Below are 72,089 nucleotides of genomic sequence, written 5' to 3' on the forward strand. Positions count from 1 at the left end.
TATATGTATATATACCTTTGAAAAGAGATTTTTTATGATACTTGGTCATGAACTCCAACTATTTTCTCTTTAGTTCTTTCACTATGCATATGATTTTGGCAACCTTATTTTACTATCCTCGTTATGAAATTTTACGATTATGCTATTATCCCTTACTTACTCAGTACATTTCATATGACACATACCTTTCTCTGCGCTGCATCCTTTTATGATGTAGATCCAGCACCCGTACTCAAACTCGCGGTTAGTGAGGTTGCAGCAGTTCCAACCAGCAAATGGTGAGTCCTCCTCATTCGGAGACTTCCTAGATTAGTCGTTTAACGACCCTAAAAATGAAATAGGAAGAACTAGAGTCTCACATGTGTATTGAAGTTGGTAACTTGATTAAATAATGTAAATCGACATTTTAAGTTTAGTTCAAAGAGATTTGGGGTCCGTAGATGATGCCAGTTTTGACATTTTAATTTTTAGTTGGGGCTTTGGGAATTAATTAGTTATTAGATTAAGGGCTTAGGGGGGTCGGTTAGGAGTTAATTAAATGACTTATATAAGGTTTTAAGTCTTTTAACAAGTCATTTACTCTCTTTTCCCAAAATCAATCCCAAAGTCTTCCCTCTCTCTGTATTTCTCTCTTAACTCAAAGAAGAAGATCAAGTGGAAGCTAGGGTTGAGGATTTCATGGTGTTTCTTCTTCAATTTTTGTGGGATTCATGAAGGTTAAGGTATGGGGATCCTTTATCCTTGATTCCTTTTCCATTCAAGGAGCCAAATCAAAGTGTTTTGAAAGTTCCTCAAAAACTCAATAAAGTCCTAATTTCGGTTCTAACATGGGTTCTTGCATTTCATAATTTTTAATGATGATTTATGTTATTATTGATGTTTATTGATGGTTTTAAGAAAGAAAAGTCCGTGAACCCATGTCTTTCCAAGTTTCCTAAATTTAGCTTATGAAGTGGGTTGAATGTTTATGATTGAATGATGATGAAAAAATGCTTAGGTTGAGTTGAGTAGTTGATTTCTATTATTATCTATGTTTATCTATTGAGAATTGTTGAAGAATTGAGGAATGGTGATTGTGGCTTTGGAAAAGGGTAAGTTGACCTAACTTCATTGTTAATGTAGAATTGATATAGAATTGTGATAGATTGATGTGTGATCCACTTATGGTGGAGGTGTTTACTTATTAAATGTATTATGATTATGGCCTTGAAGGCATTATATGAGGAATTGAAGTGTTGAAATGATATCATATATGTGAATGTGATGTAAATGATTTGAATGAGAATCTAATGAAGTAAAGGTAATCATGTTGTGAATATAAATGTGTTCATGGGATCCCAAGGTGAGCTTGAATAAAGTATTATTGTATTGTGATTAAAAGTATGTTCTCTCTTAACACTTATGAATGAAGATGATGGAATGTGAAGTGCCTTATATTGTTGTATGTCATCTCTTGACTTGGTAGACTTAGGTTCTCTTCTTGATAAATGAAAATTTATGTTGAATATAAATCGATAGGCTATGGCATTCCTTTCATATGTAAGTGATGAACTATGTTTTTGAGATGGGTAGGGTTTGGTAATTTATGCATATCTTGTTCTCTAGAACTTCGTTTACAATGAATAAATATGATTTGGAAAGCTAACTCGTATACCTACAACTCTTATGTTTATGTAAAACTCTAATTTAAGTGATATGGACACGAAATATGGGACGCAACATAGGGCAAGTTCTGCCCAGATTTCAGAAATTGAAATCCTGTATGATCAGCTGTAGTGTTTTGAATATATCTTTTTGTACAAAATATATTTTGTGATGATTCTTGTTTATTTACAACCTTTAGAGATGTACCTACATCTTTCATGAAGGTTATAAAGTTTAGTTTTGTCGTTTTCCTTTTCAAATCTAACTTGCGACTTGAGGTACCAGGCTGGACAGATTCACTGTTTTGGGAGCATAGTTGTATTTGTACATGCTAGGCTTACTTGTGATGATGATCCTATTTTACGTCAACATTACTGAGCTAATAGAAGTTAAAGAAGTTATTTAATTGTATTTTTAAGGTTGTATGTACTCGTGAACAAGTTGAGGACCTTGAAATGTTGGTTGGTCTACTGTCTGAACTCGCAAAGTTGTGTTGGACTGGTTCTTTGCTAAAGCACTGAGTTTGGGTATAAACTTGTACTTGCACTCTTTTAACTGCTGGTATATCTGAAGGTTGATCTTGGTATCTTGGTTACCTCTTGTCACTTTGCATTGTCGTGTTGGTATTCTTTAAGACGTTAAAGATGCTTGTGTAACTCGTCCACTTGTACGGATTGTTTTATCACTTGGCACTCTTGTTGGGACCTTGTCCTTCTTGTGGCTGTGACTTTGTCACTCTTGGCATGCCTCTTGATTCTGATCACTTGTCATCTTGACTCTGAATTTTTAGGCCGTCTTATGAATGGAAGTTGTCCATTTTAAGTACGAAATAGAAAGTCATTTTTAATATGGTTCTTGGTTCTCTTGATTATTGGGCTTTGACCCTTCTTGATACCGGGCGTCGGGCCTTCTTGATACTTGCTTGTGCTTGGTGTGACGACATGATGTATATATTGGGCGAGCCTTGTTATTGAATCTCTTGGAAATTTGTGCTATGAGCATTCTTGACACTTGGATCTTTAAATGTAGAACTTGATAGCCTTAGTGTGAACTCTAGTTACTTGAAAGGTTCTACAACGTGTAGATAGTAGTATGGTATGCTATCTACACATGGCACGAGTAGGCTTTGAAGGTGCCAAAATGAGTTCCCTAAGTCTATATGACTATAGTGTGAAGTCCCCTAAATGCATGAATGTGTCCTAAATGACTTTAAAGAAGAATGTTGACTTATTGTCTAAATGATTTGTTGAATGAATAGCTTATGTTAATGAAGTGAGTTACTTAGTATGCTACCTTGAAGCATGATGGTTCTTGTCTATAGTAGCCTTGAGGAACACTTAGGTGTGTATGAAGAGGTTGTATGGGCGGCCACTTCATGTCTCACTCAAGTGTGTCTTAGGGTAACTTTAGATAAGGGTTCTTGGATGATAAAATGAGTTACGTGGTGAAAATGTTGAGTATGTCTATAATGTGGTTAATGTCTTATATGTTGGTTATGTTCTATAATATGTCAATATTCATGAAGTTTTACTAAAATGGCATAGGGCATGACTTTCAACCAAATGTCCTTTTTAGCATGTTTTTGCATGGTTTCCATACTTAGTACTTAATTGTACTAACCCCTTTCTTTCCCTTTTGACTAAAGTGTAGGGATTTGGAGATGTTGATATTCCATGGTTGATGGATAGGTTTCTAAGATGTTTGAAGATGAAGACTCGATGAGTCCTCATATATTCGAGGACAATAACCAACATGTTCCTTTAAGTCTTGTAGTTTTGTTATAGTTTTGAGTGGCCTTAGTCCCATTGTTGAATTCAAGTATTAGATGGTTTTGAGACATCTTGGATAAAGTCTAGAAAGTCTTCCGCTTGCTTTTTATTTAAAAGGTATTCTTTCGATTGTAAAGGAAGCTTTAAATTTCTCCTCTATATTATTTTTTTGTATCGTATTTTAATGAATGATCCATGAGGCTTGTATTTGACCTCTTAGAGGTCGAATACGCCTGTTACGACTAAAGGGTGCTCTCGGGTCGTGACAAGTCGCTAGTCAAAGTTTAGTAGTTTCTTGGTCATTTGTCTTGAGGTAACTTGGGGCCATGTCCCTGTAAACTTATTTCCTTCGGTTTAAATGTTAGAGGCTTATTTCAGACATTAGTTGTTCAGTCATCATCGATTTGTTGATTTCCTTACTAAGACTTATTAATCATATGTTTCAGCTTCCGCATTAGTTTCATATGATATTCTTTGATATGTTATGCCAAGGATTATCTTAGGGTGACTCATGGTTCCGATCTTTGCTGGGGTGTAGATCCGGGTCGTGACAAATTTATATATTTCTAGATCTCATGGTGGCTTCGATGAACCACACATGATTTAGTTTATGTTCATTATGAATTACTAAGATTAACTGAGTTTACTGCAAGTTATGTTGATATGGAGATTATCGATTGAGGGCTTATTTAAACGGATATATACTTGGTTCATTTTTTAAATTTTTTGACTGCTATTATGCTAGTAGTGTAGTTGTCTATATTGCAAGTGTCAGCTCAAGATAAAGTGTGGCAACATATGTATATCCTAAAATGTGGTTTTTGGTATTAATCTAATTAAATTGTGACATAATACAACATTTAACACTAATATATAGTCCAACTATATGTCTAAGTAGGAAATTATGATCTAATACAACAACCGTCATCAATTCTATCAATTATTTTTACAAATACTATCATACAACTAGTTCATCATACAATGACTAAGTAATTTCTTATGATAGTTATATAACACCCTTGTAAACGTTGTTCGAAGTGTTATAACATATATTTATTGCATAATTATGGTCCAAAATACTAAAATATGGTCCAATTTGACATTTTTCATTACTAAATTGCTTAATTTATCGATTAACTCATCCATCAAATGTCATATGTGGCAACATAGGTACGTTCTGTTGGATAATATGTTGAATTTTGCAACAGAAATTGCAACATATACGTCGTATATGGCAACATATGAATATCCTAAAATGTGGTTTTTGGTATTAATCCAATTAAATTGTGACCTAATACAACATTTAACACTAATATATAGTCCTACAACATGTTTAAGTACAAAATTATGGTCTAATACAACAACCTTTATCAATTCTATCAATTATTTTTACAAACACTATCATACCTCTAGTTCATCATACAATGACTAAGTAATTCCATATGATAGTTATATAACACCCTTGTAAATCGTTGTTCGAAGTGTTATAGCATATTTTTATTGCGTAATTATGGTCCAAAGTACTAAAATATGGTCCAATCTGACATTTTTCATTGCTAAATTTTTATCGATTAACCTATCCATCAAATGCCATCAGTGGCAACATATGTACGTTCTGTTGGATAATATGTTGAATTTTGTAACAAAAATTGCAACAGATATGTCATATGCGGCAACATATGTATATCCTAAATTGTGGTTTTTGGTATTAATTCAATTTAATTGTGACCTAATACAACATTTAACACTAATATATAGTCCTACAACATGTCTAAGTACAAATTATGGTCTAATTCAACAACCTTCATCAATTTTATAAATTATTTTTACAAATACTATCATACCACTAGTTCATCATACAATGACTAAGTAATTGCATATGATAGTTATATAACACCCTTGTAAATCGTTGTTCAAAGTTTTATAACATCTTTTATTGCGTAATTATGGTCCAAAGTACTAAAATATGGTCAAATTTGATATTTTTCATTGCTAAATTGCTTAATTTATCGATTAACTCATCCATCAAATGTCATATGTGGCAACATAGGTACGTTCTGTTGGATAATATGTTGAATTTTGCAACAGAAATTGCAACAGATACGTCATATGTAGCAACATAAGTGTATCCTAAAATGTGGTTTTTGATATTAATTCAATAAAATTGTGACCTAATATAATATTTAACACTAATATATAGTCCTACAACATGTCTAAGTACAAAATTATGGTTTAATTCAATAACCTTCATCAATTGTATCAATTAATTTACAAATACTATCATACCACCAGTTCATCATACAATGACTAAGTAATTCCATATGATAGTTATATAACACCCTTGTAAGACGTTGTTCAAAGTATTATAAAAAAAGTTTATTGCATAATTATGGTCCAAAGTACTAAACTATGGTTCAATTTGACATTTTTCATTGCTAAATTGCTTAATTTATCGATTAACTCATCCATCAAATGTCATTTGTGGCAACATATGTACGTTCTGTTGGATAATATATTGAATTTTGCAACAAAAATTGCCATAGATACGTCATATGTGGCAACCTATGTATATCCTAAAATGTGATTTTTGGTATTAATTCAATTAAATTGTGACCTAATACAACATTTAACACTAATATATAGTCCTACAACATGTCTAGGTACAAAATTATGGTCTAATACAACAACCTTCATCAATTATATCAATTATTTTTACAAATACTATCATACCACTAGTTCATCATACAATGACTAAGTAATTCCATATGATAGTTATATAACACCCTTGTAAATCATTGTTCGAAGTGTTATAGCATCTTTTTATTGTGTAATTATGGTCTAAAGTACTAAAATATAGTCCAATTTGACATTTTTCATTGCTAAATTGCTTAATTTATCAATTAGCCCATCCATCAAATGACATATGTGGCAACATATGTACATTCTTTTGGATAAAACACGTAAGTACTTTATAAAAGTCATAGGCCCAACCTCTAGAATTGGCCCAATCGGCCCATTATTTCATTTCTAGAAGGGATATATATAAATTAGGGTTTTCATTTTCATTTCACGAATATGGTTTTCATTTTCTTCCTCGCCGCTTCGCTTTCTCTCTCTTCGCATGGATCTCGAATCTCTAGAGTGCATGGGATATAATGATGTTACTTATTTCATCAGTCTTTTTTGTTCTTTGTTTTTTAACACACAACTAATTGATTGGGGTTTGGTTAAATCAAATCAATAAATAAACATAGTTTTGCACTTTAGTTCCAACATTTTTACTTGTTCTTAACATAAGATAACACCCATGTGTTGCTACATAAGAGTCAACTATTGCAACATTTGAGGCATATATTGCTACAAATGACTCATTTGTTGCTACAGATGCCTCAAATGTTACAACATATCACCCTTATGTAGCAACATTTGACCATATGAGGCATAATTGATGCAATGCGGCCAGATGAAGAAGACTAGCGCCTACTAAAATAAAGGGGAGTAAATGATGAAGACTAAAAAAATGATTTAAGGTGGCATTGTCCACGAAGAACCCACCCCAAAGCCAAGTCACTATGGTATCTCCTACTACAGGTATGGCGCTAGCTAAGCTTGTGATTACTGTAGCTCCCCAAAAGCTCATCTGACCCCAAGGTAGGACATATCCTATAAAAGCTGTTACAATCATTAATAGGAAGATTACAACTCCGAGACACCGAACAAATTCCCTAGGACTGCTATAACTGGCATGATATAGACCACAAAAAATATGCAGGTGAACCACAATGAAAAACATACTTGCCCCATTAGCATGCATATAACGGAGCAACCAGCCCCCTTCAACATCTCTCATAATGTGTTCTATGCTGTTGAAAGCTAGATCCACATGAGGTGTGTAATGCATAGCTAAAAAAACGCCAGTCACTATCTGAATGACTAAACAAATACCCGCTAACGAACCGAACCCCCACCAATAACTAAGATTGCTCGGGGTTGGATAATCTATCAAATGCTGATTAAGTGTGGAGGATATAGGTTGTTTAAGAAGAGAGAGTCATTGGTTCCTTATAGTCATTTCTTTTTTTCTCTTTTCTATCGTGACAACTCTTGTTCCCCCACCTTTTAGCGTTCTGGGGCCCTACTATGTATTAAAATGTGAGTACCTTTTCTTCCACCTCCGAAGGATGGAGGGGATATACAGCGAAAAAAGCGTCGAAGGGGTCGGATCACCCTAGGTTACTGAAGAGTCGTCCGACTTCTCGGTGACCGAATAAGAATATGTTGCTACAGATAACTCATGTGTTGCTACATATGAGTGGCATATGTTGCTACAGATGACTCATGTGTTGCTACATATGAGTCAAATGTTGCAACATTTGAGGCATATATTGCTACATATGACCCATCTGTTGTTATATATGAGTCAAATGTTGCTACATATGACTCATTTGTTGCTACAATGCAAATGACTCATTTGCTGCTACAAATCACCCTTATGTAGCAGCATTTGACCATGTAGTGGATAAGATAAAGTTAAAAGGGAATTGGTTGAAGCAACATAACATATAACATCATAGATAAAATAAAACATTGTCATTAATTACAAACACATTGTCAAGGCTCCAAATTCTTATCTACTAACCCAACAACCCAATTCCATTGCAATCGACCAGCTGTATTGTCACACAACAAGGTGTTGGGAGGTTGAATTGGTGTGTTAGTAATCAAATGCTCAATAAATGCAAGCGAATATAACCCGCACGCGACACTGGTGATAATTTTTACCATGAGTTTCAATCGGCCTTCAAATTCACATGGTTCATTGAGGAGCTTATCTGACAAATGCTTCATTTTTTCACTTTGCCTTAGCAAGATTGACAGCAAGTCGAACACAAGTTGTATGAATGTCAAAACGCATCATGTTCCGTACACGTTAGGTTGCAGTCATAAACATTCATGCGACACTCGTGCAAGAGGATCTCAAGAGTCACAAAATGAGTATTGTTCATGTTCATGACTGCCAGAATTCTGTTTGCACCAATCCAATCGATGCCTCCAGGATATGGTATAATGCCCCTGACGTAGTCAATCATATCGCCATTCCATACAAACTCATTAAGTAACTGTGTAAAGCTTTTGCCACCAACTCTTGTTGCCTCCTCGTTGATACTGTCATACCTTTGTTTGAAGTTGGTATAGAAGTTGAAATCCATGATTCTATTCGTGGAATCATAGTGCTCAGGGCATCTCAACCGTCTCTCCCGCATGAGGCTAAGAATTTCATCAATATACTGAAATAACAATTATTATTAAAGAGTAAAGAAGAGTAATGATTAAAAAGATAAAACAAACAAACATTATAAATTGAAGGTTAGTAGAGAAAAATTACCTAGTCTTCCCACCAAACGATTGTACTACCTTTTTAATTTCTTTTGAATTTCGACAGTATAATGTTGCAACATACGACAATTCAAAAATTTTCATATGTTGCCACATATCTCCTTTCTATTGGGGCAAATGCACATAATTCTATGGTTTTTTTTACAACAAAGAGGTTATATATGTCTCCACATATGACCTTCATGTTCGAGAACATGCAGATAATTATGTGATTTTTTTTACAACAAAGACTATATATGCTCTAACAAAATAAAAAAAATAATAATCATTAATATTATCAGCAAAAATAACACTTCACCAATTGTTTTTTTTACAACTTATCAACAAAAAAGGTCAATGGTATACATAACCATCAAAACTAAATCTAATCAATGGTAGTAACCATAACATTTTCATTTGGACGTACGAATAATAAAATATTCATATTGTTGCTCACATCCTTCACATGGACAAGAAGAGCATTTGATGTTAGATGAGGAAGCAACACTAGCAAAAGATTGAGTTATTGCCATAGATGAAGCTCCTTGTGACATTTTATCAACAAGGGAAATAAAAAAAGCTTGAGAGTTTACAACTGATTATAAAATATTAAGGGTAGCAATTTATACTTATGTTAACACAGATGAATATTTTGTTGCCACATCTGTACCTTTTGTTGCCACATTTGTACCTTTTGTTGACACAGATGAATAAACTGTTGACACAGATGATCATTCTGTTGCTCTAACACGTAGGTGACATGTTCCAACATATGATAACTATGTTGGAATATGTACCAACATATCATCAATATGTTGCAACATACGTCACAAGATGAACAAAATGTTGGACAACTGAACAAAACTAAAATTCTACAATCATATGAACAAAATGATCACAAAAAGAAGAACAAAAGCAACAAAAAGGCTCTTTACTGAACAACAACAAAAATGACTCTTCACATATACATTTCCTAAAAATTAGGGTTTTTTTGGGTTTGTCGATTTTCTTTCAAAAACAAAAATAATATGTACCATTGCACTATTATTCAATTTTCATATCTATTGAGCGATTTCTTGTTCATTAATTCAAGAAAAGAACTTAGTATCAAGAGTGTGTTGTTCGAAATTGTAAAATCTTTCAAGAAAATGACTTACCCGTTTTAAATCGAACACGACCTTCACTTCAAAAAGAGAGAGAGAGAGTGACGACCGGAGATGAGGAGGAAGATAATGGGGGAGAATGATCGGATTTTTTAAGGAAGAAGAAGAAGAGAAGAACGTTGGAGAGAAGAAGAGAGAAAATTCTATTTTCTTTTAATATTTCTTTTTAAATAGAAAGTTTAAAATGTAGTGATTTTTTGAATTTTATAAAAGATTAGAAAGTTTTGAAAATGTTAATTTGGTCACAAAGCAACTTACTTACCTTTTTAAGTGGATTTGATCATTTTTTGATCAAAGAGTCACAAAAAACCAAAGACTTATTGACACCTTTCATTTAATTTTCTCGCGTGACATTTAGCATACAGTAATAGTGCGCTTTGTGTTATTTGGTCTTTAACTAATCAGTTAGATGAAATTGTCCCATAAGGGAAAAGACTAGGTGGGTCCATAATGACATTATAAAGTAGTAAGTTGTGTTGAGGTGAGAAAGCTTGTTGATGGTCCATCTCCATGGCAAATTTCAATTTTCATCGAAAGAGAAACAAAATGGAAAGCGCAGGTGTCATCCTGTCTTTTTCTCTTTCCACCGAACTCTTCGCAAGCCCCTTTTCTCTCCTCCACCTGTTCTCTTCTTCTCCCCATATATTATATTTCCATTTCAATCAAATTCTGCTATTTTGTCACTGCAGAAATCATTACTTTCCCCTCTATTTCTCGTGTCTGATGAGTTTATATATATATTATGGCCATTACATTGATTTACCTTTTCGTCTTCTTCCACGTTTGCTTTTTCTTTGTTTCAGCATCACTTTCTGATTTTTCAATTCTTGATTACAATTTCGATTCCGATCCATTCAAAGCTGACTATGCACCCCCATCACCACCACCACCCTCTCCACCACCCCACCCTCCCTCACTCACATGCCATGAATTGCAAGGTATTGGCTCACTCAACACAACATGTCAGCTCAATTACAACGTCAATTTCACACGTGATGTGTACCTTGAAGGAACAGGAAATTTGTTTATTCTTCAAGGGGTTCTTCTCAGTTGCCAGGTTCCTTCTTGTTCCATTACCATTAACATAACCGGAAACCTTAAGCTTAAGGCTAATGCCAGAATTTTAGCTGGCTCGGTGTATATAGTGGCAGGAAATGCGAGTTTCATTAGTGGGTCCCTCATAAATGTAACGGGATTAGCCGGTGACCCACCGGAGCAATCAACCGGAACACCTAAGGATTATCAGGGTGGTGGTGGAGGCCATGGGGGTAGAGGGGCCAGCTGTGTTATGGATAATAAGAAGCTCCCAGAAGACGTTTGGGGAGGAGATACTTATTCTTGGAAGTCATTGGAACAACCTTTCAGCTATGGAAGTAAAGGGCAGAGTACTAATAAGGAGGATAATTATGGAGGTAATGGGGGTGGGAAGATCTGGTTGGACGTCAACAACGTTTTCGATGCTTGCGGAACTCTTTTGGCTGATGGAGGGGATGCTGGAATCAAAGGAGGTGGTGGCTCTGGTGGCAGTATTTACATCAAGTCCAAGAAAATGTAATATAATACAAACTTCTCTTGTTCTTTGTTGAGTATACTATTTTTCATTTAACGTCTATATATGCTGACATTACAAAAGATTTCTACACTACTAGTGCAGTTTGACTGTAGCATGTCACTTCTGAAGTTTTGCTGGTTACCAGCCAGTACCTGTTTATATAGGGAACTGGTTGTGTTTAGCTTTTAACTAACCATACAATGTACAATTTTCTTCACCTATACTTCGCCTTACACTTTACAGGCCAACTATGTTTGTCTGAAGATGGTATGCATGTTTTCCCATCATAAATATTGTCCCTCTTGTCTTCTTTGACAATTGATTCTTGTTCTAGTGATAGAGACTTTTATTGCCAACCGTCGAGTTGGGAGGTTGAGTTATGTAGAGGGGAAGTTAAAACATTGTTAATCCTCTTGGAGGGGTAATCCCTATTTTAAACACAGAGTTGCTGGATGAAGGTTCAATTACACTAGTAGGAATATAAACCTAAACATCTCTTATTGAGTTTCAATTTAAGGGGGTCATGCTTCCTTCATTAAATTAGAGTTTTTCTGAAGAGGTGTGGAAGGTATGAGGGAATACAACTTGTTTTCCTAGGAGAGGTGGGGAAAAACTTTATCCCCTTTTTCGACCTAGAAACTGAAAAAGAATTCTAATTAGAGAAAAAGAAGAAGAAACTACAGGAGACCCTATCTTATTAAATGGAAAATGATGAGTTGAGCAAATAGAAATGCCAAATCATTGTAGATTTCATAGCAGAATTCTCTGTTGAAAGTTCCTCACATACTCTGGATTGGAGGCTTATAGCTCAATTTTACTGGGACAGTCTATTCCCTGTTATATTTATCATTTCTGGATATACTCTAACTTAGCACCAGACCTGACAAAACCCACATGATTGCATGGTGTATCTGTTTAAGTATATGAAACCAAAAGCTAAAGTTGATGTCACGCAAATAAATATGAAGAGATGAAAACATTTTCTGAGTTTCTAATAAGCCAAAGGAACGAATCTCTAGGAGATATATCTTTACACAAAGTAACCATTACCGGGTGGCTGGTGTGAACATATTGTTGTCTTTTCCATTAGTGACTGTGGTCAATATCTTTGTATATCTTCGCTTTATTAGATTGATGGGAGATACCCCAATGTAGAAAGTATCTTAGCCTCTTTTGCCAAAAGCCAAGTGAAGCAGTTAACTGCCCCAAGGCTATCCCCTTGATGTAACACGGGACCTAGAATCACGAGTGACCCCAAGCTAACCCTGTATCTGGCATATATCAAGCATACTAAGAATAACTGAATAAAACATGTACTATTCAGAAGCTAAACAATAGATAACTGGAAAATGGGGAATACCCATCTAGTTTGAAGGTATAAAACATACTACAAATGGCATATATCAAGCATACTGAGAATAACTAAATAAAACATGTACTATGCGGAAGCTAAACAATAGATAACTGGAAAATGGGGAATACCCATCTAGTCTGAATGTATAAAACATACTACAAGTTTAATAACACTGAAAGTTCAAACTTAACAAGTCAAGCCGATACTACTACTATGTATGAAAAAGCCTCTAACTGAGTTGAGTTGTTGGGACATGCCCCAGCTAACTCTAACAAAAATGAAAACTGAATAAGAAGACTAAAATGAAAGCATGTCTATTGTCCTCGGAATATGAGGACTCACCACTGAAGCTGCTGAGTGCGGACCGAGAATCGATCTAAGCGCGATCTGGATGCTGAGTACCTGAACCTACATCATAAAAAGATGTAGCGTAGAGTATGCATCAGTACTTTCAAAGTACTGAGCATGCAGAATATAGATACTAAGCTGAACAAACATATATATAAGCTGAAACAAGGCATAACTGAGCAATGTTGTAAACTGAGCAAGAATATACATACTGAAAACATAACTGAAATGCTTAACTGAATGCAATGACCAAGTACTAATCATGAACAAGACATGCTAAACTGAATTCTGAAGTATATACTGAAAATCGGTCAAATGCACTAAGAGTCTGACTGTGGGAGCTACTATTAACCGACATAAAACCACGTGAGCTAAACGTGGAGTTCGATGCATATGCCCCATCGAGAGGACCCAATATACCTTGCTAGGGGTATAAAGACATGACTGATGTGATCACTAATCTGATGCCCAAAATAGGGGACTTATACTCTTACGGGGGCACGTAGTTCTGGGACTATGAGGGGTACGCTGAAACCTAGTCCAACTCAGTGCTAAGTCTACTCCTAACTTAATATGTATATGACACAAATGTAACTGGAATACTGAATAACTCAAAATACTGACATGCAATTTGTGAATGCAACATTTATGTACGGATAATGTGACATTCAAAATCTGGGGCATGATTATCTGTTTAACTGACCTAGCAAGTATAATCCATGAACTAAGAGAATTTATACAAACTAGGGTTCTGAGTTTCATACAAGGAACTAAACAACGTTTCCAAGAAACATGCTATGTCGATTTAGGATACTACCACAGCTAAATCACAGTATATATCCAAGGTTTTAAAAACCCTAAGTCTAATAAGATATGGAGAATCAAGGAACTGGCTAAATTCTAGGGACCTAGTGGATGAAAGTAACACACTAGTGAAATCCCACATACTTGGTAACGAAATCTACGGAGAAATCCTTCGATTTCGGGGCTGAAACTTGAAGCAAACCTTTTGACTATTCTTGGGAAAACTGGCGCCTCTTTCTTTTCTTTTCGCTCTAAGTTTGGATGATTTTTTGTGAATAAAGGTTTTAGTTAGGTTCTGACTAGATTATTAGGCTTAAGCGGAGTAAAACGACGTAGTTTAGGTATTAAACGATGTAGTTTAATGCCCAATGCATAGGGGAAAACACCAAAACAACCCTGACTTAAAAGCTGACGAGGCCCTTCCACAGAGCCACTGACGGCCCGTCAAAGGGACCACGGCCCGTCAAGTGGGTCGTGGTTCTTGGCCAGGGTCTACTGGTTCTGGGAGGTCCATCCACGAGCCATACTACGGACCGTGTGAAGGACCACGGACCGTGAAGGCCACCGTGGTTCTTCACTTGGGCTGGGGGTCTACTGGATCAGGACGACAGACCCATCCACGGCCCGTCATCAAGACCACGGCCCGTGGAGGGCTCCGTGGTTTGATGCCTGAATCGTGGTGGCTCTGCCTCACATCCATGAGCCTTCCCACGGCCCATGAAGGGTCCCGTGGTCCAGCACACTTCTGGGTGGGTGTGAACCACGAGCATGTCAATGGATCGTGGTTCCTTTCACTGTCCGTTGAACCCTTCCGTGGTTCACCAAAATTTCGTTCAGGATTGTTTGGTGCTGAGGTGTTACATCAACTTTGCAAGGAATCTTTGGCTTCCAAATCATCTTCCTAGACACAGGAAAACCTAAGTAAACGGGGTCATCAATTAGTCGCTGAGTGTTTTCTATGCGTGGAACAAACTGAGATAATCAACCATCTTTTTTTGCATTGCAAGTGGACAGACCAACTATGGAAGATGTTTATATGCCTAAAAGGGATCAGATGGGTTAAACTTGGAAGCATAGCGTGTGTCCTAAGATGCTGGAACAAGGATGGCATGGTAAGTAAGAAGGAGGAGAAATGGAAGATTTTCCCGACCTGTATTTGGTGGTCAGTTCGGATCGAGAGGAACAAGAGGTGTTTTGAAGGAGTACAAAGTAGTAGGGATGGCAATAGGGTGGTGCGGGGAGGGGGTGAGGCGGGTTGAGCTTAACCCGCATAATTTTTAATCCGCCCCGCCCCGCATAACAACTTTTTTCATTTTCAACCTACTCCACCCCACCCCGCCCCGCATAGACCCGCCCCGCATGAACCCACTCCGTATAACTTTTTTAATATTTTCTTTTTCTAGTTAAGTTTGATAATAAAAATAAAATTCATAAAAATAAATTCATTTTTTCATTAATTTAATAGGATAGTGACTTAAAATTTTATTTTTTAGAGGTCAATTGGAAACATGTAAGAAATTTTATTATTTTTTATTGAACCATTTTCATTTACTATCTTGAATATTTTAGTAGTTTTAAAGAAATTATATTAATATATAATGCTCTATCACTCTTATAACATGTAAGAAGTTAAAATTAGTTTGAACCCACATGAAATCACATATACCCGCAACCCACCCCGCCCCACATTAATTTTAAAAAAAACCCACTTCAACCCGCCCCGCACAATCTTAAACCCGTCCCGCCCTGCCCCATTGCCAAAGCAGCTTACAGATTCTTAATATGAATTGTTTAGGCCCATTTTTATTTTTGGTGTGAGCAAAAACTATTAGCTTAAACAGAAGATATTTTTGATGTTTTAGACTTTTTGCAAGGATGCATGTTTGCTAAAGCAGTGGTTAAGTGAAACAAAGCGCTTAACTTGTTCCACAGCAACTTTCAAGGTATAAACAAAACAGACCTTAAGAGATTCTTTAACAATACTGATAAATATACTAATAAAAAACACTGATAAGCATATCTCAACAGTTAAACTTTGGATGAGGTGTTTTAAAAAACTTATCATGGATTTTTGGTCATTCTTGACCTCCGGATATTGACATACTAAGGGGTCTATAAAGATTTAAAAACCACTTCATCCAAACTCTTATGCTCTAACTATTTCACATAATATATTTTTTTGACTTTCGAGAAATTCATCTGGAACCAACTTTTTGGGCCAACCGTAACTTTTGGAACTCAGAGGTGGTCGGCCCGCCCTTCTACCCTTTTCCACTTTATTAAAGTTGGTAGAGTCTTAAGTTTGATTTCATGCCAGCCAAAAACAGAATATGTCCACATGTTTCGCCAAAGAAAATATTTAGTCTGACAGGTGAGAGGCATATTTAAGACTTGATTAGATAAATAGTCCCTAACAATTTAATTTATATGAGGCGGTTTGCAAGAATTCAACAAAGCAAAAATCATTATCAAGTGATTATATGAGTGCCTTCTTATTGTACTTTTAGAAAATCACAATATAGTGTCCACAGTAAACTTTTCTACTTTCAGTCTATCTAATACACTGCTTGCCTGATTAAGAGGGTATTTGAATTGGATTTTAAAAAAGGTTTATAAGGTAAAAGTAAAGAGCCATAAGTTAGGATTACCCAACTTTTAGCTTCTTTTTTTTCACTCTTTGGGCCTAAAAATAAGCCAATCCAAACACCCTCTAAAATTCTAGTGTGGATTGTCATTCTTTTATGACAAGTTTCCCTATATGCTACATTTTGGTATTGTTTAAGTTATGCTATCCAATGAGTGAGGACATATCTCTTTGAGGTAGTATCATGTGTTCAAAGTTGACTTTCTTTCTAAGCAGGATAGGAGGTGGCAAAATAAGTGCTTCTGGGGGTAATGGATTTGCTGGAGGAGGTGGTGGAAGAGTTTCTGTTGAAGTTTTTAGCAGGCATGACGACTCAGAGTTCTTTGTTCATGGTATGACTAATAAAATATAGAGTTTATACTTCTCTGTCATTGATTCATAAGTCGTGTTTTCTGAGAATATTGCTTTGTATGAAAGCCATCTTTGGTTTGAGGATAGGGTTTTAAGTATTATAATATTGTGGAATCTTCAACTGAATATAAGGTTGTAGAGCATTAATAATATTTCGAAGCTGCAACATTTTTGTCAAATCAATTATGCTTCAACTGAATATACAGTAGTAGAGCATTAATAATATTTTGCCAGCTTCGATTTGTTTATCAAATCAATCATGCAGAGAGATGCAGAAGTCATGCATATCTCCTAGAGGACCAAATATGAATGTGAAGGAAGACTGCATAAATCGAGGTTTTAAGTCTTTGCTAAATGGATGTAGAAGCAAATTGCCCACCCATTTTGGATGGTAAGGATTTCCAACTTGTTGCAAGTCTTTGCTAAAGAGTGTAAAAGCAAATTGCCTGCCCATGTTGGAGGGTAAGGATTTTCGGTAATCGAAAGGCAATCTTAGAGCCACACTCTATCTACTCATCTGCCTACCCGAGGTATAGAGATTTCCTGTCACTTTAGACCAGTCCAGTGTTTAACACTTGATGCACTTTGAAAGTTAGCAGCAAATTTTCTTCAAGAGTCCAGCCTTCTAGAATCCTTTCCTTCTCCTGACGCTGAACCACAGAATAGCTCTTCCCAATGTGTTTTCTACTTGTCAATACTTGGAAATTCCCTCTTTTTTTTAAATAAGCTAAATGGAATTGCTTTGAATTACTAGGATAAGTGTGTATCATAAGCTAAAATTTAATCACTGATCATTTGTTATTATTTTTCAAATCTTAGCACGACCAAATCAGGAAATTCCCACTAATAAGCATTTACACTATGGTAGGACCTCCTTAGGAGGTATAAGGTTTTCATTAGGTTCTCCAAGCACAAATACCTTTGTTTAAGAAAACATTTTTGGTGTATGAAGTCTAATTTTGAGGATCTATCACATATGTGAACCTCCTTTTTGTGTCAATTTTGGGGACTGTGAGGGCCTGGTTTCTGTTCTCTTATTCTAGTTTCTCTTTCTCCCTCTGGCATAGATTAGAGCTTTTATTTCAGGGAAAATGGCCAGATCTACCCCTTTACTTTAAAGCATTATCTACATTTAACTTCTGTCTGAAATATAAGAGAAAAATATTAGTGAATTGTGTATCTACATTATTACATTGAGACCCAATTTATAGACACTACATTACTCTTTTTCCAACTAGGACACTACGTTACAATCATTTTTCAAGTAGGATTCTATATACTATTCTTGTTCCTACTCCTATTCTTACACTCCTCAAGCTGGTGCATACAAGTCATATGTACCGAGCTAGTTACAAGTGTGATTACTACGAGGACCAGTGAGAGACTTGGTGAAGATATCTTCAAGAAAATTGGTAAGGATTGCTTTGGACATCTGGGCGACCTCAGTTGAAAAGGAACAATTGAAAAAATATCGGAAACTTGTAAAAAATATGAGTTGTCTCAAAATCATGAGATGAGTAGATTGTGAACAAAAAAGACACCAAAAAACTGGCTAGAACAGGCTCATTCCGGCGCGTGGTCAGATCTCGTCGAAGGTGATGATCTCCTGGGAGACGCGTGGGAGGTTGATTCAATGGCGCCAGTAAAGTAGAAAATATGAGCATTTCAGAAAGTTGCAATCCCAAGAGGTATATCTTGCAAATATAGTGCTGCCAATCTTTCTACGGTCACAGGGAAGATCTTCAAATATCTTCTTATCCTTTCCATATATCCCAGTACTTGTGAGAAAACCACAACTTTACTCTTTTTGTTATACATCAATCAGAACCTTCACCATTGGTACGTGACTAGTCACTTGAATACTCGAAATTCACCGGAGTTATTTATTTGTGCAGAGTAGTTGAGACATGCATTGCATCGTTTATAGATTCGACAGACAACTTCATCATATCTATTCTAAAACTAATCTCGACTCCATTACTACATAGATATTTTAATCAAAATTATGATCAAATCTCTCTTGAAACTCGTGTCAGTCTCATTAAACATTTCTGACCTCTCTCTGATGAGTCTACCTATTCTCTCTCTTCTCCAGTCTCGAAAATTCCTACCATGAGAGATCATCAAAGGGAAGAGTAGCTTAAACCTAGATTATGGCAATGAGAAATGCCTTTGATTTCCCTTACAGGTGGAAATGGAGAGACAAACATTCTTCGTGGTTGGCACCAAGTCCGTCAAACTGGTGGACTTGTGGAAAGGAACGAAGATTTACTAGAAGAATCAAAGCCGATGAGGATAATATAAGGTGGTTTTGTGAGGTTGATGAAAGCAACTGAGGGGAAGGGAAATCTGGGTGGAAGATGGGGAAGGAAGGTACAATCTTATGTGTATACTTACCGAAGCTTCAAAAGATTTGGAAGATATGCAAGGCTAGAATCTTGGTTGGGAAATATTAGGGGTTAGTAATAATCCAGGAGCGGATAAATGAGTGGAATGGATGGATATAACAGTAACACTACTGAATTTTGTGGAGAGAGTCGGAAAACAGTGCAGTGTAGAAGACAGTCATTCATTGAAGTAACAGAAGTGAAATAGTGTCTGGATATTGAAGTGAAACTGGTCAAAAATAAAGAAGAAAAAGAGGAAGAGATAGAGGTGGAAATCGATTCAATAGACAAAAGGATGGGGAACTTGAGCATATGTCTGGTAGGAGCCTTAAACAAGCCTAATCCCAATAACTGGCATACACTACATGATTGATTTTAAAGATTGTGTAAGGTAGTGACACGAATCAAGGTCCGTTAAATACAGGATGGTCGTTTTCTGTTTGAGTTCCCGTCCAAGCATGAGGCAGAAAAATAATTAAGGCAAGGGAGTGTCGGTACTGAAGGGGAGAAGATTAATCCTGAAATGGTCGTCACAGATGACAAACATAGTCGAAGAAGTGCAAGAACCAATGGATGATTGTAGAGGGAATGCCATTGCATGTGTAGTCCGAATCTATCTTCTGAACCATTAGAGTCAGACTTGGGGGTGATGAAGAAACAAAAAGGTTGGTACATTTAAATAGGCTCGAGTATGTGTAAGCAAACCAATGGTGATACGCCAAGAAAATTGGGTATCGTCGTCAATGGGTGGAAATACAATGTGAAAATCAAGAAAAGACGAGTTGACGAGGATTGAAAAGGCTCAAAGGACAGTTCCCCGCAAGGGGGTGTTCATCAGCGACAGAGTAGTGAACCATTGTGCCAGAAACTTCGGTCAAGGGGTAATAGGCGTATTGACTCAAAGGTACACGTAGAGGAAGAGATTTGAAATTTGTAAAAAACTAAACTGCATACTAGCCAACAGCTGGTTCAAAGACGGACACAGGAACGGTTCAAGAGAATAAGTGAACTGAGCCACAGATGACAGAAGTGCCCTAGATTGAGTCTGGATTGAAAAAAGAAGGCTCCACATAGAAGAAACCCAATATAGGGAAAGTTTTAAAGATGGAGGAACAGAGAGTTCAGAGATTACACAACCTGAGCCCAGAGCAACCAGCAAAAAGAAGAATAATCAGCTGAAATAAAAAAAATCACACTGTAGTCTGAATTCTGATAGTAACAAGGGGGAAGAAGTGCAAAGCAATAATTCATTGAAGATGAAGATTTTGAGTTGGAATAATAGGGCGTTGAACAAACCAACAAGAGGAGGGACATTAAAATGTTAGTACCGCGATATTCTGCACTTTCAAGAGACAATGATTAGGGATTTTTCGAACTCCTTAGTGAGGCAAATATGGGAAATAGATGGGCTTCTTGGGCAGAAATCAAAGCAGAAGGAAGCAAGGGAGGAAAAGTGATATTATGTGATAAAGGCAGTAGAGAATGGCTGATAAACAACAGGGTATCTTTTCCATGTCGTGTTTGTTCAAAAGTTTGATAGAAAATCTCAGGTTGTATTTCACAAGTATGCCCTTGTTAAAACTCAAGCCCTGGGGCCGATGGCTTCAGTTTGACTTTTTACCAAAAAACTTGGAGCATTATCAAAGAGGACTTAATCAGAGATATGAACTACTTTTAACAAACCTACAAGTTTTTCAGAGCTTGCAATGCCTCTTCATATGGCCTTGGTTCCAAGAAAAAAAAAAGGTGCTGAAGGCTAATACACCTCAGACCAATAGTCTTGTTAGAAGTGTGTATAAAATTATGTACATACTTCTAGTTGAGAAGTTGAAAAGCGTGATGTGGAATTTGGTTTCTGCGCAGCAATCTGCATTGAAGGAAGGCAAATTACAAATGAATCCCTCATGCCAATGAGGTGCTGGACTGGAGGTTTACAAGGGGAACCAGGTGTTTTATGTAAACTAGATGTGGAGAAGGCAGACAACCATGTCAATTCGGTGATTCTTATTTAGCACATTGCAACAGATGGATATTGGAGAACTTCATAAAAAAGCAGATGGGTTTCTGAGAAAGGTGGCTGTGCTGGATAAAATTCTGTGTCACAACAATTAGAAATCCCATTTTAGTTAATGGACAACCAGTGGGATTTTTTTCCTGCACAAAGTGGGTTTGAGGGCTGAGGCAAGACGATCCTATATCACATTTTCTCTTCATCCTGGTTATGGAAGCTATCAATAGAAGATAGAGAAAGCCATCCAATATCAGTGGATTAAGGGCTTTATGTAGGGTCAAAACAGGGGACACAATCACTGTTCCCCACCTTTTTTTCCTTATGATAGATTGATATTCTATGGTGCTGAGCGAAGTTAGATGAGATACATTAAGTTGCTACTCATTATTTTTGATACAAAATCTGGATTACTGATTAATCTTTACAAATCAGTCATCCATCCAGTAAATGTAGTAAAAAATGTGTTGGGGCAGGCAGAAATATTGGGATGCAGCATTTGTACTTCCCTATCATATATCTTGGATTGCCATTGATACATTAAGTTGCTACTCATTATTTTTTATACAAAATCTGGATTACTCGTTAATCTTTACAAATCAGTCATCCATCCAGTAAATGTAGTAAAAAATGTGTTGGGGCAGGCAGAAATATTGGGATGCAGCATTTGTACTTCCCTATCATATATCTTGGATTGCCATTGTGAGACAGATATATAAAATCACGTCAGTGTGGCAGGGAATAATTGAGAAATTTAAGAAGAAACTGGCCACATTGCAGTCACAATACTTATTTTTGGGCGGGGAATAACTTTTGACTAATAGTGTGTTGGACAACATTTCATCCTATTTTTCCCAATTCCAGGAAAGGTACTTCCTCGTCTGGACAAAATAAGGAGGAGGTTTTCCTTGGGAGGGCATAGTTCTCTAACATAAGTTTCATTTGGTTAAGGATTATTTTGCCCAAGGAAAGGGGAGGTATAGCGATCAGGGACTTAATACTTCACAATAAAAGTTAATTGATGGAGTGGCTGTGGAGATATAGTAACTATGAGGAGGCCTTGTGGAGGAGAGTAGTGCCAGATAAAACATTGCGCAGAGGGTTGTTGACACTCTAAAATAACAGCAGTCCCACATGATGTGAGTCTGTGGAAACATATAAGCAAGCTATGGGATGATTTTAATGACAAAGTGAAAATACAGGTAGATAATGAAGAAAATACCTTATTTTGGCTAGACAGATGGAATAGAAACAGGGTTTTGAAAGAAGAATCTCAGGTAGTGTCTGGTTTTGTTAATGATCCTAAAGCATCAGTAAAGCAGCTCCGGGAGAATAACTCCTGGAACATTAGTTTCAGGAGATAATGCCATGACTGGGAAATTTAAGAGATACTGGAATTTATGGCCAAAATTCAAGACATTCAGGTGCAACAACAAGAAAAGGATAGACCGATATGGGGGTCAAAGGCCAGGGTACCTTCACAGGCAAGGAGTTGTATGAGCAAATGGTCAGCAGAGGCAATATCATGGAAGATTGCAAGATTGGCTTATGAAGCTGATGTGGAGAACCAAATCATCTACCAAGGTAGCATCGTTCAGCTGGTTGGCAGTTCAAGGACCCTACCTAACATGAAGCATTAAAGAAGAGGAGAATAGTTTCGTGCAGCAGGTGTTACGTGTTTAAAGAAGATAGTGAGAGTATAGACCATTTATTTATATTCGGTACAGTAGCCAGGAATATGGGGGATCTGTTCAGCAGTATTTATGTATAAGTTGGGCAATGCCAAGGAGTGTGAAGGAAGTTAGTCATTTGGAATGGCTTCAGAGTTGGAAAATCCACCAGATGCATCAGGAAGATGATACCTCAGCGTATTATTTGGAGCAAATAGAATGGAAGAAAGAAGAGATGCTTTGAAGGAACTTCAACTCCCATGCACACACTAAAATGTAGATGCTTACTTTCATTCTCAAAAAAAATCTAGACACTTAATCCTTTTGCTTCGAGTAACTCTTCTGATGTTATTTCACATCTGGAAATTTGTGGATCATGGTATCTTTGTTTCCCTATCCATGATGGCTGTATTTGAATATGTTGTATTGTGGGTAGGGTCTCACTGTGTCAGTACTTTTCCTCTTTGTTGTTTGACAGGGGGAAGTAGTTTTGGCTGTCCCACAAATGCAGGTGCTGCAGGGACGTTCTATGATGCTGTTCCTCGAAGACTCATTGTTAACAATCACAACTTGTCAACAGATACTGATACGCTTCTCTTCGAGTTTCCTAATCACCCTCTCTGGACAAACATTTATATTCAAGATCATGCACGAGCTACTGTTCCTCTACTTTGGAGTCGTCTACAGGTCATTCATATCTTTTGTTCTTGTGAATAAGTGCTTCTACTTACAACATAAGGATGTTTTGCTTCTATGTCAAAACGAATTTGGGATTTGACAGATGTCAAAGCAGTGAGTTGACTGCCCATTGACCATATCTAGACTTTTTCTTCATTTAAAACTTTTGAGTGACTTGGGCATGTTGTGGTGTTGTTTTAGTAGCCAATCCCTAAGGAAGCAATATATGTGTAAAAATCAATTGAATGAAATATTGGCTCTAAACGGAGTTGTTAAATAGATAAAACCAAATAAAGACACCCGAAAAGTGGGTTCATTTCTTCCTAGCTCAGTTTTTCAACCCCATTGGGAAGAATGGGTATGAATATCTAGAAGTTGTATAAACACTAGTGTCACAACTTCCCTATCCTTTTTGTGTCCTTTAGCACTTCCTTTTGTATTTTTTTCTTGGATGACCGTGGTGTCTTTTGTCTTTCTTACTGCTATTTCCTTTTTATGCCTTTCTGGTTTGTTAGGTACATATTATGGTCCAGGAAGGGAAGCCTAAGTTCGTAATTTGAAAATTGAATATGATATCTTAGTTTCTAGTTGGCTTCCTTCTACCACCATGCATTTAGATTTGAGTGTTAATCTTAGTTGGTGGTATTTGAAGTTGATATGCTACTTGTCATTTAGGTTCGAGGACAACTTAGTTTATCACATGGTGCCATTTTGTCCTTTGGGCTTGTACATTATGCTTTATCAGAATTTGAATTGCTGGCTGAAGAGCTCTTGATGAGTGACTCAGTAATTAAGGCAAGTATGTTCTCTAGTGTTTTACCCTCCTCTTTTTATTCCAGTAAAAAAAAGAGGCACACCCCAAATTTTCTTTTTAATTGTTCTTTCTCTTTTCAATTTATTTCTAGAACATATTTGTTGGTGTTATATTTAATAGATTACAAATTTCTAGATCTATGGGTCGTTACGAATGTCTGTCAAAATCCAGTTGATGTTGAACTCAAAGATGCTTATAGATGGTGATGGTGATGCAATTGTTGCAACATCTTTACTTGAAATGAGCAATTTAGTGGTGCTAAAGGTAACTCATTCCTTTACCCTACTCTTATCATTTTGGTTATATTTTCTTTGTTTGTTACCCATCAAAACATATTGGCTTTAGGGATCCTCTGTGATACAATCAAACGCAAATTTGGGAGTTCATGGACAAGGTTCACTGAACTTAACTGGACCTGGAGATACTATTGAAGCACAACATTTGGTTTTGTCCTTGTTCTACAGCATAAATGTAAGGCTCTTTGTCTACTTAATGCTTGTACCTTTTAAGTGCAACATCTGCCTTTTCTTCTTCTGCCAAACATAAGTTTATACTATCCTCATCTAAATCTTCTGAACCAGTATTCATTCAGATCTTGCTATTCAACTTGCTCTGAAACCAGATGAATATCAGGATATTTCGCAACTTAATCGTTGGGTGTTCCATACCAATTGAATTGTTCTAATATAAAACTCATTGAACTGTATTTACCATTTTAGCAGTTAGTAAAACTATTTGTACCATACTAGGTAAGAAAAGAAACATCTATAATGTTCTTTGTGCGGCATGAAGCAGGGATTGAAGCTATTCTGCATCTTGAGTTGTCTTTTCAGAAATGTTTCTGTTTCAATGATGAAAGAAACAAGTCCACTTATACGGGATTTGCAAGCTTAGGCAGTCCCCTAATAAAGGAAGAGGGCCGCAAAAGATTACGATCAGTGTAAAAAGAGTACAACTATGATGAATGATTGATAAAGAGTATTCATAGAGCTGAGTCGAACTAATTTAGAATCGCTGAATAATTGATGTCACGACCCAAATTACTCCCTAGCCGTGATGCTACCCGACTATCTCAAGACAGGCGAACCTAGTAATAATTAACCAAAACCAATACACGTGGAAGCATTGATTAAGTCTTAACATATGAAATACCATAAAAGACCATGAATCTGATACAAGTGCGGAAGCTATAAATCCCAAAGCATAATACTTAATATCTCCAAGACCAGGTGTCGCATTGTCACGAGAATAACTAGAAGAAAGTACAAGAGTCAACTAATACAGAGTTCCAATAGATAAGAAAAAACAATAAGATAAGGGTCGTAGTGGCCACTATCGCCACAAAGCTGGAACTCACGAGCTGCGCTGAAACTGGGATTCAAAAATGAACAGAAGTGCAACAAGTGTAGTGTGAGTATGAATGTCAACGTGTACCCAGTAAGTCTCATTGACCGTTCTCAAAAGGGTAGCAGCAAGAGTTACTTTGAGAAAAAATAATCAAAACTTACCTTTACATGTGCTATACATAACAAATATAAAGGAAAAAGAGCAATAGGAGAAATAGAAGCATGTACTTGACAATTATCAACAATTAAGAAATTGTCACAGTTCAAGTCAACCAAGTAGGCAGATTCAACACAACTAATGAATTAAAGCAAGGAAATAATCAAGAAAAGGAGTAAAGTAGGATCTTTATCACATAATTCCTCTTCTCAACTTCATTGGCCAACTCATTTCACAACCCAGTGTGCACACAGCAAGGGAGGTACCAAGTCACTGACTCATGAGGGATGGATTCATATCTACACACGCACATGATCATTTATATGATCTCACGAACTCTATGGTCCTTTTTTTCTTTTTGATAAAGTAAGAGATGGTATAAATGACATCAAGAAGATGCAGGTTAGATAGTTACAGAAGTTGTGAAATTGTAAGCTCATTTACAAGTGTCCTATGCAGTGAGTAAAGAGCTTACAAAGTCCAAAAGATTGACATTAGAGTCTTAGACTCTTAGACTCTTAGGGGGCTAACCTATCCCAACTATATAAAGTTAAAAGACAATTGGTCTTAAGTTGGGGGATTGAAGATGATATCCATCAAAGCACCTTTTGTTTAAATGTCCTTCCACACACACCAAAAAATACAAGTAGGGATCATTTTATGAACTTGTCTGATGAATTTATCAACTTTCCAAGAGTTCCAACTAATGTAAGCATCCTTTAAACTAGCAGAGGCAGACCCAACTCAAACCAAAAATAGCAAAAAACAAATTCCAAAATTCAGCAGTCACTGGGCAATGAAGAAATGGATGCTGTTAGTCTCATAAGCTTATTGGCACATGAAGCATCTATGGACTGTTGTCATGCCCCTTTTCCTGCGGTTGTCCTGAGTGAGACTGGCCTCATGAAGAACTATCCAGATGAAACATAGGACCTTGGGAGGGACTTTGGTCCTCCAAATGACGGACTCTATGGTCCTCACATGTTACCTTCTCAATCTGGCTCAATAGTCCCACATCTCTATACCAACTCATACTATACAGTCCACAAAATATTAAACACCGATCCCAACAACATCTGAACATCAGACTCACAGGGTCCACAATGTTCATATCAGAGCTCTACAACAATAACATATCAGAAATAAGGAGCACATAAATAGATAATATTACAAAGGCATATCAATGCTCAAAAAGAGAATTTCAATAGATTCTGAGATAGCACATGATTTTTTGGCATATAATAAGTCTAAATTCATCAGAAGACATAAATATTATGCTTAGTTCATCAAAACACAGATGAAGGATGCGAGGCTGAAATCTAGCATTTCAAGTATATTCCATTTTACACCCGATAGTCGTATATAAGCTCGTCACAACATGTGTATGCTATTCCCACACAACTCTCAATTAGCACGTAAGTTGGGGAAAATTCCCTATCAAAGTCTTAACTTACCACAAGAGAGCTTTCAACCTTTTTTGACCGCGTCCAAACAACTCAACACTAGCCAAAAAATAATTACAAACTTTTAAACAAAGCTAAAGGATGGAAAACCATAATTTAATATGCGGTCTAGGTCAAAGTCAACCCAATAGTCAAATCTGAGCCCCAAGTATTTCTGATCCTACTATCTATATTCCTACTCATATATAGAATTTTGATATATGAGTAGGACTATATATGAGTAGGAATATAGATAGTAGGACCAGAAATACCTGTTAAGGCTAAAAGTCTAAAACATGATGTATTTTCGATGATGGGGTTGGATGGGGACACAAATTCTACCTTTGTGGGGGAGTGTGTACCAAGTTCTATCAAACAGACACTTTGTACTCTGTTTTGGCTTGATCTTCTAGTTTCAGACATTGTGTAAAGGGCTTATGTCTTCACGTGAACTCAGGTTTTTAGATTTGTAAGGTAGTCTGAGATTCTTTGCCTTAATCTTTCGTCTTTGGCTGATGCTACTTTTGAATTTAACTTGCTTATGAAACTTGAAATCCTAATACAGCATAAGTAATGATCTGTGAGCATGCTAATGACAGTATTTCTCTGTTTATGTGTGAAGGTCGGTCCTGGGTCTATTTTGCGTGGTCCCCTTGAAAATGCAGGTGTTAATCACACGTAAGGCACAACTATCTACAGCTAGTTTTTTTTTTGCTGGACTCATTGTTTTCAGCAAGATATTATTCGCAATTGCAGGAAAACAAGACTTTTTTGTGGACAGGCGAATTGCCCAATTGAATTGATATACCCCCCTGAGGACTGCAACGTGAATAGCTCACTATCTTTTACTCTTCAGGTATATTTGCTAATCAAATTCATCACTCAAGGGTGATATCTTTCATGTTTATGCCTATATCTGTTTAAGTAGCTTTTGGCATTGACTGCTGTTCTGTATTCCAGATGATTTGAAACAAAATTGATCTGTTTTATTCGTGTAGGTCTGTCGTGTTGAAGATGTTTTGGTTGAGGGCTTCTTAGAAGGGTCTGTTGTTCATTTCCATTTGGTTAGAACAGTTATTGTAAAATCTACAGGATCAATAAGTGTCTCTGGGCTAGGTATGCCTTTTCTCATTTTCCTTCCCTTGTTTGTTATCTTTTCCCTTCTTGTAAGTTTTCATGTTTCTGTTGAACAAGAAAATCTTTTTGTATGTACATGGAGCTTAAAAGAATACAATTTTCTATCAATTACCTTTACACTCTTGTAGTCCAGATTCAGAGCTAAATGATGTTTTTTGATATGAAGGTTGCACCGGAGGGTTGGGCAGTGGTGTGCTCTTGCCTAATGGCCTAAGCAGTGGTGCCGGACATGGTGGAAAGGGTGGTGATGCATTTTATAATGGCAGCTATATCGGGGGTGGTATTTCATATGGTGACACAGGTTTGCCTTGTGAACTCGGTAGCGGAAGTGGAAACCATAGTTTGCCTAGTTCAACTGCTGGTGGTGGCATAATTGGTTAGTGTTTAGAATTTTTTTCATTAATCTCTTTGTTTCTTGACTTAAGTTATCCTCTGGTTTTTATGGCTATACCACCCAAACTAACCTGCAGAAAATAATCTCAATATAACTGCCTAAAGTAATTGAATGCTGTTTGAGTTTTTCTGGTAGGTTTTTGTAAAGTCACACGCATAGAACATATTTTTTTTATCCACAGTGGCAGATTACATTTTTTACCATCCTGGATCTTCTTGGGCTTTTGTTGTTTAATGTTATATTGAAATTTGCTATCAGAGATTTACGGCTGAGAAAGCCTATTCCAATGAGCTGATGAACTCCTTGAGAAGAGATGCTTGTTGCAGTTTACATTAAAGGGCAAGCTTACACGTAAACAAATCTTGCAGTTGAGGAATGGCCATACAACAGTAACAACAACAACATACCCAGTGTTATCCCACAAGGTGGGGTTTTGGGAGGTAGAGTGTGTGCAGACCTTACTCCTACCTCGTATAGAGAGATTGTTTCCGATAGACCCTCAACTCAAATAAAGCCTGCCAAACAGTTTGAAAAGGGGATGCAGATTCTCGCCCGGAATAACCTTGCAGTCCTTTCACTGGGTATGTTGTTGTAATAACCTTGCAGTCCTTAAAAAGAAGGCCTCTATCACCCTTCCTAAGAAGTAAGTATCAGTCTGAGTCTTTGCCACCAGGCAACAGAAGGTAACCAAATGGTTCTCCTTCTTCGGGAAACTCAAATTTGCTACCACCAACTCAAAAGCTTTAGCAAAATTTAAAAATGTGAACCCTCCTTCGTTTCAATCCCCAAAACCAAAACCTCCATGCACATCATCATAGCCCCTACAGGTTGTCCCGATGAGATCATTGAAATCCCCTCCTACAAATTGCTTCTCAGTGGGTGGAATACTTCTCACAAACTCATCCAAATCCTCCCAAAAATGCTTCTTGACCTCCTCGTCAAGCCGCTTGTGGTGTGTATGCTAATAATGCTCAATGTCAGCCTTCCCACAACTAACTTAATCAACATAATCCTATCATTAACCCTCCCGACCTCTACCACTTACTCCTTAAGATCCCTGTCAACCAAAATGAATACTCCATTCTTATTCCTCACCTCTCACAGAGTACCACGCCTTAAATCCTTCCACATCCCAAGCCTCAGTACCTACCCTGCTACCCACTTGGGTTTCCTAGACACAAGCTATATTAATCTTCCTCTTCCTAAGGATCTTTACTAACTCTATGGATTTCCCCATTAGTGACCTTATGTTCCACAACCCTAATCTCAGCCTAGATGCTCCCTAAACACACTTACCACCCTTGACCCTCACCTCTATCCCCGACCGACAACATGACCTTGGTCTACTAGCACAAATCAAAGCCACTAAAGCAGATGAAACTAATCAAGGAAATTATAAATGCAATAAGGGACCACAGGCCAGAATCAACAAGAAAATACAAGTAAGCAGGCAAGCAAATTTTTGAGAATTGGTAAACATGTAAGCAGGCAAGCAAATTGTCATGACCCAATTTAAGACCATGACCGGCACTAAGGGGGAGAATCCCAAAGCAAGCCTTAATAGAAATTTACAGAAAATCGAGCAGAGTTTCCTTTGCTTTTGGGGCTATCCAATTTTTCCATGTCACAAAAACCAGCAACACAACTACAACACCCCTAAATCAGGACATACTATCCATCTATATCTAATCGACATGCAATGATACCATTTCATCTCCAGAATACAAAATAAAGTTCAAAACTAGTCACATGACTGCAAAACGAAGGAATAGTCATGACTAATAAAGGAAATGACAATGGAGCGACTCTAAGAGTTTCAAAGAAAATGAACCATAGCAATTCAAGATCCCACACAAAGTGGCCTGTTTTGTGTGGTTACTGGCTAAGGAAGTGGTGTTAACACAGGAGAATTTGATGAAGAGGGGGATTACACTGTGTTCAAGATGTTTTTTTTGCGGGGAAACTGCAGAAACAGTCAATCACTTGTTCATCCAGTGCAAGGTCACTGGCCAATTGTGGAGTCTATTCCTAAGGCGCAAAAACATCTCATGGGTCATGCCTGGTAGAATTGAGGCCTTATACAGTTGGGAAGAAGCAGGATTACAAGCAAAGAACAGAAGCAACTGGAGAATCATTCTTGCTACTATTTGGTGGACTGTCTGGAAAGAGAGAAATCTTAGAGTTTTTGAGAATAGGGAGAGTAATATGCAGCAAGTAAAATTGAATTGTATTCTAATTTTGTGTTTTTGGTGTAATGATGTTTTAGACTCATTATAGGGATAGGACAGTGCCTTTAGAGTTCATTATGTAAATATGGTTTCAGTACAACCCATGTACTGATTTAAAGAAATAGAAACAGTTACCAATCTCAAAAAAAAAAAAATCTCTTGCCACACGAAGCAATGTGGAGCTCACCATATACTACCAATTAACACTCTGTAGATAATGAAACCCTTGCTAACATCGTCTGAGTTCTCTGTTAAAACATATAGCGAGGAGTGAGACGCTAGCTCAGTGAGTAATAACACTTAACCATTACCGTTTTAATGAGGGACAAGTAAGAAAATATGCTAGTTTGATAATCAAAATCATAAAGTAAATGCCTTTTTAGAAAACAATAACAATAATCAATCTTGTCTGTGTCATGTAAGCAAAATTTCAATTTAACAATTTAGAAATAAACTCAGTAAACACTTCAATATCAAATCTTATATTTGGGAGGTTTCCCAGAATGAATCATGTAATCGGTGCGGCTCTTCTCTTTAAGAAATAACCAATTACAGTGGACCCCTCATAAAGGAGTCAAATATTCATATCAGTAGATCCCTAATCGAGGGAAATCAGTAACTGTATGCTAGTTAAAAACAAGGTACACCCGGTCTAACGAACCCGCCGTTAGCCATGGGATTCATTAAGGTCTACTCCCATTTATACTTCTCTTTATAGCCGGTAGAAACATTTTCCAAAATAGTACAAGACACTCAAGTTCTTATCAAATCATATTATGTAAAACTTAAACCAAAAACATATGTCAAGATACATACTTTTCAAGTAAATAACAAACTTTTTCAATAATGGTAAATCACATTTCAATTAACAATAAACAAGTCTTATAAAAGTGAGAACATCTCACATAGCCGTTTCAATATCATATTAAGTAAAAGGCTTGTCACATATGCAAGTTCAAAACATTCGGTAACACATTCACTTAATAAATTATGAGAGTTATAAAATTCAAATTGTGGTAAGATTACTACTGACAGTACTCATGTTGAAATACCAAACTCTTCACTCGAGTAATCCGTACGACTTTTCTTCGATCAATCTATAATCACATCATATAAATTTCGTGTTAAAACCTTTTATTTAGGCTAACTCAAAACTAAAAAGACATCCAACTTTCAAGGTTCATGCTTTACTCTCAATTAAGAGGTTGTATTTCTCATCAACTTTCGAAATTCTCCAATCTAGTAAACGAGTCATAATTTTGGCTACCCACATTTTAGCTTTGCTTAAAAATTATCATCTTGCAGACTACCCAGTCTTTTGAGATTGGTAACTGTTTCTATTTCTTTAAATCAGTACAACCCTTGTACTGAAACCATATTTACATAATGAACTCTAAAGGCACTGTCCTATCCATATAATGAGTCTAAAACATCATTGATAGAGACAGTGTCATTAGAGTAGATCTGATTACACCAAAACACAGTTAGAATACAACTCAATTTTAGTTGCTGCATATTACTCTCCCTAGTCTCAAAAACTCTTAAGATTTCTCTCTTTCTAGACAGTCCACCAAACAGTAGCAGGAATGATTCTCCAGTTGCTTTTGTTCTTTGCTTGTAATCCTGCTTCTTCCCAACTGTATAAGGCCTCTGCAATTCTACCAGGCATGACTCATGAGATGTTTTTGCGCCTTAGGAATAGACTCCACAATTGGCTAGTGACCTTGCACTGGATGAACAAGTGATTGACTGTTTCCCCACAAAAAAAAAAACATCTTGAACACAGTGTAATCCCCCTCTTCATCAAATTCTCCTGTGTCAACACCACTTCCTTAGCCAGTAACCACACAAAACAGGCCACTTTGTGTGGGATCTTGGCCTTCCAAATGTGTTTCCAGGGCCATTTGGATGCCTGCATAATTGGGTGGTTCAACTTCCTATATGCTGCACTTACTTTAAAAGTCCCAGTACTGTTCCCCAACCACTGCAATCTGTCTTTCCCTGTCTCCAAGCCACTAAATTGTTCAATGACGCTGAAGAATTCTGTAACTCTTGGAATTTCCCAATCATTGAGGTGCTTTCTAAATATAATATTCCACCCATGTGGTGTCCATAGTTCAGCTATTGTATTTTGTTGCTGAAGAACCAGAGTATGTATGTCCGGGAAAAGTGTCCCCAGATTTCCTGCTTCATGCCAATCTTCCTTCCAGAATCTAGTTTTAGCACCATCTACCACTTTAATCTTGGTGTTTTGTTTGAATTCATCCCATAGTGATCGGATGGATTTCCATAAACTAACACCATAGGGAGTGGTAACTTCCTTTGCCATCCAATTGTCACTTTCTTCATAATTTGCTTTTATGACTGAGCCCCATAAATTTTGATCATCGTTGGAATACCTCCAAAGCCACTTCATTCTCAAAGCATTGCTTTGATTCTTAAGGTTCCTGATCCCTAAACCCCCAACTCTCTTATCATTGATCACTTTTTTCCATTTGACTAAGTGGTACTCCTTCCTTTCCTTGTTTCCTTGCCACAAAAACTTTCTCCTGATGCTATCCAACCTATTAATGACACCTGGAGGAATAGGAAATAAAGACATCATATATGTTGGAAGTACATCAAGCACAGAGTTGATCAAAGTCAGTCTTCCTCCAAGTGAGAGGTACTGAGACTTGCACCTTGCTAGACACTTCTCAATCACCCCATTCCAAATTTCCAAAGACGTGGATTTGGCCCCTAAAGGCATACCCAAATAAGTAGTTGGAAGAGCACCCACTTCACCACCAAGAATTAACTTCAAATTTTCCATATTTGGCACTTCATTAACTGGATACAAGAAGCTTTTTCTCCAGTTAACATGAAGTCCAGACATTCCTTCAAACAAGACTAGAATTAGTCTCAAAATTTTGAGGTGGTCCTCTTCAGCATCACATAATATCAGGGTATCATCAGCATATTGTAGATGAGTTATCTTTAGGCTTTCCCTTCCGGCTCTAGCTACTTCAAAACCTCTTAGCCATCCTTCTCTATTTGCATTCATAATCATATTGTTGAGTCCCTCCATGACTAATAGGAAAAGGAAAGGTGATAAGGGATCACCTTGCCTTAAGCTCCTTTGTGAGCCGAAAATCCCTGATGGACAACCATTTATCAACACTGAGAAGCTTACTGAAGATATGCAGAATTTAATCCATTGTCTCCATTTGAGACCAAAACCCATCTTCTCTAGCATACCCATAAGAAAATCCCAGTTGACATGGTCATATGCTTTCTCAATATCTAATTTGCATAAGATGCCTGGTTTTTTCAAACTTGACCTGGAATCTATTGCTTCATTAGCTATTAGAACAGCATCCAGATCTGCCTTCCCTTAATAAAAGCTAGCTGTTGTGAATTAACAAGTTTGGACATCACTCGTTTTAGCCTTTCAGTGAGCACTTTTGAGAGAATTTGATAGATGCTTCCTATCAAACTGATAGGTCTAAAGTCCCTTAGTTCTTTAGCACCCTTTTTCTTTGGAATCAAGGCTATGAAGGTAGCATTAAAACTCCTTTCAAACCTCCCTTGGTCATAGAAATGCTGAAAAGTCTTCATGATATCACCCTTGACCACTTCCCAACATTTGATGTAGAACCCCATTGTAAAGCCATCTGGTCCTGGTGCTTTATCCACTGCACATTGCTTTAAACTTCTCAGAACTTCCTCCTCATCAAAATTTCTTTCTAGGTCCTCTATTTCTTCCCCTGTTAGCCTTGGACAGTTTAAAAAATTGTTGCTGGGTCTCCTTTGAACATTTTCAGAGTAAAGTTTCTGGTAGAACTCCACTATTTCCCCTTGGATCCTTTCTGGATCTTGGACTATATTCCCCTGAATGAGCAGTTCTATGTTGTTATACCTCTTGTGTGCATTTGCCATTTTGTGGAAGAAATTGGTATGCTTGTCCCCTTCCTTTAACCAAACAGATCTTGACCGTTGTCTCCGGTAAATCTCTTCATATTTTATTAAACCCTCCAGTTTCAGAAGTAAAGTTGCCTTTTCCGTTGCTTCATCTTCTGTCAATGCTCTATCAGTGGCAATCTTTTCCACAACAGCCAGCTTTTCAAGAACATTCTTTCTCTGTTGGCCAAGACTTCCTTGCTCACTTCTATTCCATTCCTTCAATTTATGTTTCAAAGCTTTTAATTTAGATGCCAGGATGTAGTCAGGTCTCCTAATGTAAAATTCTTCATTCCTAATTCAAGAGTTGTTCGACAGCTAATTAGCTTCATCGAAAGATTTTCATATTTAATATTATCCACTTTAATTGGATGCTCAACTGAAATTCAAATATCATAAATGAAGAGCTGAAAAATGCAAAACTGAACACTACAAATTATCCATCCAGGATACTCATGTGTTGCTAGTAAGTAGTTTCTTATGTGCAGCCTTGTCTTCCAACAGAGTACCTTTAATCCCAATTCATCAAGTTAATTCAAATTTAGTGTGCCCATAACTCATAAATTAGACTTATAAATCGAGTAAGTAGATTACCTTGAGTTCTTCCTCCTTTTCTTCTCTTCCTCTCTCTATTAGATTATTTTTCTCTACGTGTGCTCCCATGAGAAGCTAAGACTGCGTCTATTTTTTCCCTTCATTTTCAAAGGGGCTGGCCAAAGCTTCCACTCCAAATCTCCTAAGATCTTTGCCCCTATTTGCTTGATGTTATCCCAATCCCTAAACCCCTCTTTTCTTTTATTTTTTTTGTCAAGAACTTTCATGAGAGATGTATCTTTGAGAAAAAGCTTCAACTCTACCTATGTGGCTTTAATTCCAAAAAAAAAATGGGTGCTAAGGAGCTCACTGACTTTAGACCCATTAGCCTAATTGGTAGTGTGTACAAGATCGTCTCCAAATTACTCACCCAGAGAATCAAAATGGTTATGCACAAACTAGTGGGCCCCCAACATTTGGCCTTCATAAAAGGGAGACAAATAATAGATGCCATTCTTATGGCTAATGAGTGTGTTGATGCTAGAACTAGAAGTAGAATCCCAGGCATCCTATGTAAGCTGGACATTCAAAAAGCTTATGACCACCTCAGTTGGAAGTTCTTGTTGTAGACTCTTTCTAAAAGGGGTTATGGAGGTAGATGGTTAAGATGGATGAACTTTTGCATCAGCACTGTGAAATTCTCAGTTCTAATAAATGGCTCTACAGGTTTCTTCTCTTCACAGAGAGGTTTGAGGTTTAAGACAAGGAGACCCATTATCCCCTTTTCTTTTTATTATCGCTATGGAGGGGGTAAATGATAAGTTGAAAATCACTCAAGAAAAGTTGTGGCGGAGAGGTTTTAGGGTATCCAATAGAGTGGGGGCTGATCTGGAGACTACTCACTTACAATATGCAGAAGATACTCTTGTCTTCCTGATGTATACAGGAACCAACTCAAGATTTTAAGGGTAATCTTTGTTCTTTTTGAAGCCATCTCTAGGCTTCACATCAATTGGAACAAGAGTTTCTTGTATCCAGTAAATGAAGTCCCTGATTTATCCTCTTTGGCTAGGATTTTGGGTGGAAGGACAGGAAACCTACCAACTACATACTTGGGGATGCCCTTGGAAGCCAAAAGCAAATCTATAGGCATCTGGAATGGGGTGATTGAAAAATGTGAAAAAAGGTTGGTTACCTTATTTTAGGAGGAAGATTAACACTCATCAACAATGTTTTGGACTCTATGCCTACCTACATGATGTCGCTTTTCCCTATTCCTAATGGTGTTATTGGTGTTATTGACAGTCTTGATGCTTTGAGGAGGAACTTCCTGTGGGAAGGAAATAGTGAAACCAAGAAATTTCATTTGGTTAAGTGGGATACATTGATTGAGAGTAAACACGCAGGTGGGATGGGGATAAGGAATTTAAAAATCCAAAACCAGTGCCTTATGATGAAGTGGATATGGAGATTTGCTTCTAGTGAGCAAGCTTTGTGGAAAGATGTAATACAGGCCAAATATGAAATGGAGGATCACTGGATAACTAAAATGGTCTGTAGCACTTACGGATCATGCCTTAGGAGAGCCATCAGAAATCATTGGCCAAAGCTCAGAGGAAACTGCAGTATTAAATTGGGTAATGGTAGGAAAACCTCTTTTTGGGAAGATAGATGGCTAGAACAAGGATCTTTAAAAACTTTGTTCTCGGATATTTTCACCCTAAACCAGCAGCAAAGGGCCATTGTGGCAGAGATGTGGTCAAACCAAGGGTGGAATCTGAGTTTTAGAAAACCTCTAAATAACCAGGAGATCCAAAGGTTGGTGGAGTTTTCCAAGGTCTTGGGGCTTTGAACTACTGATGCACATGATAGTTTGGGATAGCAGGATCACAATCAAGACAATTTAGTGTCAAAAGAGCCTACAAGAAGTTTAATCCTTGTAACAGTCAGAGGAATAGGTGGCCAAGGAAGCTGATATGGAAAACTAAAATCCCCTACAAAGTGTCTTGTTTTACTTGGCTCCTTGCTAAGCAGGCACTTTTGACCCACAATTATCTTATGAAAAGAAATATTCATCTGAGTCCTAGGTGCCTCCTATGTGGTGAAGTAGAAGTAGAGACTGTCACCCATCTCTTCCTTCACTGTAGAATAACCAACATTTTGTGGAATGTTTTTATCAATCTGAAGGGCATGAAATGAGTTATGCCTAGGAGAGTTACCAGACTTTGAAGATATGGAGCAGTTATGCAAGCATTACTGGGCATAAAGAGAGATGGAAAATCATTCCAGCTTGCATTTGGTGGTCTATGTGGAAAGAAAGAAATCTCAAATGCTTCCAAAACAAGAGTAATTCCATCCAGAAGATTAAGATGAACTGCTTAGTTTTGTTTCTTTTTTGGTGTAAACAGGAGTACATGGAAGATCTAGAATCAGTTACAGATGTTTTAGGTTCCTTGTAAATTTTGCTATAGGATTGAAGATCTTCCTGCTACTCTCCACAATTGTAATTAGGAACGTGTAATTTGTTGTGGTAGGTTCTGGTTTTTTGTTTTGGAATAGAATACAAGTTCAGACCTCAAAAAAAAAAGTTGTCAGAAACATGATTATGGGCTAAGCCCATTACTTACACTTTTTTTTTTCTTTAAATGGTCGTTGACTCTCTATTTTCCTTCCTTTTTCTTTAGCAGCTGACACTACTTTTATTTTTATATGAATTATAACACAAATAATTAGGATAGCCGGGCAGCATAAGAACTTGAGGATAGAGGCTAAAGAAGTAGAAACTAAATAAATGACTAAAATAGGGGCAAAATACCAACAAAGGCTGCACAATACCTAAAGTAATATGGGTTGAATAAATAAAGATTATTGATTTTTTTAAAGATGGTGCAGCAAAAATGGTTAAAAGTATTGATTAAAATGTCTGTAAATATTTTTATCAAGCGTAGTAGGGTATTTAATAGTCAATTTAAACACATGATGTGCAAAAAATCTACAATTCAAAAATTCAAAAAAGCTTAAATATCTCAACAACTAAAACAACCTAATAGAAATATAAAATTCAAATTCATCCTAAACCTAAGCAAGTTATTATGCTAAAAGTTACAACAATAATTGAAAGTAGATTTCAATACTCCTCCTTTGCTTCAGTTGGTGCAATCCAAAAAAATTTGCTCCTCAAATTCTGATTCGGCAGTTGGCACTGAAATCTTTTGACTGCATTTGAACTTGCACATTTTTTAATATCGATCTTTCTCTTCTTCTTTCTTTTTCTTCTTTTGATTTTGTACTTACGAAACACCCATAATAATCTTGTCTTGTTTGAAAGTGTTTTAATCTGGAAAATGATAAGATTCACGTAGAGTGTTAATAAGGATCGTTCTTCCATTATAGCATTCCATAAATCGTAGGTTTCAAAATACAATTTCATTCTCATTGACCAAATTTGATAGTTTTTATCGGTAAAAATTTGTGGGGCATTGAAAGAGAGATTGCTGCTTGCCATGGTTGAGAAGTGGGTTGAAAATTAATATTGGTTGATAAAGTCCTGTGCGTTAAAAATAAGCACGAAATTAAAATGGATTGAAAATAGGTATGGATTAAAACTGGTAGAAAGTTGTTTTTCAATGAACTTACAGATCTTGTAAGATTAATGAGGCTCTTGATACCACTGTAGGTTTTTATAAGATGGTGTGACAAAAATGGTTAAAAGTATTGTTTGAAGTTTCTCTCATTATTTTTACCAAGCATAGGTGGGCTTTAAATAGCCAATTTGAATACATAATATGTAGAAAATCTACAATTCAAAATAGCTAAAATATCTTAACTAAAACAACCTAATAGAAATTTATAATTCAAATTCATCCTAAACCTAGGCAAGTTATCATGCTAAAAATTACTGCAATAACTGAATGTAAATTTCAACACAAATGCTAATAAGAATTAGAAACAGAGAAATTGAACAATAGACCCAGAATGGAAGGTACAAATAAGGACTTATACAATCAGATTATCCCACGAGAAGGTTGCAGAATCAGACTATCCGAACAAGAAATCCAACTGCAGAATCAAATTCTAAATCCTTAAAATCTACTTCTATCACTTTGAAATATTGGAAGTTGAATCATGAATGTAACTTAAAATAAGTTTAAAATGACTTTAAAAAGTTAAAAGTAGGTACTCCCCTACTTTTCATTTTTTAACTTAAAAGTTACTACTGTTTGACTTTTTAAAAACTACTTTTTTTTTAAGTTTAGCCAAACGGCTATTAATTACCTAACAAAGGATTGCAAAAGCAGAATAAGAATGCAAGATGAGCACGAAAGGTTTCAGAAAATATAAACCCACTACAAGAAAGAAAGAGGGACAGGATAGACAGAACCTTGCCGGGATGGCAAGCTGTTGAAGATGAGAGGGACCTCAGTGATGCTTGGGCGATCCTCCGTTCAAATGTGAGTGGTCGCCGGAGAAACAGACAGTGGTGCTTCCGTCTCTCTCCTGCTCGCTGCCTAGGGTTTGGTCGAACAAGGAAGAAGGGAAGAGAGAGAAGAAGAGGAGGAGGAGAGAGAGGAGGGGATGAGGGAGACACCGGGGTTGGTGGCCTCCAGCATAAGTGTGATGAAATTGGGAAAGAGGTAGCCACTATCAGGGAAAGAGAGCAGAAGAGAGAGAGAGAGAGAGAGAAGCCGTGATATCGAGATGGATCCATATATACCCATGAAATGCTACACAAATAAAAGCAATCATCAATCAGTAAGCATGAATTGAGGAATGGTCCAAATTTCAATTTTTTTTCTTACTTAACTTATTTTTGCTTGTTTATTTGCTGTGAAATGTGGTTTCATGTGTTCTTCAATTCAGTGCTGATATTTCTAGTCACTTTTTCTTGATAATCCTTGCATAATGAACATTGTCTCCTTAGAAACTTGCTTTAAATACAATGTGTAGAGAGTAATAGTTTGTGATATCTCTCTTGAAACAGTTATGGGTTCACTGGAGCATCCATTGATAAGGTTGTCTGTCTATGGTTCAATACAAGCCGATGGAGAAAGCTTTGGCAAGTATAGCACAGATGACTATAGTAAGGTTCTTTCAGACTTAGGTCCTGGTGGTGGATCTGGTGGAACAATTCTTCTTTTTGTTCAGTCTTTGGTCCTTGGTGATTCTTCTACTATATCAACTATGGGAGGGCATGGTAGTCCTAATGGTGGTGGCGGTGGTGGTGGAAGGATTCACTTTCATTGGTCGGACATTTCTGTTGGAGATGAATACCTGCCTATAACAAGTGTAAAAGGCATGATAAATGTCGGGTTCGTATCTAATCTAGTGTACATACTCATTGTGTAACTTGAATTTACTTGCTTGGTAAGTTTTGTTTTGTGAAACATCATATATATCATACAAAAGAGAACCCTAGACCCGCCTACGTGGCGCACCACAAACCAGGATTCCCTTTTAATTTATTTTATTTCCAAAACTGGCCTTCCCTTTTCATGAAAAGTTGCGACTTTTATGAAAAATTGCGACTCTTATGAAAAGTTATGACTTTTATGAAAGATTGTGACCTTTCCGAAGGATTGTAACTTTTCCAAATGACCTTTCCGATAAGACAATAAGCATTTGTTCACACTGCCCTTTGTTGTCTATAAATATAGGAATTTCCTCTCATTTTAAAACAACGAAAATTTTGAACTTCTTCTTCTTCTGGACAATTAAATATTTGTGTACTTTGCTCCTGTTGAATGATTTACTGACAGCATTGTTTTTGTATCAATACACTTGTGAATAGAATCGCTCTATCCTGAGAGGATCTATTCCTTTAAACCTCGGGTAGTAGAGGGGAATAATTTCCTTAAGGGGATACCGTGCATTCAGTGGGCTCGATCTTTTTCATTCTGTTTCATTCTATTGTTACAGATTCTGGTATATTTTTTACAGTCATTAATTTTTGCTTATATTATTAATTGTTATTTTTGAGTACATGCTTTAAACTTTGTTGTTTATGTTTTTGCAAAATTATTGTTATAAGTATTTGTTAGTACAGATTAAATAACAAATGTTAATTGAGTATTCAAGCAAGTTTTCTTCTCTACTGGAATTGTTGAAGGTACAATAAAAAAAAAACCCTTACAAATCTCTAATTTCTTCATCAACGTCATTCCTTCACATACAAGGATGAGATTTTGTGTTCTTTAGAAAATCCTCTGAGAGTTAATAACTTTGCATGCCATATGGTTTTTATGTTGTTATCTATTTTTACTAAATTTTATCAATGGATATTATGAGTACTTTAAGAATTGAAAGTTGATTGAAGTGTAAGTCAATTTTTTGAGGTTTATTATTTCAAAACATGAGAACTTTTCTGGTTAGAATGATTTGTTATCATCATTGGATATCTCATAGTTTACTCCCTTTAATGTATGTTTTTTCTCGTTGTTTGTTGTCTCCTTAAAATTGTATTGATTATTTTCATTTGGTATGTATATGATCTCACTTGGACAAAGCTTTCGTCCTTTTAATGTTTTTCATTTTTTTTCCTTCTCATTCGGCTCTTCTAAATATTTTTGGTGTGAGTTATGACTATTTTCGGCAAGCTTAATTTGAAGAATATGAAACAAAACTTGCTCTAAATAAAAGTAATATGTTAAGCTACAAAAGATATGTCTATTAAAATAGATTTGTTGTCCTTCATGTCCCAAGTTATTGATGAGCGTTTGAGTTATCTAGGTTAGACTCATTTTTAATTTTTTAATGTTCGAGAATATTTCTTTAAGTCTAGAATCCAACATTTTGATCTACTTGTACTTTCATAATGCAACAATTATACATACATATTTTTGAAAAAGTCGTAAAGTTGCATTGATGAAGTATCTAGAAGGGCCTTCATAGCAACAATTTAATGAAGAATGAATTTCTAAAAGGGGGAACAACATTATTTTGCTGTTGTTTCAAATTTATTTTTCTCCTATAAATTTCTTTAGAGTAACAAAGTAACAATAACAAAAAGTTGTGAACGTTTGACCTCAGGCAAGTAGATTGTCTCTAAAAAATTTATTTATGTTGTTGTGGTGTACATTTTTAACGGTGTTAACTTATTTATAACTAATATTGATTATCCAAAACTTTCACATAATTTTTTTTTTCACAAGGAGTTATTCTAACCATAAAATTATCAGATTCTATTTTTTCATGTACAAAGAAATAGAAAAAATGATGTTTAATCGCTTTATAAAAACATCACTCGGTTTTAACTAGACAATTATATCATCAAACATATATTATGATAAATTATGTAAAAGATAAAAATCATTAGATATGAAGATATTTTTAAGGGAAAATGGTCTGAAAAATACTCCAACTTTGGCCGAAATTGTTGTTACGATACCAAACTTTATGGAGGACCTTTTACCCCCTGCACTATTTAATAGTGTATTTTAAAGGTATATATATGCCCACGTGGACACATTACTATTTAAAATAATGCAATATTTATGATGTCCACGTAGACACATATATACCTTTAAAATACACTATTAAATAGTACATGGGGTAAAAGGTCCTTTCCAAAGTTTGGTACCGTAACAGCAATTTCGACCAAAGTTGGAGTATTTTGCAGACCCTTTTCCCTATTTTTAATCATTCATTATATTTTTATAATTCTTGAGATATGTGATAATGTCAAATTATTTAATTTATGTTGAAATGTTCTTAAAACCTACTAAAATTTACTCTCTTTTTTTCTTATAACAGTCGATTATTGGAAAGGTTGTTCAAAAGATTAGAAAGATTATTTATGCCCGCGCAAAGCGCGGGTGAATTACCTAGTTAAGTAATAAAGATAAGTATTGTAGTAGCTAATATTGTGTAGTTTCTTTGGACCTGTAACCTTGATACTTCCAGGCTGTGACCTAGGCCCTTGAAGGATAAAACCAAAGATATGTACAAAGTTGAATTGTTTCTGCCAACCTGTGAGTAAGGGATTCATTAAAAGGAAACAGCACATTTGGTTTGCATTATCTTTAATGATCCAGATAATGAGCATCTTAACAGAGTAGGACCGTTTTTCTTGACTGTAAATATGAGGAGTTTCAAGCATGTTGGCTCTGAATCAAAGCACAGACCGGGATCTAGCTTCTATGACATGAACCTTTGTTGTCTATGTAATGTTCATTAGATCAGGCGCCTAAACTTTGTGGATCAATGTTACTTGTTGAGTTATCAAGGCTAGATAGTTATTTCTGTTGTTGCTACACTTGGTTGTGCTTAAAACCTACATGCTTGTACTATTAGTGACACTCGTCTATTTAATTCCAATCCTTATTGGATATCATTCTGATATTGCAGGGGAGGAATTGGTAGAGCTCTAGGGCAAGATGGAGAAAACGGCACTCTTAGCGGCAAACCTTGCCCAAAAGGGCTTTATGGGATATTCTGTCAGGTAACTTGTAATTTCAACTTGCGTAATCAAAAAGATAAAATAAAAGAATACATTATCAACACTTGCAATTCCTTCTTACGATTGAAACTAATTGAAAAGGTTTTGGGGCCTGACCTGAAGAATATGATGCTCGTCCTAAAAGAGTGATAGACAACCATATGCGTTGAGATTGCATTTTGTGGACCAAAGGCTTGTGGATATGTTTAATCAAATTCTAGGTCTAAAAGCAAATATGCTTCATACTTTAACTTCTTCTACATTTTGAAAAAACCTCACCCCAGAGTTAATTTTACTGCAATCTTATCTGTCGGTTAGGCGATGAGAAATTTCATATATGTTACCTCTGCATGTTGGCTAATCTTGTTGTGGATCAAAAGGTTCGATCACACTTACATTTTTTTTACTTCTCAGTTTTCTCTCTCTCTCTGGGGTTTAATGTAGACTATTGTCAGCTCATTCAATGTTTGCTGTCAAAGATATTTGAATAATCTTTTAATCTGTATCTTAAGAATGTGGAATTTATGTTTAACGTATATTGTCAGTGTTTAAATATGTGGATGAACTAATGCAGGAATGCCCTATTGGTACTTATAAGAATGTAAGTGGATCTGATCGATCCCTGTGTGCTAAATGTCCATCTCATGAGCTTCCTCATCGGGCTCTATATATTTCTACACGAGGTACGTTCAGTCTTATTTTATGGTTCAGCGATGATTTCATCCAGCACTTTTGGCAACTAATTAGTTTTCAGTGTTCAGTTGTATTGATACATTTCTTACTGGTAGATAATTCTTGCGACTTCAGCTGTTTCAGGATTAAGGGTTTCTTGATTGATAGATGTGTATAAGTTGGTAGAAGAATTGGTGAAATAAGATTGTTCTAATTGAATAATAGCATTATTCTAGATTATGATTTGTAAGAAGTTTAAAAGTTTTCTCAATCAATGATTTTATTATATAAACTTTTCGGGGTGGCGCTTTAATGCTGCAGGTGGCGTCACTGATACTCCATGTCCGTACAAGTGCATTTCTGATAGATATCACATGCCACGCTGTTATACAGCACTTGAGGAGTTGATTTACACCTTTGGTGGACCATGGTTATTTGGTTGTCTTCTTTTCAGTCTCCTCATCCTTCTAGCTCTTGTTCTTAGTGTGGCTCGGATAAAATTTGGCAGTGGCGATGAATTGCCTGGTCCAGTGCCAGCACGTCGTGGATCTCTAATTGATCGTTCATTCCCTTTTTTAGAGTCATTAAATGAGGTCCTCAGATCCACCTTCTATATTTCTATCATTTCTTTTTTCAGCTGCCATTCAACCAATATATACACGTGGCATATTAGAAATGTCCTCTTGATGGGTATTCTGATTTTAATATAAGTGTGTTATTTTAGGTGCTGGAGACAAGTAGAACTGAAGAATCGCAAACACATGTGCATAGAATGTACCTTTCGGGGAATAACACTTTTAGTGAACCTTGGCATCTCCCTCATTCTCCTCCTAAAGCAGTAACAGAAATTGTGTATGTTCTCTCTTATTTGCTATTAGACTAAAGGCTTGCCCATGCATGTCATGCAGCAATACTCAAACTTGCTCCTCATTAATGCTAGTCGTTTAAGAACTTATTTGCAGGCACTAATATGTTAATGTCTATATTGGTAGTTTTTCTTTTTTATAACCACGGTGTCCAGGCCTGCTTGCGGACACCTCGATTCATTCCAGGGGATATCTGCAACATTCCTATCTGCTTGGATTTGAACCTGAAACCTCATAATTCTCAATCCAATTTATTAACCACTAGGCCACACCCTTGTGTTCTGTGATTGCAGTTTCCTTTCATCCAAATGTTCTTGAGAACTTTGTAACATTCAATGACATAATTGAATTGTTAAACATATCAGATATGAAGATGCATTCAACAGATTTGTGGATGAGATAAATGAGTTGGCTTCATATCAGTGGTGGGAAGGGTCAGTGTATGGCATACTTTGTACTTTTGCATACCCACTTGCATGGTCATGGCTGCAATGGCGTCGGAAGAAGAAAATGCAGCAACTGCGCGAATTTGTTCGTTCCGAATATGATCATGCTTGTTTGCGCTCTTGTCGTTCACGTGCACTCTATGAAGGGCTCAAGGTCTATCTAATCAACCTTTCACCAAGTTATCATTCCCTCAAAAATTGTACAAGCTTGTCAAATAATCTGGTAATCGGTTAGAAAATGCTAGTAAATGGAGATAGTAATAGAGTTCCTGGATGCCAGTCGAGATATTTTATGTATGACGTCCATGCAGCTGTATTTTCTCCGTGATATATGTTTCATGGGTACAAATGTCTGACCAGATAGAAAATATGCTCTTAACTTTAGAAACTTTAATGAAGATCATATAGCCACCTTAACTTGATTGTGATAGAGATTTAGTTTTTTCTTTTTTATTTTAAGAAAATGGTATTTTAAATTGCACAACTACAACTCTTCTACCGTGTAAATGAGACACTCTTATCTGTATGTAGCTTGGCAGTTGATGGTAAATTTGCTTCTGGATAGTTTCATTTCAATGACTGAATGATAACTGAAATGAAAGTAAGTTGAGTTTCTGGATGTGATTTATTTTCACCTGAACTCCATCAATTTTTAGAAATATGCTTATGACATGGATTTAGCTTCTGTATGAAGCACAAGCACATAGTTGCAGTTTGTGAGTTGTAAAGATTGTCTCCAACTTGCAAGAAATTACAGCATATAGGATTTAGTCTGATGCTGTTGGTTAGACTTGGTATTAGGTGCAACTTTTTGATGCCCTTTTTTTGCTTCATTCTCGTGGATGTTTACCACCATTGGTGTTGATCAATATCGATTCTAGTGTAGGTAGCTGCAACTTCAGATCTGATGCTTGCATATGTGGATTTTTTCCTTGGGGGAGATGAGAAAAGGGATGACCTGCCTCCTCCTCTCCATCAGAGGTTACCAATGTCTATACTTTTTGGAGGAGATGGATCTTACATGACTCCTTTCTCTCTTCAAAGTGACAATATCCTGACCAGCCTCATGAGTCAGGTTTGTGTTTATTGCTAAGTAAGATGACTGACCGTTCAGGATTTTGTGGGTAAATCATTTCTTTTAGCATTTCTGTTTCTCCTTCCCTTTCATTAGAAAATTTTGAAATATGTATTCTTCTTTTTTTTGTATCCCATTGCAGTCGGTGCCACCTACAATTTGGTATAGACTAGTTGCTGGTCTAAATGCGCAACTTCGTTTAGTACACCGCGGACATCTGAGGGCTAATTTTTGTCCAGTTATTAGTTGGCTTGAGACCCATGCAAATCCATATTTACGTGCCCATGGCATACATGTTTATCTTACTCACTCTCAACCTTCAGCCAGTGGTCATGACCAGTTTGGACTACTTGTATGCACTGTTGAAAATGAACCAGTGATGCCGTCGGAAAGCCAGAACAGATCTTTATTGCTCGAGAAGCACCCACGGTAATATTCATATGCTGCTTTAGTTTTTTGCTTCAATCTATCCTATAGTTCCTTGATTCTCTTTCTTTGGATGCAGTACACCTGCTAATCGTTGGAGAAAGGCATTTGATCTTGTTAGAGTCAATGAACATGCAACAGTGCAGAAAAAAATACCTGGAGAAATTTTACATGACAAAAACCTACAGGCTCTTAAAGACCAATTGACTCTATGCTACCCGTTCTATTATATAATTCGGAATACAAGACCTGTTGGCCATCAGGTATGTTTCATCTCAGTTGCTTTTGCTGTTCTTCTTTCTTGGTCTGTCAGCCTCACAAGTTGATACTAATGCTTGTTCTATATTCTTGTAGGATGTTATTGGTTTGGTCATCTCAATACTCCTATTAGGAGATTTTAGTCTAGTCTTGCTCACATTGCTACAGCTGTATTCTATCTCAATGCTAGACGTGTTTTTCTTTTTGTCTATTCTTCCTCTTGGTATACTTCTTCCATTTCCAGCTGGAATCAATGCTTTATTTAGTCACGGACCTGCGCGATCAGCAGTGCCTGCCCGTGTCTATGCTCTATGGAATATCATCTCAACAATTAATGTTGTAAGTAGCCAGGGACTCTGCAAGTTTTTTTACTATTCTCCTGTGTCACTGATAAGATGACAAAATGCTCCTTGTTCTTAAGAATCACTTTGTGTTCCTTACCATGTCTTTTCTCTTTCGCCTAGATTACCTTGATAAATAATTTATGTGCCATGCTACAACTACGCCTTCGTTTGCTTGGTATTTGTTTAGAATAGGAAACCAACATGTTTTGACCTTTTCTGATTCCGGCCTTATCTCTTTGCCCTCTCCTTTTTTCTTCCAAAAATGAATAGCATAAGTAAATGAAGAATTTCCTTCATCAAACTTCCAGTATAAAAGTGTGAACCCTATGCCCTATGTTCAGCCCAATTGCTAAACTGAATTGAGTTTGATTTTATCCATTTTACCAATTCAAGGAGCATCCATATCAAGTATTAGTTAATGATATAATTTTGAAGCTGCTGGTCATTTGAACAATACTAACCTTTTATAATCATAGCTCTGGATGAGTCTATTATGCATAATTATACTAAGAATTCTTCAGGATACACCTTCTCACTGTTATTTCAATTGTATGGCTTGCTTAGTTATGATAGTTTTCACCGACTGATATTTCATATTCTGAGTGATTTTTTTCTTCTGGAAACATCTGCAACAGGTAGTAGCTTTCATTTGTGGATTTGTTCATTTTCATAGCCAATCCTCCGCGAAAAGACATCCGAACTTTCAGTCCTGGAATTTTAGCATGTAAGGAGCTTCAAGTCATCCCAAGGCAATAGCCACTGGCAGTAAATTACATTATATTGGTTGATGTTATTAATGTTGTGATATGGGAACACGGTGGTGTTTTTGGGTGCAGGGACGATAGTGGTTGGTGGATGCTGCCTACTGGACTTCTCCTATTTAAAACAGCTCAAGCAAGTCTTATAAATTACCATGTAGCCAATCTCGAGATTCAAGATCGCACACTGTACAGTAATGACCCTGATGTTTTCTGGAGGTCATAAAAGAAAAGAAAAAAAACTTAACTTCCTTTGTCATATTCTTTTATTGGTTATATTCACCGTCTATAGTTTTTTAGATAGAGGCCAACAATGTATAGGATAATACCAGAGTGTTCGTGCAAGCTGGTATGTATGTGAGGTATGTGGGACCACGTTACGACTCTTGTGAAGGTGTAAGTTGAACAAAACACCTTGAACCGTGAAAGAACTTTTCCTAATGAATATAAAAGTTTACTAATCTTAATGGAACTTTCCGTTAGTGCATTTGTGCCTTGAAGCCTGTTTTAGCACTGTAAAATTTTTACCGTGACTTGTCTTGACTTACTACTTGCTCCAACAAGTCGAGTTAAATCTCATTCCAGGAAATATCCAACTTGACAACAAATAATGGGAATTTGAACTAGAGAGCAAGTCATTACATTTCATATTCAAGCTGGCAGATTCCACCACAAAACAAACTCGGCATATTGTATACAAATGTTATTTGGAAAGGTTTCCTACTAGGATAGCCAACATAACTACAACATTTCCTATCATCTCAACATCACGAATTCACTAAGCACCATTAACATGACTTATTCAATCTGGCCACTTGAGGGGGGAGATTACGTTCCGAGGGTCCATCGTTTACCAATCTCAACTGTTCTAGACAAAGCTGTCAAATTTTTCCCATTCAAACCTCCTCGGAGATGGAATATTCAGTGTAGATGACGAGATTTGGAAGAAACAAAGGGAAACAGCTAGCCTTGACTTTCATTCTACTAAAGTTTCAGTGTAGATGATGAGATTTGGTAGAGACAGAGGGAAACAACCGGTCTTAACTTTCGTTCTGCTAAAGTTTAAGTGTAAATGATGAGACTTGGTAGAAACAGTGGGAAACAACCAGCCCTGACTCTCATTCTGCTAAGGTTTCAGCATAGATGATGAGATTTGACAGAAACAGAGGCAAAAAACTAGCCTTGACTTTCATTCTGTTTTAATGTAGATGAACTTCCGTTCCGCTAAAGTTTCAGTGTAAATGATGAGACTTGGTAGAAACAGTGGGAAACAACCAGCCTTGACTCTCATTCTGCTAAGGTTTCAGCATTAGATGATGAGATTTGATAGAAACAGAGGCAAACAACTAGCCTTGACTTTCATTCTGCTAAAGTTTCAATGTAGATGAACTTCCGTTCCGCTAAAATTTCAGTGTAGATGATGAGATTTGGTAGAGACAGAGGGAAACAACCAACCTTGGCATCCATTCTGCTAAAGTTTCAGTGTAGATGATGAGATTTGATAGAAACAGAGGGAAATAGTTATACATGTATTTAATTCTGAGATGTGTTTTTTTAAAAGATAGTTACACCTTAGTGCAGCTCATAAAATTATATTACACTAGTTAAGTGTGTGTGGTTTGTACGATGATTATTTCATATAGGAAGGTTAAAAGTTATTTTTAAAACGTCAACTTTTTTGAGAGAAAAAATTTCCTACTCTATTGCTTCAAACCGTCAATATGTAACTTTACATTCATAGCATTAATTCAGAACTATTGACATATTTTTTAATTATATTGATGAGAGAAAAACTTAGAACTCTAAGTATTTATTTTTATCTTACCATATATTTTAGAATTTCTTAATTTTTAAAAGATACTTTACTCTGAAAATAAATTTTAGAATTTCTTAATTTTGAAAAAAGTGCAAAATCTATAACAAATGATAATGCTAAGAAACTAAAAAATGATGCTGACCTTAATTAAGAGTGGAGAGAGACAATATAGTTGAAATAAATAAATAAAGAGAAAGAAACATAAAACTTATTGTTTGAATTACCTAGCACAAATTCAAAAAGAAAAAAATAAACTATTAATTCTACTTATCTTTATTTCTTTGTTATGTGGCTGTAAAGCAAACTAAGAATAATTTAGATTAAAGAAAAATGATAATAATTTATTTAACATAAGATAAATAATAAGTAGTGGGAGAAGTCAAGAAGAAGTATGTGGGGTTTTTTTTATATTTATGAGAAAAGAAGCAAACAAAAAGAAGATCCTGAGAAAAGAAGACGAAGAAGAAGACATATGAGGTATTTTAATTGTGATATTTACTTCAAGTAAAGAAAGAATTCGTATAAAATATAATTCCAAATTTAGGAAAAGAAGAAGACATTTGAGTTATTTCAGTTGTGATATTTAATTGAATTAAGAAATCCTTCTAAATTTTATATATGACATATATTATATTAATATTTTCGAATTATAGCAGTAGATTTAGACTTTCAAGTTATAACATTAAAAATTTCAGGATCTAACAAATTATATATAAAAAAAAAGTAATAATTGAAAAAAGTTATTTAAAAAAAAATAAAAAAAATAAAAGAAAAATTAAAAAGAAAAATGGAATTGATGGTAAAAACATAAAAAAAAATTGAAATTGTGGTGTTAATTTAATTTGAATTTAGTGTAGATAATTAATAATTGGCACGAAATAAGGGATCCAAACTAATTAAGATTATTTAGTATCCTTAATTCACTCAAATTAGTTAAAATCAAATAAAAATAAGACTTTATCTCTTTTTTTTTCAACGTTTCTCTCTCTTCATTGTTTTTTCATTGTTCTACCAGAAAAAATTCTCAGAGTATCGAGTAATTGAAGTTTTTTTTTATATTTGAAAAAAATTGATTTTGTTGTGATGGACAACAACGTATCAATATTAATTAAACATGGTGAAAGATGGGATCCTTCAGGTTAGTATTTATTATTGTTTGTTTTTAAATTACACTGAAATGAAAAAAAAAACGATAAAATTGTAAATCGTCAATATATTTAAGGTGATATCACTTTTTGTTAGTTGTTGTGAAATATATAGTATTAGTGATTTTTTGTTTTTGTGGTTGTTTTGAATACTGTTTTTTTTCTTCTTAAAATATAAATTAAATGTATATTTTTGAATGAATTTGATAGAATAAATGAAAAGAAATTTGTATGAAAGTGTGTTCAGTAATCTATAAAAAAAGTTATTTAGAATTTTGACGAATTGTATGAAAAGTGATTTAAGTTGATAATGAATTTGATAGAATAAATGAATTGAAATTTGTATGAAAGTGTGTTCAGTAATCTGTAAAAAAAATTATTTGAAATTTTGATGAATTATATGACAAGTGTTTTAAGTTGGTATTAAATTTGTAATTTTAGTGTTTATATTAGTTTTGTCATTTCTGTATAAAGTTGTTTGTTAGTAATGAAGTATTTGGTACGAGCGAAATGTATGTATTTTAGAATGAATGATGATTGTTGTATGAAATGTGTATTAAGTGAGTATGAAAAGTGTTTTGTAATGTACTGTCTGAATGATATTTGTATGAAAAATAAAAACAAATGGGTATAATTTTGTTGTTATTATAATGATTTTTATATATGAACCTATCCCTTGCGATAGTCCAAAGAGAACGGTAGGAAGACCGCAACTTGAACGCTGGAAGCGGTTTGCTGAGTGAAATTCAAAAGGTCTAAAGTTACCTGCAGTAGATGTCGTCAAGTTGGCCACAACAGGAAGACATGTTCAAATTATCTTGTGCAAAACTAATGACTGGTTATTTTGTTGGTTATATTAATGTTTTGTTTTGATATGAAACATAATTGGTTTGAAGTGCATTATAGCTTAGTGTTTAATATACTGTTCATTCTTTATACACTGTTCATTCAGTAATCATACAGAATGCATACTGTTACAAATAAAATTTATTCTAGTTTAAAGATATTGTATATATTAGTGATAATTATAAGAAGGTAATTATGGAGTTCATTTGGTATCCCAAGTATTTAATGTAAGTTATCATGAATATTAATTTGGCTTTCAATTGGTGTCATATTATAAATAAAATTATAACAAACTGCATGCCAATTGTATTCATGTTTCATTCCAACTCTAGCTTAAGTTATGGTCATACACATATTAATCAAATTTAATTCAGTTTTCATTCAAACAACATGTGTAGAATAAAAAATAATCAAATGTGAAAACACAATTCATAACATTTGTATATAAAAATCATATCACGATTCATACAATATCCAAGATTTAATATTAAAGTCATAGTCATATACATATAAATTAGATTTCATACACGTTTCATCCAATGAGTGTACAACTTAGAAACACACTGATACTTTAAAATAGTGTATCCGAAATGCACGAAGTCTGTATAATACTGGTGTCCTGAAATTATAATAGTCAAACATTATAACAAACTGCATGATATCATTTCTTGAAAAAAATCACTAGTTTGACAATTGATATCATTTTCATATCAATTTAATCATTCATACCATATGAAGATTCAAAAGAAAATCAGACAAATGTGAAAACACAATTCATAACATTTGTATATAAAAATCATATCACAATTCATACAATATCCAACCCCTTATATTAAAATCATATTCATATACGTATAAATTAGTTTTCATACACGTTTCATCCAATGAGTTTACTACTTAGAAACACAATGATACTTTAAAATAGTGAATCCAATTTGTATGAAGTCTGTATAATACCAGTGTTCTGAAATTATAATAGCCAAATATTAATTCATGTGTAGATAGTAGCTGAATAAAACATAACATATGGTATTATATATCATCAAATACTTAAACAGAAAAAAATTATCCAAAAGTTAAACAGAAAAAAATTATCCAAAAGTTAAAAAAAATAATATGTAATTCTTAAAAAGTAGAAGTTGCAATGAACTATTTCAAATTTCTTGTCGGTGATCTTGGTGTAGGATAATTGGTGGTATCCGGAACATGTTCTTTTGCTATATGAGGTCCACCAAATTTGCTAGCAATCGTATCAGTAGTGATCTATCCATCCTCATTCTTTGTTTTTCCATAATGCCAGAGGATTGTGGCATACCTTTCACGATGGTACTTTACATCGATTTCAACATCTCCCATGTCAAAAACACCATTGTTGATAATTCATATGTTTATACACAATTAAGATACAATAACATTAGTGTTAATACATAATTCATATCATTTTATAGTCAAATTCATAAAATATTTTTTTCATAATTCATACAAAATACATCACCCAAATTTTATAGTCAAATTCATAAACATTTTTTTTCAAATTTGGAACAAATTTCACACACAACTGTTTTGAAAACAATAATAAGAATAATGTGATATAAAAACTTACTATTTTGAGTAATGTGAAAATAAATTAAATAAAGTACTTACCCTTACAATTTTTTTGGGGTATTTGTATTTTGGTAATTCCGATTCCTTCTTCTTTGTTTTTCTTCTTGTAGATGGTTTTGATGTTTGAGCAACTTCAACATTTGTTGACTAACAAAATCCGAATCGAAATCAGAATCAGAATCAGGAGGGGTTTCAACAAGTGTTTTCCCCTTCCTCTTCTTCCCCTTTTGATTTGCCGCAATCGCACTTTCTTTGGCTTCATTATTTTTATCTTTTTTATTCTTCGATCGAGAGAAACCACTGGTCGCCAGAATTTCAACAGTTTTAGGCGGGGGTGCTTGGGATAATATATTGAACGATGGAGCATGAACATCATCAATTGAAGTTCCATCAAATCTGGAACTCTTTCGAGGAGTTTCAATGGGTTTCTTAAATATGATGATGAATAATCGTGGGGGAGGGGGTGGACTATTTTGAAGTTAGACTTGATGAGAAACAATGGTGAAAGTGGGATAGTGGGTTGTGGCATGTAGGAGTGAATAAGCGTGGGGGAGGGGGTGGGATTGACGAATGGGGATGGTAATGGTAAACAAGAAAAGAAAACGTGTATGGAGAAAATCCCTAAAATTGAGTAACTGAAAATTTTAGTTCTAAAAAAAAGGAAGTGAAATCGAATTAATTACCTATTATTAATTAATAATAAAAACCTTTAAATAGATTAATAATTTATTAAATAAACATACTTTGATTTTAAAATAAAATAAAATTTAATTGATATGTCATAACTCGTAAATAATTTGTTATAAGCAAGAATGTTTTAAAAGTAGATTTAAAACCCGTAATATTTACTCTTAAATGTGTATATGGGGTGATTTTTCCTATTTTAAAAGTAAAATAGAGTGTAAGATTGGACATGCCTCACACAAGACTCTTTTAAAAAAAACAACAACAAAATAAAACCCAACCCATAATATATGCTGGTTATAACAATATCTCGAAATATAACCGGAAGATGTTAAATTTCTAATAACAGAGAATCAAGAAGCACATATATTGTATTGATAGCAACAATCGAAAAGAAATACACCTTCTTACTTAAAACCCTTTGCAGTTGATTATATGTGCGACTTGCTCAGAAGCAGCTAAAATTGAGATAGATTGATGATTATGAGGAGCTTTGATAACCAAAATTGAATATTTTGAAAAGATACAACAGCCAGAGAGTTGAGGAAGAAGAATAGGATCCCAAGAGATGAGACTCCAAAAGAGTACAATACGGCTAACAAGAAAAGAAAACTAATATATATAGACTTACTAGATATGGGACCCCGTGCCAGCACGGGGCTCAATATATGTTACTGTTTCTATTTTAATTTATGTGATACATATGAAATTTGAAGTTAATCAATTTTTTAGTATGTTTTTATATATTTTAAGTTGCTAATTATTTTTATTTAGAGTATGTTTTACGTAAATATATTATAAATCACAATAATTAACAAGTTAATATAAAAAAAAACTTATAAAAAATTCATTGACTTTTGAAATTTCATTTGTATCACATAAATTAGGACAAAGCGTGTAATATATATGAAAATTACATAAAACGTACTATAACTCACAATAATTAGCAACTTAAAATATCTATATATCTATATTTCTCCCAATTTATGCGGTATAGATGAAATTTTGAAAGTTAACAAAAACTTTTTATATGTTTTCAAATATTTTAAGCTATTAATTATTATGATTTATAATACTTTTTACATAAAAAATTTATTTATATAAAGTATAAAAGAAAAAAAATTAAAAAAGGAAACATAAATGTCAGCAGGAGTCCATTATATATATATATATATATATTTGTGACATTTCTTAGAAGTTAGGATTACTATTTATTTAATTTTTAAAAATTTTGAATTCTTTTGTCATACTAAATATAACATGTTTTATTATAATTACATTTAATATACTAATCAATATGTTGTACGAATGAAAAGAAAATTATCATATCACAAAAACAAAGGTTAAAAATATAATTTATTATGATTAAGAAAAGATAAAATTATTATTCCAATATCCATAACCATATATAATACATTAAAAATTAATTGAAAAGCTGTAAATGGAAAAGGAATCACCATTTAAGGAATCATTATTTTTAAATTTTTGGATCATTTCTTCTTCTAAAAGTTTCTATTCATATGTAATAATAAAGTTAAAATACAAAATGTAGTGACACCATTCTTAGTAATATATACTTATTTATTTTTATCAATTTTTTCTGACAATTTTGGTTATATTTTTCTTTAAAATAATTATTGCCTCGATTTTTTTTAACATTTATTTTTAATTTTAAAAGATTGAAAATTTTATGTTAAAAATTTTAATAATAGAAGAAATGATTTATTTAACTTTTATCATCATCAATACTACTAATTTATTTGACGTTTTTTCTTAATCTTCATCTCATCATTAATGTTATTTATATAATTTTGTTAAATCACTTATTTTTTCTTTTTAACTCTTTTATATATATAGAGTTGGATATGTAAATGATGATGTGACATTTCATAGAAGCTAAGATTACTATTTATCTAATTTCTCCAATTTTTGAGTTCTTTTGTCATACTAAATACAATATGTTTTATTATAATTACATTCAATATAGTAAACAATATGTTCTAGGAATTAAAACAAAATTATCATTTCAGAAAAATAAATGTTAAATTATAATTTTATTATGATTAAGGAAAGATAAAGATATTATTTCAATATCTCATAACCACATTCAATACATTAGAAATTAATTGGATATAACTGTAAATGGAAAATGAATCACCATTTAAGGAAAATAAATGTTTGCAATACCATAATAATTAAGGAGAGAGTAAGATATTATTTTAATATCCTAATTCGGAACTTTTAATCTACTACTCAACTAAAAAGAAAATGCATTTAATAGCATTAAAAAGTTATTAGTTTAATATTTTTTCTCATTGTACTAATTCAATTCAATCAAACTTAATTTTAAAGATAAAATAACAGCTTCATTTTAATTGTTATCAATATATTTCAAAAAATTATCGTGAAAAGGCTTTTCTTGCACCTTATTTTAATTTTCATATACTATTATTATTTTTTCTGTCATTTTTCAATGATTTTTTATTTTGATTTAAAATTTAATGTTTATTCTTAAAACTCTGATGGTACAAATTAAGGTGGAGTAGAATATAATAAATGATGATTCTTCTACTAAATAAGAAGATATGACGAAATTGAAAGGGTGAAGGTTTTTTTTTAAATGGATAGGAAATTCTATTAAGGTATCATTACGTCATTATTCAATATATTTTTAATATAAATTTCATTTGCTGATGCATTTGTTTAGTACTCCCTCTGTCCCTAATTATTTGTTCACTTTTCCTTTTATAGTTGTCTCTAATTACTTGTCCATTTTGACAAATCAAGAAAGAACATTTTTTTTTACCTATTATACCCTTAATTAAATGACTAATTACTTTGAAAATTGCAGAACTTTTCATCTACTTCATAATTAATAGAGGTAAAATGATAAAATCACTATGTCATTAATTGATTTCTTAATAAATGTGTCAATTTAAAAGTGGACAAGTAATTAGGGACAGATGGAGTATTACAGTGTTATTTGACATTATGAGATATTTCTTAGACATTTAAGGAGAATGGTACACCGGAATATATATTATATATTAAAGGATCAACTTCATACAATGGAAGAATTTGTTATTAGCAAATATATTTTAACTTATTTGATAAAAAATATATTCTTCCTCATTTAATAGATGTAAAATTTGTGAAGCTTTATTTTTTTCACAATCTTCATATTATTAAAACAAATAATAATATTACGATTAAACAACAGAGTAAATATAAAATTAATCAAAAATATTTAATTTAAATGATCACGCGAAGTGCGGCCAAGTTCTCTAATTTTAAACAAAAAAGTAAAATTTAAATGGGTCTACTATAGAATTCCTAGAAATCCAACTTGAAAAATTATGTTAAAAATGGAAAATAAAAAGTGAAATAAATTTAATTGAGAGTTATCCTTTGCCTGTCCCATTTTATGTGACACTTTTTATTTCTCGAGAATCAAATAGTTTAAGTTTGACCATAAATTTACGTATGATATCTTCAAATTTTTTTAAAAAATTGGAGAAATTAGATAAATAGTAATCTTAGCTTCTAAGAAATATCACATCATCATTTACATATCCAACTTTTATATATATAAAAGAGTTAAAAAGGAAAAAATAAGTGATTTAAGAAAATTATATAAATAACATTAATGATGAGATGAAGATTAAGAAAAAACGTCAAATAAATTAGTAGTATTGATGATGATAAAAGTTAAATAAATCATTTTTTCTATTATTTAAAATTTTAACATAAAATTTCCAATCTTTTAAAATTAAAAATAAATGTTAAAAATAAAAATAAAAATCGAGGCAATAATTATTTTAAAGAAAAATATAACCAAAATTGTCAGAAAAACACGTGTACAGAAAGCAGTACACATTCCAATGTGTAGAAAAAGTAGAAGTAGATGAAGTTATTTTAGTTCATCTTTTTGGTGGGCCTCAATGTACAATTTCTATAGCTTTTAGTCCAGCTCTTTAGTGCAGTGTTGGTCCTCCCAAACTCCCATTTCTAAATAGGCTAGATAGACAAAGCCCGTGCTAAGCACGGGCCCAATATTTATATTTTCGATCGTAATCAGTTTTAAGATATTTTGCATAGTTTTATAGTAGTGAAGAATCGCTGTACAAAATGAAAGGAGGAATGAAAGTGTAAGTTGTAACACATGGAGAAGCATAAACGTTAAAATTGCATAGCTTATATATATCTTAATAAACATGATCAATGCTAGCACCTTCAGCTTACACCTTGGTAGCACAGATTCTTCAATTCAGATGCCTCATCCAAGTCGGATTCTTCAAAGATACACTACTTTTGACAAATCTAATATATACCCATTAACATTTCCATTGACATTTTTAAAGAATTCAAACAACATAAGTTTACACTAAAAAAAATTATTTAGGCATTTTGAATATCAATAGAAATTATATATATATATAAATATATATATATATATAAAAGATCTCTGAAGCTTTGTAGTTGACCCTTTTTTTGTTTCCTCAGAACATACATATTCATCGCAATAATATAAAGCTTTAGAGGTCCAATGGATCTAGAAAAGAGACATATGACAATGACAACTCCAACATGATGTCATAATCTTCTTGGTCAAGCATTTTACAAAAGCAACATATTTTACTATAACCTGCATAATGCGAAAATAAGTAGAGTGAGCCTTTCAAATAAGGTTTCACTCATATATAAGAAGATTCAACTTCTAAACAAATTTATAGACCTCAAAGGTTGTTCTCTACCATTTATAGATTAGTTTTAGAATTATTAATTTCACATACTTTCAATGATTTGTAATGAAATTTTAGACTTCAGCATATCAAGCAATTAATTTTTCTATTTGGAGAAAAGAAATTTATGAAACACTGAGGCAAGACTATGAGAATGATATAATTGAACTTGATAGTCAAGCATCACTGAGAAAATTCATTAACAATAATTATCTTATGTACCAACATGGGTAGAACATATCACTTTCATTTGTATGTGTGAAGTAGTCATAATCATCAATAATACACTTCTATATACATCTTTGATAGTACAATACTTTTTAACTACAATAAGAAAAATATATGAATATATTACTTGGACAAAATACTCAAATTCATTGATACTATTCATCCAACGCTCTGGTGCACTAAGTCTTGAAGCAATAGCCATCTCGGATATAGCTCTTGCAATAGCAAAATTAACCCTTTATGCCTTCTCTTTCGACCTGTATCAGTGAGCTCACATATTGAATAATTTCTTGCTCATTGGATTCAGGACCTTGTTCAAACTGTGAAAATGTCAACTCTTCCTGAGATATTGTTGAAGGTTGAGGATCAGATGAAGAACTGGGGAGTCAAATGTGGATTTTATATAACTTAGCACTAACATGGATAAGAAAGTAACTTTCTCATATACATGTAAGAAATAGATAAAGAGATAAGATCATATATATATGTGTATGTATCTACGCGACAGGAAAATATGGAGCAATAACATTTATTTAGAGATGAGTATCAGAAAAGATAACAAAATATTTGAAAGACCTTTCCGTCAATTCACATCAACATAAAGCAGTATATAGTTGAGTTTTTCGAAAGCAAAGAAAATCTGGCATGGCATGGCTGGAAGCTAGCTAGTGGCTCATCAACCGTTCTGAATGAGTTTCTTTGGCTTACCACTATTTAGATACTACGTCATCACTTTTTTGCCAAGTGACCCAAATCGAGGGATATTTCAAAGGAGCATGGCCTCAAATTGAATTTAATCAGTCAATAGTATTTGTTCGAATCAATTAAACATTTAAAGCGCAATAGATGAAAATATTTAAGTGAAGCAGTTGTTTCAAACAGCCTTAAAGTAACCTTTTTTCACCAAAAAGCAGAGCAAAAATGAACCCTAACGAACTCAAAAATGCAGTAATAGTTTGGCAAAAATGCAGTAGCCCTTAAGGCTCAATTTCTACCTAAAGTACCACATTTATCATAGCAATATTTTTGACAATATGGCTGACTTAATGCAGTGAAGTTTAGCTCAACACATAGCAACCATTGGCTCAAATTTGGCTAAAAGTATAGCAAATAGCTTAGTCTAAAATTCAACAGTAGTAAAAGAAAAATTACAACAACCCGGGGCTCAGAAAATATTACAAAATGGAGCAGCAAAAGGCCAAAATGCAAGAATGATTCAACTTCAAAATGAGGTGTCAAACTGTAGCAGCCAACCTCATCAAAGGCATAAGGTAATGATAAACATGCCAAACAGAAGTTAAATAAGCAAAGTTGTTTCATTTTTTGCCTCAACAGATTGTAGCAGAAAAATGGTCAAAGTGCTGAAATTGTTCATCCACGGTAGCAACTATTATCAACAACATCAAGCCACAAATTCGCCCAAAACACAACAACTATATTTTTCTTTTAAGTAAGGTATATGTCGAAATACACCTATATCAAATTAATTTACCTGATAATCTGCTCCTGCAGATATAAGTATGTTGAGAGAATTTGAAAAAGCAAGCCCAGTTAGTCTTTTATGATGTCCTTTGAGCTTTGTCTTTTCCTACACAAAGGGATCATACTTAATGTCAACGAATTTAAATAAATACTGAATTAGTAATATTTCAAAAATTACAGAATGAAATAAATGTCTGAATAGCTCAATCTCGTTAACTTGAACATTATATATCTGGATGTAGGAGTCATCCATTCATATGGCAATAACATTGTTATCTTGAAGATAAAATTCCAAAAAGATTGTTGCGGGTGGGGCGGGCTTAAATGTTGTCAATAGTCTGCATTTGCAACAGAAACAATATAGAGATTAGTAGAAAGCAAAATGAAGCAAAATAATATATAACTTCATGCAACTAATTCCTGATTTATAGCTTCTTAGCTGAACTGTTAGCTAGAGCTAATGAAATGTCAAATTCGAATAGCTGTAAAAGTATCTATTAAGATCAACTAATATCATATGGTTAAAGCTATAAGTTTTTCAGGTAAACTAACACAAAGTACATATTAATTTATTTCCCTAGTTCCTTGACTATCAGGGCGAGATTGTTCCATTCATTCGAGAACTCAAAAAGATGTTTTTTCCAGTAATCAAATATCTCAAAAAGGAAGATATTTTCTATTATTGGACAACATAAGAATAGTCAAGATAATGTGAGAAGAAGCAAATCTAAGTCACATATATTTCAATCGTATCAATTCAAAAGTCACGGGAAAAAAATAATCTCAACTGTACGTAGTTAAGACTCACCTTTTCTTCAACCTTGCGCTTGAATATTTGAATACAACTTTCATTTTCATTTCCTCCATAAGTAGCAGTTTTCTCAAATTCCTCCGGCAAATCTTGGCTATCCCTATCCAGATCATAAGACTCTTTAGGAAGAGTCAATTTGAGAGCTCCGTCTAATAAGGACCACTTGAGATTGGTTAACCCATGATTATTTAGATGAAAGAACAATACTTTTTAACTGTGGTTAGAATGAAAGTGTATAGCATTTATAATAAATCACGTATATTATGTCATGGGCAAGGTACAAATGAGAAACCAAAAAAGAATAGATAAAGAATTACATAGTCCATACAAATTGAGAGTGATATCAATCCATACCTTCTTCATTCTCTAGAGGTGTATCCATTTATTAGTTTGTCACTTTCTCATATGAAGAAGAACTCAAGGATTACAGTAAAGTTTGGTGCTCGAGAACTAAAAATAATGTTTCAACGTTATAGCCATTTGTAAGAACACTCTAAAATAACATAAAAGTACTTGGGAATTATATTACCCTCTAGAATACTTCAAGTGTGTTTAACTAATGCACATAAGTTCGGTAGTGTCTTAGATATAGAAAATATTGTCACAATTATTTTCGAGAAATGAAAAGTTTAGTTCTCACCTCCCAATTCTCACCATCTAGCAACTTCATTACAGTCCTTGCTTGTTTATTCAATTGAAAAAAAATAAGAAGAAGAAAAGGAAAGAAGCAAGAAAAACAATATTATTGAATTGTTTCAGACATATTATCAAACACCAAGTGTGCATCAGTATGGAAATCATATATTAACATGACATGTATATAGAATGTCCAAAAGAAAATTATAGGTCAAAATAAACATTAGTAGAACATCCAGAGAACAAAAATTATCAATTGAGTATATGATTTTTTTTTCTGTGAAAATGTTTCATGAAACTTTATGGCGTAAGTTGATTATGGTAACATGAACAACTTTGGTTGAAAATGTTGAGTGGAATAGAGAAGATATTCATGGAGCAGAGGGTTCAGGAATTAAGTGAATTCATTTGGCTAAAACATAAACAGTCGTACAAAATCGACATGAAAATGTCATGAATCTATAATAAGCAGAGAAGTGGAAGAAATGTACCTCATTTGACCACTTTTATCTAAATTTTATTCTACAATTTTAAATAGTCGAGCAGAAACAGTCCGACGACTCCAACAAAACTTGAATGAAATTTGTTAAAGCTAGCCAAAATGTCAAGCCACGGACAGTGAAAACTATCTTCTTAGGTTTTGGGGGTTTAATGGGTGTTTCTGTTGCTAGTGTGATGACTGAGTGAAGGAGAGATGCAGTGTTATTTTTTGGTGGAGAAGGAGCAGAAACAGTCCGACGACTCCAACAAAACTTGAATGAAATTTGTTAAAGCTAGCCAAAATGTCAAGCCACGGACAGTGAAAACTATCTTCTTAGGTTTTGGGGGTTTAATGGGTGTTTCTGTTGCTAGTGTGATGACTGAGTGAAGGAGAGATGCAGTGTTATTTTTTGGTGGAGAAGTGATAAACGTGGAGTACTGTTGAATGGAACACGTGTTAGCTATTAAAGGAGGACATAAGCATAAAATTTTTAAATCTCCAATTTACCCCTATTTGTCCTAAGTTTATAGTACAATATATGTAGCTCTCCGTACAAGCTTTTGGTGCTTTGTTCGTCTCCCCAACTATCACTTATTAATAAGGGTAATATTATGCCGTTAGATAAATCATAAAAATTACGAAAATAGCCTTGGTCGTCCATGGGCTGAATTCACTCTTTTATATATTCTTTTCTTCCTCAACTCTCTTGCTCTTCTATCTTTTCAATGTCATCCATGTAAGAGGAAGAATTAATTTCTTAGTTAGAGATAGACAAGATTAAAGCAAGTAAGTTCAGATTAGTGAATGTCTGTTGTGGGTTTTGGGTATTTTAATTAAATCCTAAAGAGAAAACCTAACCAGATCGAATTTGGAATTGGATCAGGTAATCATGGGGATCAGATTCATACTAATGGTGAATAAGCAAGGACAAACCCGTCTTGCCCAGTATTACGAATACCTCACTCTTGAAGAAAGACGTGCCCTTGAGGGTGAAATTGTACGCAAATGCCTTGCCCGCAACGAACAACAGGTTCCCAATTTTTTCTATGTTCTTATGGGTCTTTCAATTCTTAGTTTTTCTTATGTTCAAACGTTGCTATAATTCTGTAGACATAGCTGCTAATGCGATCAGAATAGAGAATGAAATGAAATTACATGACGGATCCCTTAAAAATAATTTACTTGTATACTAGTCAGCTTTCTGCTTTCTCAACCTTTTTTAAGCTTATTATTTCTGTGTAAAATTCTTTTTTTCTTTATTGTGTTTGTGAATGTACATAACATGTTCTGGTTCTGAACTTCTTTGTTCCAATCTTTCTTGTTGATACTCTTTTTCCTGTATTTCAAAACAGTGTTCATTTGTGGAGCATCGTACCTACAAAATTGTCTATAGGCGATATGCATCACTCTTTTTCCTTGTTGGAGTTGATAATGAAGAAGTAAGTAATACTGTTGACTTCTTCCTGCTTTTTTATTTACAACTCAGCTAACCCTTTCTTTACCTCTTTGCTTACCACTCAATTACATCGAATTTAACTTATTTTTGTTCGTATTTTATGTTTGAAGTGGTGTAGGTCGATCCCCCTCCCCCCTCTATTCTTGACAATATCCTGTCATATCAATGCAGGAAGCATCCTTTGTTTACCTCCATGACCTAATTCTATGACCTGGAAACTTATTCATTTTCCATATGTATAGTTAGAGAAATATCTTAAATTTAAGTGTGAACCTACCTCCCACACTAATGGTATTTGGTATGCTATCTATCAACTATGGAGAACTCTAAGAGACTAGGATAACTATGGAGTATAAGTATTGCAGTCCAGATCAGTATTTGTCTTGTTCTTTTGTTATAGGCCCAGAACATTTTCTTATTACAGAGGTGTTCCCCTAGATGTTCACTGGCTATTAAGCTTCATCTGAGAATTGTTTGTTTTTGTTTTAAGGTGGGCCACTGCAAAATAGATGTTGACCATAAAAAATACTCCCAGACACGATAATCGAGGTTTAGCTTTCTCTCTTGGTTTAGCTTTCTCTCCTTTCTGCAAGCTCAACGACCACTTTTCTGGCAACTCCGCAATAGGAAATTTAGTTTGCTCCTCAATCATTCGTCAGTGATTGATCAGAAACTTAGTCTATATTCAACATGGGGGATGGTAAAATTTATTTTAACCCAGGGTTTTAATCTGATGACATTACAAGGACAATTTCAGGATCTGAATTCTGGTTCAACTGGGTTGAATGCTGCAAGAAATTTGCTTAGGAGAGTCACTTTGAGCCTTAAAGTCATGAGGTGGATTGTTTATATTCTTAACACGGCCACAAAGGGCCAGAGTATGTCGGTCATACGATGGAAAATAGAAGATTTCCATGCAGGGATTTACTGTACTTTGAAATACAATAAATACAGAAGGTACATCAGCATTATTGCTAAACAAGGAAAAAACAGATAAAAAACCATCAACCTACAGTTAAAGCATGGAGGGAGAAGATTGCATTAAGGATAGAAAGATTCACTAATGCTTCAAACATAAAGGAAAAGAAACCTGTAATTCAACCATCAACTTCTTTTTTGCTGAAGTAGTCAGGGCCAACAAATGGATGACTACATAAACCTAAACATCGCCAATCAAACTCCAGAATCATCATCTCTGGTAGCTCCAAAACAATAGGCAGGGATTTTCTAGGGAGATGTAATGTTAGTAGATTCCATGTGTCTTTGTAGGACATTCCACCTCTAAATGACGCCCGAAGATGGGTCACCTTCTGTACATGATGTTAATGTTTATGAGATGAACGATTCCTATTTCCTGATTGAACTTTTGAAAAGAAAAATTGCTGAACATGTCCTTACAAGTGAATGGTGCTGGAAGTATGTGAAGCTACTACTTGATTGGTGGTCTCCCACAGTGAGATGTTGTCCAAAACCTGTGGAAAGAAACTACATATGGATTTGGCCCTTAGGGATGTTAAAAGTTATGGTCCCAAAAGGTTTTTAAAGTAATTCGTAATTTTGTGGTAGTCGAATTGAAACAAAAGAAGAAACCAGTATGAAGAATCATATGCGTTGGGTTAGGGCTGCATATCGGTTGGTTCGGTTTACTTTTGAAGTTTATCGTTCGACTTATGGGTTATCGATTTGTAGACATGCTAGCCGTTATAGAAACATTAAGATATTTATTTATCAGTTTGAGTATCTATTTTTTTTTTAATTCAAAGGTGGATCATATAGACTCTTGATTAAGAATCAAACGATCATATCCAGACCATAAATGCCCCGTCCCAGAACAACACAAAATCTGTCCTAAAACAAAAGAAAGATAAGATAAACAAAATAGGAAAAGAAAATTCTAAAACTGATTGTCTTCTAGCTAGAGTTCCATCTGCCATGGGGGACGAAGACGCAATGCTTACCTTGGAGAAAAATCGATCTCGATTTAACCATTAAGATTTCACACACAAAAAAGAATCATTGAAAATCATTTTGAAATAAGGTGACAAACCAAATGAACTATGCCCATGAGTTGACATATTGCATCTTGGTTAGAAGAAATCACTAGCACTTTGTAGAATAACCTAGAGTTTGAGACAGTGGGAAATGAAAGTATGAGACTAAATCCTAAGTCAAGAACTTTATATACCGAATGGTATAAATGAAATTATTAATCTACTATCGGGTTATCAGTTACCCGTTCAGAACTAGTAGCCTGATATAAGAAAAAACCAAAACCGTTACCAAAATTGCTAAATCAATATTGATAAACCATTAATTTTTTTTTGGTTCGGGTTATTGGTTTCGGTTTGGTTTTGAACAGTCCTAGTTGGGCTAGAATTAAAGTGAAGGGAGACAGAGAAACTTCCCAAGCAAAAGTAGAAGCAGAAAGTGATGGATTTTTTTTTTTTTTTTTTGAAACTGGTAAATGTGTATTCCTCAGCATTAAGGACATGCTGGACACCATCAAAAAGTGTTAGATTAAAAAAAAACAACAACTAGAAAACAAGATACTTACAGAGATCTTAATAAATCTACAAACTGATCTATATCCTCTAAACCTACTTCTTTACACCAAAAGTAGAAAGATATTATACAATTCCATTTAACTTTCTGGATGGAATTGGATCTATCTTCATAACACCTCCCATTTCTCTCTCTCCAAACTGTCCACCAGATGCATTGTGGGATGATCCTCCACCACTTCTTTTGACTTTTGCTGCCTGCTCTTATCATCCAGCAACTAAGCAAATCTGCAGTATGCTCCGGCATAGTCCAGCTTGTCTTTGTTATGTTGAGAAATAGAGACCAAAGTTGTGCTGTAAAGGTGCAGTGCAAAAATAGATGACTGTTTGTTTCATTTGTCTCATTGCATAAGAAGCACCTGGAAACTATGATGGCCCCTTTTTTCTTCAAAACTTCTTGTGTCAGGCATGCTCTTTTAACCACCAACCAAGCAAAGCATTTTATCTTGGTTGGGGATGGACTATTCCATAAGTTTCTCCATATTTTTGGTTGCCCCTCTACACTGTACCCTTTCTTCCATTTTATAAACCCTTTTAACAGAGAATTGCCCATCAATATTGTGTTTCCATCTTAATGTATCTGGTTCAGCAGTAGTGCCATTGAAATCATCAATCCTATTTAGCAAATCAGCTACTCTATCGATCTCCCAGTCATTTAGCAATCTCCTGAAGAATAAGTTCCATCCCTGTGCACTCCACATATCATAAATGGTGCCATCTGGGTTGTTGCTTAGAATAAACAGGTCTGGAAAAATCTCCATTAATGGACTTTGCTCCTTCCAAGCATCCTTCCAGAATTTTATTCTTTTCCCATCTCCAACTCTCTTCTGCAAGTTCCCTTCCAGTTTGGGCCATAGAGCTCTAATGGTCTTCCAAACTCCAACTCCATAAGTATCAGTGCTCACATTGGTACACCATGGGTTGAGTTCACCAAACTTGTGTCTAATTACCTCCCTCCATAATGCATGATCCTCCCCGTTGTATCTCCAGAGCCATTTCAACAATAAACTATTGTTCTGTGCTCTCAGATTTCTGATGCCCAAGCCACCTTGTTCTCTACTGTGCATTGTTGTCTGCCAATTGACTAGTTTATATCCTTTGCCCTCTTTACAGCCATGCCACAGAAAATCCCTCCTAAGTCTGTCCAGCTTTTTCATAACTTTGGGAGGTATGGGAAATAGAGACATTACATACGTAGGAAGTGCATCAAGAACAGAGTTGATAAGGATGAGCCTCCCTCCTAGTGAAGTGTATTGTGCCTTTCACCTAGCCAATCTTTTTTCAGTTTTCTCTAATATTCCATCCCAAATTTCCCCTGCCTTGTGTTCACTGCCCAGAGGCATACCAAGGTATGTAGTTGGCATATTTTCAACTTTGCACCCTAAAATGATTGCAAGATTTTGGATATTTGGCACCTCTTTTATCGGGAACAAACTGGTTTTTCCCCAATTAACTTTCAAGCTAGAAGACGCTTCAAAAATAGTCAAAATCATTCTGATGTAACCTATTTGTTCAACCTTTGGCTCACAAAATATCACTGTGTCATCTGCATACTGTAGGTGACATACCTCCATTATTTCTCCTCTGCTATTTCCTATCTCAAACCCTTTAATCCATCTATTTTGTAATGCTATCCTCATCATGCTATCAAATCCCTCCATTGCTAGTATAAACAGGAAAGGAGACAGAGGGTTACCTTGTCTAAGACCCCTTTCAGAACCAAAAAAACCTACAGGTTCACCATTCACCAAAACAGTGAACTTGACAGTTTTAATACAAAAGTCAATCCATTTCAACCATTTCTCACCAAAGCCCATTTGATTGAGAGTATTCAACAAGAATCTCCAGTTGACATGATCATAGGCTTTTTCTATGTCTAGCTTACACATGACACCTGCTTCTGCCCCTTTAAGTCTCGAGTCCACACGCTCACTAGCAATTAGGGCTGCATCCATGATCTGTCTTCCTTTTATAAATGCCATCTGATGCTTGTTAACTAAATTGTTAACCACCTTCTTGAGTCTTTTAGCCAGTATCTTTGCCACAATCTTATATATTCCACCTATGAGACTTATAGGTCTGAAATCTTTCAACTCTGAAGCTCCAACCTTCTTTAAGTCTCGAGTCCACACGCTCACTAGCAATTAGGGCTGCATCCATGATCTGTCTTCCTTTTATAAATGCCCATCTGATGCTTGTTAACTAAATTGTTAACCACCTTCTTGAGTCTTTTAGCCAGTATCTTTGCCACAATCTTATATATTCCACCTATGAGACTTATAGGTCTGAAATCTTTCAACTCTGAAGCTCCAACCTTCTTTGGGATCAAGGCTATGAATGTTGCATTGAGGCTTTTCTCAAACTTCTGATGTTCATAAAAATATTGGATAGTCTTCAGAATGTCCTCCTTTATAAGTTCCCAGAAAGCCAAATAAAAGGACATAGGGAATCCATCCGGCCCTGGTGCCTTCTCCATAGCACACAATTTAATGCCTTCTAAGATTTCATCCTCTTCAAATTGTCTTTGTAGCTCCTCCTGTTCTTCTACAAATATCCTTGTAGCTTCATGTAACACTAATTCTGGCCTCCATTCTTCTTCCTCCTTATACAGGTTCTTGTAGTAATTTTGAATAGCTTCTTTGATCTCCTTTGCATCTGTCACCTCCATACCATCCACCTTCAAGTTATCTATGGAGTTTACCCTTTTGTGAGCTGTAGCTATCCTATGGAAGTATTTTGTATTTTTGTCTCCCTGTTTCAACCATTGTATTCTTGATCTTTGTCTCCAAGCTATCTCCTCATTTCTTGCAACTTCTTCAAACTCTAAAGCCAAATTTGATTTTTGCATTGCCTCATCATCTGTGAGAGCTCTTTGTTCCTGGATTGCTTCCAAAGTTGCAAGCTGGTTTAAAATGTCACCCTTTCTTTGTTTCCAGTTGCCCCTGTTGTTTCTACTCCACTCTTTTAACCTTTCTTTTAGCATCTTCAATTTCTCAGCATGGGTGGAAATTAGTAACCTAAGTTGTGGTAGTATCCTAGTACTACCCATGGAAATAGGGCAAGTACATTGACCTAACTGATGGCTATGAGACTATACCTCTGAATGAAGAGGAAGTATTGCTGAAAGAAAATCCCATGAAAGTGATGGATATGTTTACACCATTCTGATTTGGTGTGAAATTTCAGCATGGGTGGAAATTAGTAACCTAAGTTGTGGTAGTATCCTAGTACTACCCATGGAAATAGGGCAAGTACATCGACCTAGCTGATGGCTATGAGACTATACCTCTGAATGAAGAGGAAGTATTGCTGAAAGAAAATCCCGTGAAAGTGACTTCCTTGTCCCACAATCAGTTCATGTTCGAACTTCCCTCGAGACACGAGGTGGCTATGGTTAAGTACATCGACTGCGGGAAATGTAAGTATGAAACTAAATCCTAAGTCAAGAACTTCATATACCGAATGGTATAAATGTAACTATTAATCTACTATTGGGTTGTCGGTTAACCCGTTAAGAACCAGTAACCCGATATAAGAAAAAACCAAAACCGTTAACAAAACTGCTAAATCAATACCGATAAACCAATAACTTTTTTTGATTCAGTTATTCGTTTCGGTTCGGTTTTGAACAGTCCTAGTTGGGCTAGAATTAAAGTGAAGGGAGACAAAGAAACTTCCCAAACAAAAGTAGAAGCAGAAAGTGATGGATATGTTTACACCATCCCGATTTGCTGTGAAATTTCAGCATGGGTGGAAATTAGTAACCTAAGTGGTGGGAGTATCCTAGTACTACCCATGGAAATAGGGCAAGTACATCTACCTAACTAATGGCAATGAGACTATACCTCTGAATGAAGAGGAAGTATTGCTGAAAGAAAATCCCATGAAAGTGACTTCTTTTTCTCACAGTCTGTTCATGTTCGAACTTCCCTCGAGACAAGAGGCAGCTACGGTTAAGGATGGCGAATGGTTTTGGAACAGTCGGAGGCTAACCGTAAACTGGGGGTCTCCGATTATGGGTACGAAGTAAGCTAATCAGACTTCAGGTTATGTCTGGATCAAAGTTTTTGGGATCCTGCTTCATGCTTGAACAATTTTGAAGTTTGAAGTTAAGAATTTGGCCAAAGCTGAAACAATTTCTTGGAGGCAAAAGTCCAGATGTTTGTGGTTAAGGATGGAGACAGAAACACACAGTATTTTCAAGCAATGGCCAACTCTCATGGGAGATATGACAACATAGATAAACTGAAGGCGGGATGGAAATAATTGAAGACAAAGTGCAAATAAAGGAGGAGGTACTACCAGAATCTATACACTCAAATTAAAGCTTAGAAGCCTACTACCAATTTTGAAGATGTGCCCAACTTTTTGAGAATGTTTTTTTTTGAGAATTATGTGCTCAACTTATCAGGCGATGATACAGATATGCTTGAAAAAACTTTTGATGAGGAGGAAGTTCACTCCATCATTCAGTCCCACGCTCTTGACAAAGCCCTTGGATCTGATGGTTTCACTATGGTTTTGTTTTAAAGAACATGGGGTTTTTTCAAGCCAGAAGTGGTGGGAGCTCTCATAGAT

The 72,089-nt window shown here is 35.0% G+C and overlaps 2 protein-coding genes across 2 annotated transcripts in view; both read left to right on the plus strand.

Moving 5' to 3' along the window:
- The first annotated feature begins 10,665 nt into the window (after positions 1-10,665).
- LOC125834209 (uncharacterized) lies at positions 10,666-49,468 on the plus strand. The gene is made up of 22 exons (XM_049513378.1): positions 10,666-11,503; positions 16,871-16,986; positions 23,549-23,757; positions 24,424-24,543; positions 24,698-24,826; positions 24,908-25,033; positions 28,130-28,185; positions 28,264-28,363; positions 28,506-28,623; positions 28,811-29,020; positions 40,721-41,048; positions 44,083-44,176; positions 44,748-44,856; positions 45,167-45,438; positions 45,570-45,697; positions 46,077-46,311; positions 47,044-47,232; positions 47,375-47,661; positions 47,738-47,921; positions 48,013-48,255; positions 48,896-48,984; positions 49,097-49,468. The coding sequence occupies exons 1-22, from the start codon at positions 10,695-10,697 to the stop codon at positions 49,242-49,244; spliced, it is 4,299 nt and encodes a 1,432-aa protein (XP_049369335.1). The 5' UTR covers positions 10,666-10,694; the 3' UTR covers positions 49,245-49,468.
- Positions 49,469-64,325: 14,857 nt separating this feature from the next.
- The window catches only part of LOC125834211 (AP-4 complex subunit sigma), a 10,062-nt gene continuing 2,298 nt past the window's right edge, over positions 64,326-72,089 (plus strand). Inside the window, exons 1-2 of the mRNA XM_049513384.1 lie at positions 64,326-64,524; positions 64,847-64,933. Of these exons, the coding sequence (XP_049369341.1) occupies positions 64,384-64,524; positions 64,847-64,933 (228 nt within the window). The 5' untranslated portion in view covers positions 64,326-64,383. The remainder of the gene's footprint in view (positions 64,525-64,846; positions 64,934-72,089) is intronic.

The sequence above is a fragment of the Solanum verrucosum genome, unplaced genomic scaffold (genome assembly GCF_900185275.1).
Source record: "Solanum verrucosum unplaced genomic scaffold, falcon-dt-bn FXZP01000190.1, whole genome shotgun sequence".
Lineage (NCBI taxonomy): Eukaryota > Viridiplantae > Streptophyta > Magnoliopsida > Solanales > Solanaceae > Solanum > Solanum verrucosum.

Bases quoted from the DNA above. Each gene is read 5' to 3' on its own strand.
- LOC125834209 (XM_049513378.1), top strand. From the start codon at position 10,695: ATGGCCATTACATTGATTTACCTTTTCGTCTTCTTCCACGTTTGCTTT. The intron at 28,364-28,505 runs GTATATTTGCTA...TTATTCGTGTAG, and splicing joins CACTATCTTTTACTCTTCAG to GTCTGTCGTGTTGAAGATGT. The intron at 45,698-46,076 runs GTATGTTCTCTC...TAAACATATCAG, and splicing joins AAAGCAGTAACAGAAATTGT to ATATGAAGATGCATTCAACA.